Raw genomic sequence first — 71,727 nt, 5'->3', positions numbered from 1 at the left:
GCAGCCAGCGTACCCCGGTATCTGTTGAGACGCAAGCATACCCACGGCCCCAAACGATGAGTTCATGCGGGCCTTCCCACTTGTTCGTGGTCAAGTTCCGTATGAACACCTTCGCTCGGGGCAAGCGTATCTCATCTGCAGCCTGTAAAGAAGTAAAGTGATTCACAATAACAGGATTATTGGAATCTTGTGGCACAGTAAGGTGATTGATGGTATCTAAAGCTTTTTCTAGTCGGCTGTGTGGTGTTTCACCAGCCATTCCCCTTTTTTGTTTTTCTGGACTAATTCTCGAAGGGCTATTAATTTCTGTTTTGGCAAGGGCCACTGATTTTGCCATACGGGGGTATTAGACAACCACCGTAGGGGTATCATAGGATAGTTCTTGCCCTTCACTTCAGTGACCCTAATTAAAAATTTGCTTCCATGCGCACCCCCCAGGCTGCCAACACATCTCGTCCCCAGAGGTTGATAGGGGCTGCAGTGATGTATGGTTGGACCGTGGCTGTCTGCCCTTCCATATTTCTGATCAACACAGGCCTCTGACTCACAAAGGTCTGAGTTGTGCCCCCCAAGCCTGCAATGGCCCGACCCAGAGGGGCCACAGGCCATGTGGGAGGCCAGGCAGAGAGTGAGATCACTGTTACATCCGCCCCAGTGTCCAGCAAACCTCTGAGTTGAGTCTGAGACGGGTTGGCACCTGAGAGAGTCAGAGTACACATCATTTGTGGTCGCTGATCCGAGACATTCATTGTCCAGAAAACCTGTGGTGGTCCTGTGGATCCAAAGCAACCGTCTTTGCGATTTCGCTGATCAACCCTGAGAACAGACGAATAGAAAGGCACCAATTGGGCAATTCGAGTTCCCTTTGGGATAGTGACAGGAGGAGAAGGCGTAGAAACCATGGCATAGATTTGACCTGTGAAATCAGCATCAATGACCCCGGGGTGGACAAAGATTCCCTGGAGGGTGGCACTGGACCGCCCTATGAGCAGGGCACTCGGGCCTTTGCCCAAAGGTCCAGTGGCATCCAGAGGGATCTTGTGTACACCAGTCGAGTCTAAGGTGACTGTGGCTGCGGTGTATACATCCACTCCGGCTGACCCCCGGGTGCTGGCTGAGTGCTGGCTGAGGAAGCCTGGGATACTGTTTCTATCTGAGCGCTGTACCCCCAAGCGCTCCCCTGCCCGTTTCCCTGGCCAGGAGGAGGGTTTTTTGATCTGCATTGGTTTGCATAGTGTCCTGGCTTTTTGCACTTGGCACACAAAAAGGTAGGCATTTTAGCCTGTTGCTGTTTTTGCTTCTTGCCTTTAGGTTTTCCCTGTTTATAATATCCACCTCCTGACATCTTTTGATGCTGCCACATGGCAGCTGCCAGGGCAGAGATCTGATGATCTATAGTCCCCACTTTTGAACATGCCTGTATCATGTCAGTTAGTGAGGGATCTCCTGGTAGAGACTGTATAATTTTTGCACAGTCAGCATTGGCATTATCTTTGGCTAGCTGTTTACACAACATCTGCCTGAGAGCATCATCTTCGACCTGTTTCTCTAGGGCTGCAGCCACCTTTTCTACAAATTGTAGGAATGGTTCGTTAGGACCCTGAGTAATCTTCACATATTTTGTTTTAGGAGCTGCAGCTTCTATTGTTTTTATAATTGCTGCGAACCCTATTTTTTGGCATTGCTCAAGAATGGGAGGGGGCCAAGATGCTTGGAGGTCAGGGTTAGAGAAACGAAACGTACCCATCAAAACCTCTCGGCCTATTGCATACCTAGGGTCATCCTGGGGCAGCCCCATATTGTCTGCAGCAGCCCTATCAGCCATTTGCGCCCAGGTGTCCTCAAACACTCTGAACTGCACTGGCTGAAATAGCACCTGTGCTATATGCCTTATATCATAAGGTGCTAACAGGTCTGTATTTAATACTCTAAGAATCTGCATGACCTGGGTGGAACCGAGTCCAAAGCGTGCTACCTTATCTTGTATATCTTGGACAACACGCCAAGCAATTGGGTCATGCCGGTCGAGTTGACCTTGCGCCCCTTTGAAGACGGGAAAAGCCTGAGCCCCTTCCGTCCCCCGGGTGTCCCCATCACTGCTTTGCGACAGGTCATCCCCGGGGGCCGGGTAGGGCCCCGCGGGGTCACCCTGGACGCTTCCCTCCATCTGGAAAACTCCTTTTCTTGGCATTCCCACCTTCTCTAAGAGGTCCCAATCCCCGTTTTGCAATGCCCGCAACCTGACAGCCTCCCAAATTACGCGGGGGTTTCTGCTGCGATTGCTGGCCGAAGGGACACCACGCCTCCGGCGGGGATGTGAAGGGACACCACGCCTCCGGCGGGGGTGTTGTGGTTCGTCGGCGTCTGTGGCGCTGGAGTGGGATGACGAAGGCGGCGACTCCTGCCCCACGGAGGATGTCGCGGCGGTCTCCGATCCCGTTGAGACAGGGCCGGCCGCGGAGGCAGGAGCGGCGACCTTGTTTGGGGCCCGCGCGGCAGGACACGCCCCTAGAGACGAGGAGGATCCCGGCGGCGTCCCGGGAGGGTTGGTGGGGGGGCCCGAAGCTTCCGGGATCGTGGGCCGTGACGTCAAGCGTCGTGCAGGGGGTAGCGATAGCCCCGCCCCTGCGGCCGGCTGCCCCTGCCGTCTTTGGTCTGGGGGGGGGCCCGCCGGCAGCCCGGGATCCATTCTCGCTGCCGGGCCATTCGCGATGCGCCGCGGTTCATCGGGGATGGTGACATAGGGCACAAACGCCTCCCAGATGGCCGTCGCGATCGCGAACGTGACTTGCTCCACTACCTCCAGTGTAATAGCTGGCTTTTGCACTGTCTCTGCCATTACCGCCCTCCGGGGAAAGGACGCCGCGCTATCTTGGGGTGCGAGCGGGAGGGGCTGTCCTGACTTCGGGGGGTTCTCGGAGCAGTCATCGGACTCGCCCTCGCTCCGTTCAAATCTCGCCTCATCCTCCACAAAACTCTGATGAATAGTCCCCCAGGTAGTAAGCAGCGGGCACACTGAAACATCTCCTTTATGGAGAGCTGCACACAACAGATTCCCCAGCTCTTTCCAAACGTCCATTGAAAAAACTTCTCCTTCCTCCTCTGAAAAACCGCGCTCCTTTGCCCAAGCTAGCAAGGCAATCAAATCTTTATCTGGGATTTGGGTGTCTAAGTCCTCTAGAACATCCCTCCATAATGAGATAATAATCTCCTCTTGTTTGGATAGATTGTTCCCCATTTTAGAACTTTTCGCCTAGCCGCTAGTTTGGAGGAAGGAGGGGGGGAGAAACAAAGTACCTTCTCTCCGCGGAAAGAGGAGCAGTCGCTAGGGCGCTCGCGGTCCGGGGTTGCTCCGCTCCGCGGGGCTGCGGGGCTCCGCGGTCCCAGTTCGCGCTGTCCTGGCGAAAGATGGTCTCGGCTCCCGTGAAGGACGATCTCGGTGGAACCTCCAATTGTCGTTATACGCGATACGGTCGCGGAGAATAACGACAATGACTCCTCCAGCTAGCAGCAAAGAGAAGCAACTTTATTGTGAAGGCGAACCACTTTTATAGTGTGGATCGCTGAAGAAGAGAGGAACGGCCGTCCATTGGATAGTAGAAGAAAACAGAACGTTCTCACGGATCGTGAGAACTGTTTTTCCTTACTTTCTGAAAAACAGCAGGTGCTTAATCTTGTTGTGAATTCCTTCCTGCTTTTCCCGAGGTTTATCACCTTGGGAAGATCCAGGGAGGAACAGGCAAACTGCAGCAGACCCGAGAGAAATTCTCCTTAGCATGAGAAAGGAGAAAAAGGCCTCAGGCCCTTGCAATTTTCAGCCTGTGGCTTCAATGAAGCCCACATACAGTGTCTATGACACAGCATTACCATTCATCATGTAGGAAAATGTTACCTTCAAGCAAAATCTTCACTTGGAGTGTGGAATACAAATACACTTAATGATTCTGCTGTTGTTATTGTGGTTTTAGTGAATTTTTATTTCAATTCAAAATCTCATTTATTGTCCCTTTCATACAAAAAAAGGGACAGAGGGAATGGCTTAGTTGGAGTTTCATTTCCCTAGTGGTGGTAAAACCATCACACTGAGCTACAAGCTGGCCACAAAATATACTGACAATTTAAAAAACACATGTTTGGTAAAGTCATGGCTTTAGCAAGAATTGAGAATTAATCATAGCACCGTTGAGATGACACTGTATTTCATTATCTGAAGAATCGAGTTCAAGATTTATCTCTCTGTGTCATAATTCACTGGTTTATAGTATTAAACTGAATGTATTTGAAGTACAGACTACGACAGGCAATAATGGAGTATGTTTAACTACAAACTGTGACAGGCAATAACCACTCTCTGGTTATCAGGGAAGTCTTATACTCCTAGAAATCTTGAAACACTAGTGAGAGAGATTAGCACGAGTGTATAAATCTAGTGGAGATGTCTGCATTAGTCTATCCTCACATGACAGGGACAAGATAAATTTCAGGCTGTACCTATCATGAATTTAACCTCTGACAACTTTCTTGTTAGGGCACAACAAATATTAAATAGTTAGTTACAGGTCTCCTTGGACACCAGTGAGAGACAGCAGAGTAAATACTCATGAAGAAGTGGTAACAGTAAAAACAGAAGTAATAAAATCCATGAAGCATCTTAAAATTGCTCTAAGTGTATAAACATCTAACTCAAGTCCTTTGTATAGCCTTCCACTTAATAGTTCAGAATATCATGCACTGTGAAAAGCATGAGGAAAAAATAAAACAGCATAGAAATGTATAAACAGCAACTTTTCTGTATGCCTTTTTCATATAATATTTTAATTTAACAGGAACTCTAGCTTAACTGGAAACTTAGACATTTTGTAGTATTTAACCTTAAGTGCTTTGAAAAGAAACTGCAAACAGTAATCTACTTATTCTTTCCATGTTGAGAAATGACTGTGCTGGGACAGGGCTACAACCAGCCCAAGTGCTTCATCCTCTTAATCTAAAATTTGCAAGCAGTCTAAGTAACTTTGAAAAGATCATTTTAATATTTAAATAGCCACTTACCACATCAAGGCCATAAGCCTAGCCAACAATTGCTAACAAAAATACAAATTTAGTAACATTATAAAATACTAAATTATAAAGACCAAATTGACAAAAATAAACTCATTTAGACAAAAACTCAGTTTTATCTCTATCATGCTAGAAGAAGCATGCAGCATGTCTTTTTTTTTTTTGTTAAGTCTAATTCTCTCCCAACTGAACTTCTGAAACATCCAGATCTTGACCTCACTTGCAATGGGACAACGAGCTGTTCGAGCAAGATGCTTTTTGAATCTTTCAAAAATGCAGTCCTTTGTGACAGAAAGCATTGAAACAAAGGAATGCATGTTGCCGAGCACTTTTCAAGTATTAAATGCTGCTTCTTTTTTCTAGCTGCCCAGTATTTCAAATAAACTATAAAACAAGTACCAGAAAAATATAAAATAGAAAAATATACAGGGATCTGATAAAAACTAAGCAAATCCAGTAATTCCTTTTTCCTTCTTTTGTTTTGGAATCATGACTAGGTGAAACTAAGGAATTTTCATGCATGTATCTTAGTTTTTCTTTATCTTGCAAAAGATTAAGTAGTTGATTACTTTTCTGAAGGTTTTTTTAATGCATTCCTGCCACTGGGATTGCTTTTTATCACTCATTCAGGTTCATCTACAGCATTCTTCCATTTATTGCTACCTGAAATTTTATATGCAAGAAACTCTGCAATAACTTCATTTGCATTCTTAAGAATTTTTATTTTCTTTTCATTTAGCTTTCTTTCCTTTCTATATTTTTCTCCATCACCCATTGAGGTTTTTATTGCTAGCAAAACACTTACATGAAGTATACCACCATAAACTTACATGTAGCAACCACCCCGTTTCACAAATACACGTGAAACAGATAACACCTCTATAGAAAACAAGATATATGCATCCAAGTTGTACTGTACCCTGTAAATGCAGTTTGGTAACTGTCACTGTCTGTCTGGGTCTCCTGATCCTGAGGTCCCACAGCAGGACATGTAGATGGTTTAGAGTCCGTGTTTCTCCCAGCCCCAGCGCCAAGGAATAATGCAGGAGGCTGTTCTCTGAAGTTTTCCATGGTTGCTTATTGTTTCTTATCTAAGGAATATTTCTCTAGCTGACAGCAGTCTGTCCAGCTTGTTGTTCACGGCAGAAAAAGCCTCGACTCTGGGCTGGGCTTATCTTTTATACTCTAAACTATGTATCCAATATTTACAACTACTTTCCAATACACTACAATTTTATTAAACTGTCCAGTTCTGTCCCAGTCAATCAAATGATCCCAGCATGCCATCTAACATGGATAGTATGGAGAAGTAGAAGACAGATACCACGCCCCAAATCCTCCATGTTAGCTAAAAACCTTCTAATATAAACATTCTCAGAAAGCCACCTTTTCTACATTCTAAGTCTAATTTATACTCTACTTATTTTTGTGACTTGTAATTCTTCCTGCAATATTGGCTAATTTCTCTAGGGACCCAAGTCTACACAGATGGACTTGTCTTGAGCTTTTCTTTCCCATGTCCTACCACTGAGCCATGAACAGGTTCATCCCAGGAATCCTACAATTGCGTTCATAAAATGTAGAGCGGTGGGCAGTGGGAATGGACATGGCTGTGTCACCTACACAAGAACGATACCCCATGCTGGCTCGGCTTATATCTTCTGCCAGGGATTTCTCTGATGGGTGACAGTACTGTGCTAGCAAAAGTTGCTTTGCTCAGGCTCGCAGGTTTCTCCAGTGGTGCTCCCCAGCCTGAGGAAAGAGCTCCCATGGGCAGGAAGGCTTCACACTGTTCCAACAGAGACAAAGCAGAGCCCCCGAGCCTCACCTCTCTCTCTTCATTACAGAGCATATGCATGGAGTGTAAATCAACTAATTCACCAGGGAAATTATTTTCTGTGTCATTTAATTTTCTACAGCCTCTCCTTCCAGAAGTCTGAAAAGGCTGGTATTGAGTAAACAGGCAAAAAATAATTAACCTCTCTCACCTTCCAATTGTTCAACTGTGGCCATCCTCCCTTTTATCTGGCTACAAGGAATAGGTTCATGGAACAACTTTTCTACAGTTTACCACTGGTCACCGCATGAGACATTATGAGATCTACTGATGCAGAAAGAACTTGTAATTAACTACCTGAGATCTTCAAAAACTTAGATAAAGGGTCAGAGATGAGATCTCAGCCCTTATCACAAGTTTGGAAAAGATTACCAGCTCAGTGACAGAGCCAAACCTCCTGCTAGTAACAGTTCACTCTAGAAGGATCTAATTCTTAGTCATTATTTTTCACATGAAAATTCTATTATGCTGCTCTGATGAATACCTTGAATGAATGAAGGTTTGCTTTTCTAGTAACCTAATTGCAGAGATTTCTACATATTCACAGGTAATGAGTGATGCAAGTCACAAAATAGCTGTCTGCCTCTAAGCACCTTTTAACTGTATTTTATCTGAAGCAACCTTGCAAAACTGAAATGGCCAAATACTCTCCAGGAGATTACAATGTCTGAAAAGTACTATGCAAGACATACCTTTGGTAAGCAGGCTTTTTAGACAATGCACTTTTCTTTGCTTTAAACCAAGCATTATTTCGCAGGATATAGAAACACTGTGCAGAATGCACTCCGGAATACTCAAAAAAAGGAATACTCAAGTCACAGCTCAAAATTGCATTGCACTGCAAGAGGAAAACTAAGGTTTCTGATCTAAGAAAATGAAGAGTTCTAATCTACATTCCATGATAGGGTAACTTTCTTAGCATAATTAGACTACATTGCTGTAGCTAGATTTACTCCCATAAGCATGTGAGCTTGTTTAGCAGTATATCTTCAGCCTGTTCACCAGGACAACATGAGGACAGACTCTTATCCCACCACGTTTGCTGTGTGACCGACTACGACTACAGAAATGTTTTCCCCGCTGAACTCTAGTGGCTTGCCTCTCTCCCATGTGTGAAACTTGTTAATTTGCTTTATCCTATGGAAACTTCACAGATGGCAAATACCAATTACTAAACTGTTTGCAGATACTGTTGACTTGATACATGTTTGTTCAGCATGCAACTGTGGTGAGTGATTTAGGATGATCCTGCCCCTGTGGTTTTGCCTTCCACTCAGATTGAAAGAGGTTGCCGTTATTCCTTCATGGGCAAAGTGTCTGACTGGATTCTGCCTGAAGCAGTTGTGGAAGTACTTAGCAAAACAACCCATAGGCTCAGGGTAATAGCTTTAAATGTGGATATTGGCTGCTATTTTTCATCTGGAATATTTCAAGGTCAATTTTGGGGAAATCAGAACATACACAAAATAATCCACAAATATATGCACTTTATGTCATGTCTAGTCCTATGTGAAGCAACTGTCCGAAAGAACCACAGATTTATGTGCTATGGACTTTTTGCATGTACCACCCATGCCAGGGACTCAGTTCCTCAGCAGTAATATGGATGAATATTATTGCAATCACACTCGCAAAACAGTGGGACTTCAGCATGTTTCACATAAGGAGTAACCAAGAGCAGGTCTCTAATTTTGGGATGTGAAAAGAATATATTTTAATAGCCCCATAACAGATGCTAGAACAAATGATGATTAAAGACAAACCTAGTTCCAGTTCATACCCTGGTTCAAAAGTGGATGGAAGCTCAGGAAAATGGCCGCATACAATCCTTACAGGTCTGCAGAACTGTATTTCAGTGAAGGAAATTTCTCTAAAGCAACTTGGCATCACTTTTGTGGAGCTGTTTTAAGAGCTTACATGTCCAACACACCTGCTGCATTTCAGAGATGCAGCATACTTAATGGTTATGGGAGGCACTCATGAAACACACTTTCCCATCAAAACACAGCTTTTCATTTTAGAGGCTCTACAATCGTAGAATTGCAGGATTGTTTAGGTTGAAAAACATCCTTAAGGTTGTCAAGTCCCACTGTCAACCCAGCACTGCCAAGTCCACCACTGAACAATGTCTCTGAGTGCCACTTCTGTACTTTTGAATCATTTAAACAGTTCCAGGAATGGTGACTCAGCCACTTCCCTAGGCAGCCTCTTCCAATGCTCGACAAACCCTTCTGTGATAAATTTTCTTATTATTATTCAGTATAACTTACCCTGGTGCAACTTGAAGCATTTCCTTTTGTCCTCTGACTTGTTACCTGGGTAAGAGACTGACACCCACCTGGCTACAAGTTCCTTTTCAGATCATGGAGAGCGATAAGGTCCCCCTGCTGTTTCCTTTTCCTTAGGCTGAACACTCCCAATTCCCTCAGTCATTCCTCATAAGACTTACTACATTCCAGGATACATCCCTAAATCAGCAACCATGCTTCCATATGATCACATACTAAGTATTTGGCTAATTAACTCATAACTCCACTAAACTTCAGAAAAGCACAGATTTTGAGCACTCCTGTGGTTTTACTTGACAGTGGATATTTCTCCCAACTTCACCATTCCATCTAGTCTACTGACCCTTCATCACAGCAGTACAGTCAGTAGCATGGATGGAGAGTTGCACCTTGCTGCTTGATGGAAAAATTGTACAACAAACAATTTTGTACCACGCCTAAAAAGTAAAATTGTTAGACAAACAATTCACAAAGACATTGCTGCCACTAGATGGCAAAAAGTGCCCATGAAATCAGTAACACTTTTTTGAGAGCACAACTAACAGTCTCTTTGGCTCAGGGGAGTTCTCTCCTTCATAGGGAAACAGGCAGGAAGGCAACAGACAGCACAAAAGTCCTGCCTGAGTACATACTGTGTCGTTTGAAAATTTGCACTGTATCCCACGCTGTCTAATTCTCCATTGCATCAAGCTAAATAGAGGGAAAAGAAAAAAGCTGTTGCTGGAGGAGCCCCAAAAGCTGTTCAGGGAAGCTTTAGAGACAGTGTACAACAGAGTTCAGAAATCTGGGCAAGAGACTATGAAGTTGTGAGGATAGTGAAAGAGGAGGAACATAAGAAAATCCTTAACCATTTGAAAGGATTTATTCCAGAAGTCTTCTTGTTGACTTGTAGGGTTATGGGACACACCACATGATTTGAACAGACTTAAATAACACAAAATAACCTCACTTACACTAGGCCTGGGGACAAACAACACTGTGGGAGTCACTTGGAAGAAAACACTGGCATCAAACACTAATTACCATAAGTATGGTGGTGTAAGTTTTCCAAACATACTGGGGAACAGATCTCCCTACATAGTTCCCCCATCTATACAGCATCATCTCCTTTTAACACTGGGCTGTCATTACAACTCTGTGAACACAAACTGAGATGTCCCTGAGGGCTGAATGACTGCAAGGGTCACAAGTTAATTAATATGGCAGCAAGGACTTATGCCATATGTCCTGGCAGGTCTGCTACAAAGGACCATATTAGTGGTGAGTTTCATTTATTCTGACACAGTGCTACAGACAGAGCGCACTCATGCGGGTTTTGCATCCCCTAATTTTCTTCATGTCAAAACCCCCTAACTAATACTTTGGTTTAGAAGACTTCGCAACACCTTGCAAAACACAATGACGCAAGAAAGAGCAAACTGAAGCCACCCAGAAAGCAAGTGCAGATCTCTGGGCCTTCACTTTCTGTTGTGACAGGGACAAAAAGAGGCGAGTTTTATGCGGGGGAAATATGAATTCTACAAGAATTAAAAATCAAAAGGGAAGGGTTACACAGTAGAGGGGAATGTCATGTGTCAGGCGTTCCGGGAAGTCTGTGCCTCTCAAGTACCTCAGCCAATGGGGACAAAGAGAGGGAAAAGCGACCAGGAAAATAGGATAAAAAGGGAGGCTGCGTCCTCCAAACTTTGAGAGATCCCAGGGGAATGCTCCATGGCCTCTCCCTTTATTCGAATAAAGCAAAAAGGACTCTTCTGTCTCCTTTTTGGACATAAACCTCTGGTGTTTGTGGATTAATTTTCCGTACAGGGGGCCCGCCGAGGCCGCCCTCATGGCCGCGCCCGTGTCCGTGTCCGTGCCCTACATTGATGCCCTCGGTCGTTCCCCGCGTGCCGCTGGCCGTTGCGGCGCCGCAGTCACGTGCTGCCGCAGTTCTCTCGTTGCTCGTGGTTATGTTGGTGCCGCGGTTCTGTTGTTGCCCGCGGTTCTCTCGTTGCTCGTGGTTCTGTTGGTGCCGCGGTTCTCTCGTTGCCCGCGGTTCTCCCGTTGCCCGGACCCGGCGCTCAGAGCTGCCCAACCCTCTCTGGGAGAAGCAGCTCACTCCGCGTTGGGAGCACTGTGCGTCCTTGCCACCCTCTGGGAGGCTCCTGGCCGCAGCCACCGCGCGGGGCGACTTGATCGACCGTGTGCCTAGTGCCTGTCCCCTTCGCTTCCCTGCCATCCCCACCCGACCGCCAGCACCGCGCCGGGTGCTTTCTTCTGCTGGGTCGCCCCCAGCAGGGCCATGGCGTGGCGCGGCCTGCAAAAGAGAGTCACGGGGCTCTTCTGCAGCAGGCGACAGCAGTCGCCCGCCAGTAGCCCGTCTCGGCAGCCCTGTGCCACCACCAGCAGCGCTGCCTCTGAACCCAAGGAGAAGGCCCAGGGCAGGCTGCACCGCGCGGCTGCCCGCGGCGACCTGGCCTGGCTCAGACGGTGGCGCTGGTATTACAAGACAGTCGGCATCGACCCGCCAGACCAGCAGAGGCGGTGAGTTCTATGGGCCACCGAGGGGACACCTTGCCTGCTTCTGGCAGGCGCTGCTGCGGCATTTTCTGAGCCGAGCTCCACTAGTCCTCGGCAGGCTTCTCGTAAGGGAAAGGCAGAACGAGAGCATCAGCATGGTGCTGATGACCAACGCCCCCCCCCCCTCCCACCAGCAGCTTTGGATGCCATGTGGAAGCAGCGCTCTTAAGGCCGTGGGTGGGATCGCGTTCAAGCTAATGGCTTGAAAAGCGAGGTATGTCCTGTCAGCTGGACAGGAGTGAGCTCTGGAGCTTTCCACGGCTTGGAGCTGCCTTCTCGGCTCAAGCACTGTTGGAAGTGCATGCTGCCGGCCTTTGCCGTGCTCTCTCTGTAGGGCTGTTCGCAGCTGCTTGGACCTCACCCTTTCTCTTCTGCCCGCTGGCTGATGTAGCTGCAGCAAGTGGGAGGAATAGAGGCTGGGCAGGCTCCCCAAGGCTGTGTCAGGACACTGATTTTATTATCATCACAGCAAACGAGGCTGTGTTGACACTATCTGTTTCATTTTTAGGACGCCTCTGCATTTTGCTGCTGTCAATGGCCACACAGATATCGTTAGATATCTTGCAAGAAAGAACTGCAACCTCAATGTGGCTGATAACTTCAAAAGAACTCCACTGATGAGGGTGAGTGGACTGTGTTTTGATCTTGTAAGTGGAGCTTATTGACAGTGCATTACAGGAGAGGTGTCTTGCACGATTCCTTACACAGAAGTGCCATAGAAGCATGCATGTTGTTACCTGCTGTGCCTTAGGCTTCTGTTAGCTAAATCTTTGAAGATGTCCTTCAATTCCAGCATTCAGGAAATGAGCGAGTTGTGACAAGAATGACACAAAAATGTTGAAAGTCTTCCCTCCTTTTTTGTGTGTCATTCCCAGGCAGTACAGTGCCAGCAAGAGAAATGCGTGGCTGCTCTGCTGGAACATGGTGCTGACCCAAATCTGGCAGATGCTGATGGCAACACTGCCCTTCACCTGGCTGTCCTCTCCGGCAACACTACTGTAGCAGGGCTGTTGCTAGAGCATAATGCCAGTAGTGATGCTGAGAACCAGGTAACCTTGGCATGCAGGTAAAGCTTCTCTTTTGAACAGATGCGAGCTTGTCTTTGGTTTTCTCATGGAGATTCTCTCTTCTTTCAGGAGGGATATACTGCGTTCAATCTTGCAGTCTCCAAACAGCACCAAGAGATGCTGGAATGTCTTCTGAAAAAAGCAGCTGATGGACATGCTGCTGAGCAGTGTGAAAGGTGAGGGATTTGTCTAAACAGCACACAGGCCTCCTCAGTTGTCAGCAAGTGTGACTGAGGAGAGGTGTGGGAATGAGCTTAGAAAAAGAAGGAAGAGCCACATGGAAGGAGATCCCCATGTGACTGGTAAATGCAGGTCTGCTCTTGGCTGCTCTCCGACCTTCGGTACTCTTGGACTTTGTCCACTGAGGACTGTCAGAAAGTGTTGTCTGTGGTGTGCTCTCCCCGCACATGCCAGAACTCACTGGGAAACTTGCCATCAGCTCAGCAGCAAGGCTGCTCGGCAGGAGAGTGGGCTTTAAGCAAAGGAACAGTAGGTGCATTAAATGGTACAAATGGGAGCATTGGGAGAAAGAGAAGCAACTTGTCCAAGGGGAAATGATGGGTTCCAACCACACAAAAAGACAAAATGTCTTGCCATGTAGATGGCCAGGCAGTTGAACAAGCATCCAGGGGGATTTGGAAGAGCAGCAGAAGGAGCCCTAAATAGCACGGCCTGACAAAATAGTTGAGGCTGCACTGGGGAGGCAGTGAGCCCGGAGATGTCCTGAGGTCCCTTCTAGGCTGCATTCGCCAAGCTTACATGTACTTGGTTATCCTTTCATTGTGCTTATAGGAAAGGGGGAAACAGTTGATTTGGGAGCAATCAGGGAAAGACAATGTCAAATTGGACATGTTTACTATCAAATTTTGGATGCTTTAGGACTGCTCTTGTGGTTGCTACAACTCATGAGGCTGATGTGGAGGAAGACAAACTGAGCTTGCAGGAAGAGTTGGAGGAGGATAAAGTGGAGGTATGGAAAGCCTGTCCCAACAGAAATAAATCATGGTGTGCTTGTTGCTTTGCTGTTCATCGTGAAAATGGACAAAGGAGTATTCTGGGAGACAGAAGGAGAGAGACCTAAGGAAGTAGTGGATATATTGGGCTTTAATCTACCTCTGTCACTTCTGCCTCTGCTCCCACCCACCATGCTGAGGTACAGATGCCTCTCTTCAGGGTTTCCCCACTTCACGGTCAGGGCTGTGGGATTCCCCTCTGTTCTCTACATTCGAGGTCTTCCTGGTTTAAGAACACTCCCCAAGCAGCCCAGTGTGATTCCAAACTCCAGAGCAGGTCTGATGGTGCAGTTCACCTGGGAGCCTTTCTGAAATGGTGCTCAGTGGGATGTAACTGCTGCTGTCCCTCCTGGCCCCACCACACCGAGGCAAAGCTGCCATTCCTCAGGGATCCACCGCTTCCCACTCAGTGGGAGCAGGCACCTCTCTCAGCGCTGCATTTGTCATCTCTGCCACTTGAGAAAACTCCCCATGCTCCCCTGGCAGCGTGCTGTGCTCCAAAACAGGTCCACTGGAGCAGTTTTCCTCTGACACTTGCAAGACGCCTTCCTTCTTTAGGAATAAAAGCATGTCAGTTCATGCTTTCATGCAGTAGCAAATAAAGTGAATACAAAGAGCATCATCACAGGTCCCCAGAAGGCTTGGAGCAGCAGTGTCAGTGCTTAGAACCAGGCTCTAGGAAATCTGTAGAGGGATGGGAGAGGCTGCTGTAGAGGAATAGGAAGTAACACAGCTTGTGTTCATTTGCTGGTAGAAGTAGAGCACTGAAGGTCCTGGAGATGATTGCAGTTCTTTGGGCAGAGGGTATGGGCCGGTATCTGCAGCACATGAATCCTTGGGCAGCAGCTGACTCCTCTGTATAAAAGCTCACCTGACAACTGCGGATTCTTTCTGTTTCTTTACAGTTGCAGGAGATGGAAGAAAAAGATCCAAGTTCTGAGAGTTGCTTTCAGAACTCGATGGCTGCCGTGGAGGAGGAGGATAAAGAAGAACTGGCTTCCCTGGAACTGCAGGACCAGCTGTCAGCACAACTTGACTACCAGACTGCTGTGAAACAACAGGAAGAACACTTGCTACGGTGAGGGAACAACAAGTGGGTTGGGGTGTCTGTTGCTTGCAGGATTTGGGAGGAAACAACAGGACATATACTCTGATTTTGAGAGACACTCTTGCTTTTGATTTTATTTGTTCACATTGTTCATCTGAAATTGGTGCTCTCCTTGGAGAATTTTCTTTAATAAGACCGATGTGTTTCTTTAAGCCTTGAAATTCAGAATGCCAGTTTGGAAGCCACTGCCCACCAAGAGAACAACAGGACTGAAGCCCTGCACAGAGACCTGCCAACCTCTGCCTCAGTAAGCTGCTCATAAATTTCAATTTTCATGACTCCTGAGCCTAATTACCAATTCCTGTGGGTACATTTTATGGTGAGGTTTTCCAGAAGAGGTTTTCCAGAAGAGCCAGGGGGAGTTTGGTTCCTGCATTCTTTGGAATAGAGGCTTCTCAGAAAGCAGCTGAGAACCTTGCTTTCACAGCAAGTGGCCTTTGAGTGGCATTTCTAGTTTTGAATAGAAGCAGTGAAGTTTTCCCTGCTTCCCCCTGGCAGCATGGGCTGCTTAGCTGGAAGAGAGAGAGGTCATTGGTTTTTTGGCTACCTGTTGGTAGCCAGCAGCATTTCTTGGTTTGAATTCACTCTGGAGACAGGCATAATTCTGCAACTGAAGAAGTAAAAGCACCCATAATATGCTCAGCGAAAACCTCATGCCTGTGGAACACCATTGCCCTAGAACACAGTGCCACAGCTGCAGCAGAAGGTTGCCAATGCAGTTCTAGAGCAATCCACATCCAAAGCTTCACTGGCAGTTACTAGGAGCCACAAGGCTGACCTTGAGAAAGGCAACCTGTACTTGCATAAGGAATTAGCTAGGGTTTGAGCAGAGTTGGGGAAAGCCTGTGCCTTTAGAATGAAGCTGTGGGTGCCTGTTTCATCCAACACACCTTGAAAAAGAACAACACAGTATCCCAGGAAGCAGGAGAGAGACCTAAGGAAGTATAGATTATACTGGGCTTTAATCTGCCTCTGTCACTTCTGCCCCTGCTCCCCCCCATAGTTCCTCAGTTCACAGCTGAGGTACAGATGCCCCTCCTCAGGGTTTCCCCACTTCACGGTCAGGGCCGTGGGATTCCTCTCTGTGTGGGGGTCTCTTTGTCGCTGTGGACTGTTTTCTCCGGGACAAACTCAAGGGCTCTGCCAAGGCTGCTCTCTTCCAGTTGCAGTTTATTGTGAGGGCGTGGGCATAGAAAATCTTGCTAAGAGCCGCTGCCAGCAGCTCGGAGCAAGATGGGGGGAGGAAGAAAGAGAGAGAGTGGGGGCGAGAGAGGAGGGAGAGGAGAGTAAGGGAGGAGGAAGGCGAGAGAGCGATTTCCCGTTTACAATACAATAAAACTTGTTCTATAATGAATATTCTAATTTATGCTAACCAATCTAATACAAGATACAAATTTTATAACATTTACGCACAGCCTATAAGAATCTTCGTATTACCATAGTGTGTTACACTTTAAATTCTAACAAGATCTTTTCTTGACCTTTGGACCTGCTTCCAGCAGGAATCATTGTTTCATCAAGAGGGGATTACTTCCAGCTAGCCATTCCATTGTCCTCTAGTTATTTAGTAACTGAGGCTTGATGTCTCGAAAGTGGCTTTAATTTCAACCCCGTTCTCAGAACTTATGTATTCATATTTGTAAGGTTTCACCATTTCATCCTCTCCAGCATCTCTGCTTTACATTCGAGGTCTTCCTTGTTTAAGAACACTCACCAGGCAGCCCAGTGTGATTCCAAACTCCAGAGCAGGTCTGATGGTGCAGTTCACCTGGGAGCCTTTCTGAAATGGTGCTCAGTGGGATGTAACTGCTGCTGTCCCTTCAGACCCCACCACACCGAGGCAAAGCTGCCATTCCTCAGGGATCCACCGCTTCCCACTCAGTGGGAGCAGGCACCTCTCTCAGCGCTGCATTTGTCATCTCTGCCACTTGAGAAAACTCCCCATGCTCCCCTGGCAGCGTGCTGTGCTCCAAAACAGGTCCACTGGAGCAGTTTTCCTCTGACACTTGCAAGACTCCTTCCTTCTTTAGGAATAAAAGCATGTCAGTTCATGCTTTCATGCAGTAGCAAATAAAGTGAATACAAAGAGCATCATCACAGGTCCCCAGAAGGCTTGGAGCAGCAGTGTCAGTGCTTAGAACGAGGCTCTAGGAAATCTGTAGAGGGATGGGAGAGGCTGCTATAGAAGTGTGGAGACCCAGAAAAGCATTCCCAATTAAGGAAAATGAGATGCCTCTCTGAGCTGCCTTCTCTTGATAGCAGATCTTGTTTCATCTGGCCAAAGCAAGCCCTGTTCTGTTTTCTAACTTAAACTGGGTGGAAAAGTACCTAAAATGGAAATTGTGCTTCCAATTCTTCTGGATCATAATAGCTTAAAGACAAATGTAGAAGATACCTGGAATACAGATGAAGAAACTGGCATTAACAGTGTAGATAACAGAAAGGTGACTCTAGGAAGAGGAGAGAAAAAGAAAATGCCTACTATGGAATCAGAAGAGAATGATAATGGAAGTAGTAAAAATGCAGAGGAAGGTCCTGCTTACTCCCTGAGACATAGCTTAAAATCAAGTATTTTGGGTGATGTTTCTAATACTCTTCCTAAAATAAGACCTGTTTGTGCAAGTGATGAAAATGCACATTCTATAACAGAAATGAAACTTAAAAAATACTGTGGATTTCATAATGATGTTCCCAAGGATTGCCTTATCAACAGTAATATAGGAGAAACAGAAACTCAGAATCTTTTCACTGGTGCTCAGGAATTGTGTGGCGTGCTGGAAGGGAGTCTTAATGAAGAGCTAAAACGAGATATGGAAAGATTTAAGAGTAAGGTAGGAATGCTGCAAACAGTGTTCCTGGCTTTGGAGAAAGAGAAGGTACAGCTGCCAAAAGAGGTAGTTCAACTGCTACTCCTTATTCTTTAGCCTTTCTCCATATCAATGGTCCTGTTCACTTCAGCTATTCATCATTAAATGAAGATGCTTTGTGCAAATTAGTTTGGTTTTTTTTAAATGAAAATACAATACTTATGAATAGAATGAGTAGTGGAGAGTTGCCTTTCCGCCCTTTTTCAGAAAACACAGAATGCACTATTTTTCCAGTTTAACAGTATGTGGCACTCAGGTCCAGTGTAAGAAGTTACCGCTTCATTGACATAAAAAAGGTACACAATTAAATCAGTTTTGGTTCTGAAACAAAGAATGAAAATAGCTTCTGAACAGGGTCTTGACTGAACTGATTTCTCCATGATGTGTCTTCATTGCCCTTCACTTGAATTTCTGTTTGCTGTGAGTGGAGTTGTTTCTGCTTGTGGGTTTGGAATCTTCTTCCCTGCTACCCTACCTACCCTCCATGAGTGAAACAGTAACCAAACACATTTCCACTTGATTTTTTTAATTTCTGTTTTTATAACTGACATGCAGTCCTTCTACCTCTTTAATCCATCAGTAATGCTTTTACATTTTTGTTGTTCATGTTTTAAGATACACTGTTGTTTTCTTCCTAAAGACTATACGTCTGTTACATCACAGAATCATGAGTGAATTTGAAGTACTTTCAATCATGATACACTTTGTATTGTAATTTTTGTGAAAATACTTGTCTATAAATATGTCTCATTTTACACTTTCTCAGAAGTAAATTCTGAATTATTCAATCTTTGATATTGTGTTTCTCTTTTATGGAAATACTGATTAATACTTGAAACTTAACTTTGTAGGTTGAGAAGGAAAAAAGCAAAGAAAGATGTTTCAATATGCAGACAGTGGAAAAAGAGGAAAATGTTGATAAATTAAATACACCACCCGGAAGCATTACTAATCAGCAAATGAAAGAAAAGCTTATACTAAAGAAGAATGACTGTTTAAAAATGGAGGATGAAAGCACTACAGAAGAGAAAGTCATCAAGAATTTTTCACCTGAGGAGAGGTCAGAAATTATTAAAATGCCAATGAAAGTATAAACTGAAGTCGTCATCACTAATTCTGATTTGTAGGATTGCTTAAGTGTCCTTTAGGTTTTGTAATACTGTACTAGTTTATGCAGTTTCTTTATTGTTGTAAGCAATACTGAGTAGTCCACTGCTTCAGAAACATTTAAGAAAAATATTTTTTTTAGGAAGAGGGACAATATATTACCAAATGAATCTCAAAAATTTGGAGAAGGCATTGATATTTTTATGAAATACTAAGCAGGAGTGTTTTTCTGTCAGTCCTTCAAAGGAATCTCTGCTCTTAATAATTCCTCTGATATGGATATAAGTAACTGTCTGAATGTAGTTCAGGTTCCACATTCTCCCCCTCATTACTAGTGCAAGGTTTTTAAAATACTTTTAAATATTCCACAATCCTTGGAGTTAAGTCTGTGTTTTATCAGAGATACATTTCATCTCAGTTGTTTCTGGAATAATCTTAATTATGTCTGTTTCAAAGAAATATTTTTTGTGATGTTACTCAATTAGTAGGTTTTTTATCTTTCTGTTTCATGTAGTGAATTTGCCATGAATCATGATGTTGCAAAGAAAAATAAAGGACAGACTTTAAAGCAGAAGGCTAATCAGCAGATGGGCTCTTCTGGGAATAATTTTCCAGTACCAGATGATAGCACTTTCAGTGAAACATCTCAAGAGGAAGGAAGGTACTGAATATAAGGAATGTTAGAACTAAGACTTACTTAATGATAAAAATTGACCTAAAGCTGAAGGTAAGTTTTTTGTAAACCTGATGTGCACACTGGTTCCTTCATCTGGCAAAATGACCCGATGCCTTCTGTGTTTCAAAACACATCTTTTTTGCTTAATGTGCTTTGAGCATCTTAGCCAAGCCTGTTATAAAGACAATGTGCACAAGTGCTGTAAAATTACCTGAGTGTCAGTGTATATGTAAACATGTATTTTATATTTTTTAAAAGGGAGAGGAGAGACTTCTGCTAGAACAAAGTTGCTATTTCATGACATACATCTTAGGGTTTGAGTTTTTTCCTTTCTATTTTTTTTCTTCAGCTGTATGTTCTCTTGATTTCTTGCCTACCTCAGACTTAACTGTAGGGGGTAAAATGAGAAACAGAAATTGTTGACAGGGTACTGTTTGGCAGTAGCTAAAACACTAATGTGTTGTCAGCACTGTTTTGGTCAGAAATCTAACACACAACACTGTGTGGGCTGCTCTGAAGAAAATTAACTCCATTCCAGTCAGCCTAAGTACACTAGAGAATCCAAAATTACAGTTCTTTGACCTGTAAGGGAAACAGTCTAAATACTGAAGAGAACTAAACCTCTAGTGTTAAACAGGGAATGCACATAACTATGTATCTGTGTATCTCCATGTCTGTAGCTGTATGGTTCCTATCACTTTGGGTGACCAGTTATTTCAACTATTTGTTTAATATCTTATGAAAAATATCATCTTTCAATAATGATGATAATTTTTTCCAGTATTCACCTACATCTGAAAAAATTCTTGTATTAAATTTTACTTTAATTCCCTATTGAAATTAGATTTTCAAAACAACTTTGGATATTGTTCTTAATGCAAGATAAACATTCCTGAACTGAGATACATTTCTGTTTTCCAGACCTGCAGCAAAAACAGCAAGTGAAAAGAATAAGGTACTGTAAAATTAGGTTCTTGATAAATAGTTTTATCAGCTTTTAATCACTCAAATGGGACCCATTAGATATGGGCTGAGAATTAAAGAATGAGTCATTTCTGCATCTGTACTATTACACAGTTGTATACAGAAAATACTGTGTTGTTTGTAGGTCCACATACAAATGGATGTAAATGATGACCTTGATTTAACTCATTCATCTGACACAACTTCAGAGGATGTCAAACTACCAACGTCCACCTACAAAGAGGCTCTGTTGCTCTTAGAACAGCTTACTGTGGATCATACAGGTATTTTCTAAAGTCACTTTTTCCTCAGATGTTACAGGTTTCTCTTTTAAAACATGCTGTATTTTTGTGCACTCCTAGGTATCTTGGTTCATTTATATTTAAGATAACAACTTCCCACCACCCCCTTTCACTGACCTATGTGTGCACAGAGCAGCTGTTTTTCCTATTTGTTTCCTTTGCCTTTGCCTGAGTGGTGGTTTTGTCTTCTCCTAAATATATTTTTCTGAGGTGCCACTAGCATGGCTGAAAGGCTCAGCTGTGCCCTGCAGAGGGTCCATTGTTACTGTCTGACATGGTGCAACCCCTGGCCTCTTCTCACAGAGAATTCCCACTACCTAAACTTTATCACCTACACCAAATCAAATAATTTGCACATTAGAAAGTATTTATGCATATGTGCATCTTTATCTTTTCTATCTCAAAATAGGTTCTGCTATTTTACTGAAAATTCAAAACATACTTCTTAAATATGAACAAATAATAGAGCATGAAAAAAATCGGTATGCAGCGGTCTCGAGAGAAGTAAGAAAGTTGGAAAGTCAAAAGGAGAAATCCAAATTAATAGCAGAAGAGACTCAAGATTTGAAATCTGTATTGGCTCATCAAGAAGTGGAGTGGAAGAGTGATATCCAAAGCCTTAAGTATGTAATCTTGTGTTCTGATAATGTGTTACCTTGTCAGTATTAATGTGCTAGAAGGTGCTGATGATACACATGGGATGGATGAGAAGCTTGTAGTCTTTTGGTTTTCTGTATTTTGAATCCCATGGGCAAGTTATGCTATAAAGGAAGGATGAAATGTCAGGAAAAAGTACCTGTGTATTAGCACCATCTGTGATCATCTGGATGTTTTCACTGCTCTTTTAATAGCTAAAGAAGAGAACAAGAGAGTTTGTATGGGAAAGTGAGATTTACAAGAGAAGTGATATAGATGAGATGTGTTTTTGTCTTTGCAGTTTCTGTTGATGTATATTAAAAATCCAGGTAACTCTGACAGAGTTCTAAACTCAGAAGTGTTTAGAGAAGCATAGAGTACTTATTTGCTTGCATGTTTGTTTATTTGAAAAGTCAAATTCAGGGTTTCCCCATTCTCTGTAATCCTGACCTAGACTTGGATGATGTGAGGTTTTTAACCAGTGTTGCATCACTTCAGACAGGAATAGCTGGTACACACCATAGGAAGTTCAGCAAAATCAATTGCAGAGCCTTGCTCTTGGGATGGAATATCCTCTTGTGGTGATATCCTGGGGATAGCCTGGCCAGGGAGCTTGCTGAGAAGACCTTAGTGGTCTTGCTAGAGCAAGATGAACACGTACCAGTATGAGCTGGCAACTGAGAAGGCAAATGGCAGCAGAGATGGAAAGGAGTGATGACTTGCCCCTACTGAGCACTTACTGAATGTCATCTAGAGCACTGTGTCCAGTTTTTGGCCTTCTAGTACCAGGGGGTTCTTAATTGATATGTGTGAGTTCAGCAGAGAACTAGCAAGCTGGTCAGGGAGCAGGAACATCAGCCCTGTGAGGGGAGACTGAGGGAACTGAGCTTTGAGTTGTGCCTCCTGGTATGTGGAAAAGCATTATGAGCAAGACAGAGCCAGTCCTAGCTTTGACTCAGTTGGACTCTAGTAGTTTATCATGGTTTAAGCCCAGCTGGCAACTACAGCCCATGCAGCTGCTCACTCACTTCCCCATGAGTGGGATAGCAAGAAGAGAATCAGGATGATAAAATTGAGAAAGCTCGTGGGTTGAGATGAAGACAGTGTAATAAGGAAATCAAAAGCCATGCACACAAGCAAAGCAAAACAAGGAATCCATTCACCACTACCCATGGACAGGCAGATGTTCATCCATCCCTCGGAGAGCAGGGTTCCACCACATGTAACACTTGCCAGCTCTGTCCTTATGTTAATACTACTTTTTCCTTGTTACTGTTGCAAGGATATGAGAAAAAATACTCAAAATAATTTTGAAACACAAAACTGCTTTTTTGTTTGGGTACCATGGGCAGACCGTGGACCACTTCTTACCATGTTGGTGCTTACTGTTATTTGTTTCAGTTAGTAAAGAAGTTAATATTCCTCAATGATTTCTCTATAGATTATCTTCAAAATCAAGTTGCTGTTTAGTCCAGATACAGATCTTTAGAGGTTTAAAATTATTTCTAATAACATCAGACTTAAACCCTCTGCATTTCTAAATAAGTTATTGAAAATTGATCTCATTCCTGAGCAAATACAAACTGTGTGCTTTTCCTAGAATCAGCCATTGTTTAAGACTTAGGCTTGCTAAGAAATTGGTGTGTCTGTCAGAGAGGTGATGTACTGATTCATCAGCATTACCTGCAGCCACTGAATCCATAATATGCAGGCAATGCTCATCATGTTAAGAAAATGTATCTTAATCTTAGTAAAAACGTTGTTTTGATTGCTAAGATAACAAACTCCTTGATCTAAGTGTCTGTTATATCGAGATGAATTATTCAAAAGTAGCAGAAATGTGCATACTTCAGTATATTTACCTAGATAAACTTCAAAGTGATAAAACAGTCAATGGTTTATTTCCATATATTGTAAAACTGATACCATGGATAATGGAATGACGTACTAATTCTTTAAGAGTTAAAAAGTAGAGTAAAAATATAAAGTCTGAAAATAAACCGTTTTTATGGTTCGAGTTGTTTTCTGCAAGTTCATAATGTAGAATATATAATTTTTATATCAGTGCTTTAATTTCTCAATTATACTGTTAAATCCCAGGTTTACTTTGAAACAAGAAGAAGAGAAGAGGCTCAGAGCAGAAACATTATATGAGAAAACAAGAGAAAAACTCAAAAGGAAAGAAGAGCAGTATTGTAAAGAGATGGAGGAAAAACAGCAACTTGAATTACAATCTAGGAATTTAGAAATGGAGTTGGTAACACTGAGAAAGCTCCTCAAACAGGTATATTAGATAATGACTTAGACACTGACCTTATTTCTGCTTCTTTTTAATTGGTGTTGTATTCCAGTATGCCTAAAGAGGAGGTAGTACTTTGTTCATGGAAGAGGCATTGGATAACTATTGCCAGATTTTTCAAACAGCTGGTTTCCAAGTAGTCTGTTCTCTTTTTTCTGTTTGTATTTCAAAGCTTGACTATGAGTTACTTTTCTCAATTATTACAAAGCATTCTGTATTTCTTCTTAATTTTTCAGAAGAAAATTGAAATTTATGGATGGATTATTGTAGCTGTGGAAAGCAAAAATATTTACAAAAATAAAAGGGAGAGTAGGACAATATTGCTCTAAAATTTGTCCCAAACTTGGACAAATTATTTTGGTGGCCCGTACGGGGAAGCCAGAAAAGTGGAAAAAAACTTTATTCTAATAATATTTTGTTTTCAACTGTTGGTATTGGCATGTCTATTAAATCCAGAATATCTTTTGTTGTGGGAGCCTGCCTGTATGGGTGGTTATTAAGTTTCTTTGAAGTGTTAATACCGTTGTGGTCGTTGGGCTTGTTTACCTATCCAGAGATAGCTCCGGTGCTCTCTTTAATACGAAGTTTTTGTATTAAAGGGGTATTAACCAAAATACTCATCGGGCTAGGCTTGGTGATAATGGCATATAAGAGATTTATAAGAATGTTAGAATCGGCTTCAGGAATATATAAATCATGGCTTGTGTTATTTCTTAGAGGAGAAGCAGGAAAAGAGGATTTTCTGCCTTTATTTCCTTTCCTCTCCTCTGAATTAGTTACATCTGTATTAGAAAATATTCAGACCTCCCTGAATATTAAGGACATTATCTTTTTGGCAGTTAATTTGTTAAGTCTTTGTTGCACCATTTGCAGTTTATACAAAATTAAGGCCGAGATTTCTAAAGGGGCTGGGAGGACTCCTGATTTGGGAGTCAAGCTGGGCAGGAGGAATCTTGAGTGGAATGGCAAATGGGAGAAAATGGGCCAGATTTTAAAGGAGTTTTCTGACCCCATAATTTGGGAATTCCCATCAGAACAGATTCAAAATCTGATTGAGGTTGCAAGGTACTTAAAGGGGAAGTGTCAGGATGGTTCTAAAGAGAAAAGGATTATTGCAGTGAGCTGGGCCCTGGCACATGCATATCATACCCTGCTAGGCACGATAGAGCAGGAGACAGAGGAGAGGGAACAGGGAGATAAATTATCCCCTATCCCAGTGACTCAAGTTGCAGCCAACCCCCTAGGCCAAAACCCAGCAGCTAAACTGGAGAACAAGCCCCAACCAATGGCTGTGGCTACTAGTACGAGAAGTGGGAAATGCACCAAGAAGACTGATAGGCTAGTGGAAGATGATGATGATGATGATGTTGGAGAGGGACCTTCAACACCTCCTGATGTAAAATCAGGAGTTAAAACAAGTAATGGAAGAGCAGAGACTAATAATGAATCCCTTTCCCTGAAGGATCTTCGTGGTTTAAGAAAAGATTACACCCGGAGACCTGATGAATCTATTATTAGCTGGCTGGTTCGTCTCTGGGATGCAGCAGGGGAGGCCACGGTTTTGGATGGCTTTGAGGCGAGACATTTGGGGTCTCTGTCTCATGATCCTGTTATCGACCAAGGTGTGATGAGGGGAGCTAACCCTCAAAGCCTTTGGGCACGGGTCCTGGATAGCGTGGCACAAAGATATCTGTGTGCAGATGACTTATATGTGCAGCAGACCCGATGGAAAACCATAGAGCAGGGGGTTCAACGCCTCAGGAAAATGGCAGTAGCAGAAATTATTTTTTCGGATGATGTAACAACTAGAAATCCAGACCTGGTACCATGCACACCGGTGATGTGGAGAAAACTTGTGCGGCTTGGGCCACCTGAGTATGCGTCTGCCCTAGCGATAATGAAGAGAGATGAGGTGTATGAGACAGTACTCGATATGGCAAAGAAGCTTCGTGCATATGCGGATGCAGTACATGGCCCGACTCATGCTAGAATTGCAGCTGTGGAAACACGCTTGCAAGACTTAGAAGATAAAATAGAGAAAAATCATCGGAAACTCAGGGAGGAGATTAAGGAGGACCTCCTCCAAATTTCAGCTGTACAGATTAGAAACCCTGGTACCCAACGCAGACGTTCCCCAGTTGGGAGAGGAGGTACACTCCCCGAGCTGAATTGTGGTTTTTCTTGCGAGATTCTGGAGAGAACATGAGAAGATGGGATGGGAAGCCTACGGCTGCTCTGGCAAAACGAGTGCGGGATTTGAAGGAAGGAAAGATTGAAAGAGGAAGTTCCACCAGAAGGAAAGCCGCTCCTGTCTCTCGCAGCCAAAGTGCTGAACGTGATACTGATAATGACATGTCTGACCCTCTTGAGGGAACTTCTAAGATGTATACCCCAGAAAAGAAGGAGAAACAGGCTTAGAGGGGCCCTGCCTCTAGCCAGGGTGAGGCGAGGGAAAATCGTGTTTTTTGGACTGTGTGGATTCGATGGCCTGGCACTTCGAAACCACGGAAATATAAAGCTTTAGTGGATACAGGTGCACAGTGTACGATACTTCCATCAAGACACATGGGAGCAGAATCTGTTTCAATTGCTGGTGTGACAGGTGGATCGCAGGACTTCACCCTGGTGGAAGCGGAAGTAAGTTTAACTGGAAAGGATTGGAAGAAACACCTTATTGTGACTGGTCCAGAGGCCCCATGTATTTGGGCATAGACTACCTTCGGAGTGGGTATTTTAAGGACCCAAAAGGACTAAGATGGGCATTTGGAATTGCAACTGTGATGGCAGAGCGTATTCGACAATTGAACACCTTGCCTGGACTATCTGAGAATCCAATTACAGTAGGACTTCTGCAGGAAGAAGAACAACGAGTACCAATTGCCACTTCAATTGTACACCACCGGCAGTACAGAACAACTCGAGATGCTGTGATTCCTATTCATAAGATGATCCGAGAGCTGGAGAGCTAAGGGGTGGTCAGTAAAACCCACTCACCCTTTAACAGCCCCATTTGGCCTGTGCATAAATCTGATGGGGAATGGAGAGTAACTGTGAACTATCATGCACTGAATGAAGTGACTCCACCGCTGAGCGCTGCCGTGCCGGACATGCTGGAACTCCAGTACGAGCTGGAGTCCAAGGCAGCAAGGTGGTATGCCACCATTGACATAGCAAATGCATTTTTCTCCATTCCTTTGGCAGCAGAATGCAGGCCTCAATTTGCTTTCACCTGGAGGGGCGTGCAGTACACCTGGAACCAACTACCCCAGGGGTGGAAGCACAGTCCTACCATCTGTCATGGACTGATCCAGACTGCACTGGAAAAGGGTGAAGCTCCGGAACATCTACAATATATTGATGATATCATCGTATGGGGAAACACAGCAGCGGAAGTGTTTGAGAAAGGAGAAAAAATTATTCAAATTCTCCTGGAAGCCGGCTTCGCCATCAAGAAGAGTAAAGTTAAAGGACCTGCTCGGGAGATTCAATTTCTGGGAGTGAAGTGGCAAGATGGACGGCGTCAGATTCCTACTGATGTTATTAACAAGATTACAGCTATGTCCCCACCTACTAACAAGAAGGAGACACAAGCTTTTCTAGGTGCCATCGGTTTTTGGAGGATGCACATTCCTGAGTACAGCCAGATTGTGAGCCCTCTTTACCTTATTACCCGCAAGAAGAACGATTTCCACTGGGGCCCTGAACAGCAGCAAGCCTTTGCTCAGATTAAACAGGAGATTGCTCATGCAGTAGCCCTTGGCCCAGTTAGGAGGGGACCAGATGTGAAGAACGTACTTTACTCAGCAGCTGGGAGCCATGGTTTGTCTTGGAGCCTGTGGCAGAAGGTGCCTGGTGAGACCCGAGACCGACCCCTGGGATTCTGGAGCAGAAGCTACAGAGGGTCCGAAGCCAACTACACTCCCACAGAGAAGGAAATGTGTAAGTGACAAAGGCCTGAGCAAGTGAGAAGGAGGAGATGTGTAAGTGTTGAAGGTTTTGAGCAAGTCAGAGAAAGTTTGTGCCTAGTAAGTGTGTATCCCAATCGTGTGTCAATGATCACAATATGGGATAAGGGGTGGAATGTTATGGGTTATGTTTTGACTAGCTCCTCTCCCTACCCCCCACCATGGAGCTGCCGGCCCCTCCCCCGGGCTGTTTTATCTAGCCGGGTGTTTTTCGGCTTTTGGGGCTTTTTGCCGCTGCTTCCGCTGCTCGCTGCTTTGGCTGCTGCTTGCCGCTGCTTCTGCTGCCCCCTGCTCCCCCTCCCCTCAGCTGCTCAGCTGCTTTTCCCCCCCGGCTGCCTAAACTGCCCCTCTCCCTTAATAAAAGGGAGAGTAGGACAATATTGCTAGCTGTGATTTTTCTGAAGGTGCAAGTAATTGAGTTGTGTTATTGTAGGTTGAAGATGAGCATGATGAAACACAGAGACAGCTCTCTCAGGAAAAGAGTGCCAGAGCCCTGCAAGAAGGCATTTTGAACAACCACCTATGGAGACAAAAGGAACTAGAAGAAGAGACAAGAAGAACTATAGGAAAAAGTTCAGATGTAAGCAGAATTTTTTCTAATTAATTAAATTTAACTATGTTTGTTGTAAAGTTTTATTATAACTTAGATATTTTTTCTGCTTCTTGATGGATTATTTACAGTTTGCCAGTGCAATTTTACTGTGCAAATACCTATTCTATTTACCCTTTTGTCTTTAAAAGTTCTGGAAAGCAGTATCAGTGCTGTAATTACACTGCAGGTACAAGTAAAAAGCTAAAAGAAAGCACTCTTTACACCCTTTTTAAACTGTCTTGTTTTTATTTCCTTGACATTTTATCATGACTTTTTAGGGTTTTTCCCATTGTGTTCCCATTACTTTGGGGTTTTTAAATTATTTATTCCCTTATGAAACTCAAAGTATGAAGTTGTTTCCACCTCCACATTTTAAAGTTTTATGAAGAAAGATCAGCAGTGATTTAAACTCTGAATACTAATTAGAATAATTGAAGGAGAATAAGCAATCATAAACACTGTTAAATAAAAAAGTCTTGAAAAGTTTACTGAATTTATTAAGAATCTGAAATTCTTGGAAGAATTATTTGTTCTTGGCTGTGCTTCCCAATAAATATAGGGTGAATATGTTACATGGGAAAAAAATTGTGTACTAAACAGGCACTATAAAAGACTCATTCCAGTGATGATTCACCTGTATAGCAAACTCTCAGTAATGCTCAAAAAAAGTGTTAAAAAGACATTTAAAAAACAAAATAGCCTTTTTAGCATGGTAAACAGAGATTTTACCAGATTAGTAACACAGCTAAAGTAATCTAAAAGGGAATATTTTAAAGGCATGCACTCACAAGAAAGTGCTGTCATTTTATAATATAATACTTTGTACCTGAAACATTTAAAATAATCATTTTATTATATAGTTTCTAGTTTATGGGAAAAAAAAAGCATTATGTATTTGGCATGTTTATTTATGGATATGCTATGCTTTCATTCTGTGCCTGCATTGGACACATGAAGTGGTTCATGGAGTAGTTTGTCTTATCTGAAATTTTACTCTCATCTTTGAAGTCATGTTGCAGTATTAGAAATGTTAAAATCCAGTTTAATGCTGAAGTGGTTTTGTAGATTTATTTCCCACCCATATATTTATTCATGTTCCCTGTCATTCAGGAATCCGACACTGAGAGAGAAAAGGATCTGTTGTGCAAAAATCAGTTACTGCAAGATGAGATTGCCATGCTAAGACTAGAACTTGATCAAATAAGACTTAGACACCAGGAGGAAGAAGGAAAATATTTAGAGGAAAATGAGACTTTGAAGGAAAAAAATGAAGATCTCCAAAAAGAACTGAAGCTGAATGAGGAGGCCTTAACACAAACAGTTTTTCAGTACAATGGACAACTGAACTTACTCAAGACAGAATCTGCAATGCTAACTTCCAAACTGGAGCAGACAAAAGAAAGCAAAGACAGGCTAGAGACAGGAATTGAATCGTTTCGTTCCCGTTTGAACAGTACTGTTCAAGAGCTTGAACGTCACCAGTCATCTAAGAGTGACGTGGAGCGGGCATTTCAGAGGGAACGCGATGAATGGCTCCGCTTGCAAGACAAGCTCCACCATGACCTCTCAGATGTGCGAGAAGCCAACAAGAGCTTGTCCCAGCAGCTGAGTAAAGCTGAAAGCAAAGCTAACAGTCCAGAAAATGAGCTTCATCAGTTAAAACAAACGCTCAGAGAAAAAACACTGTTTTTAGAAATGGCACAAAAAGAATTAAGTCAAACGCAGTGTCAGGCAAAGGAATATGATCATGCTCGACAGCTTGAGAAAGACCAAGTCAACAAACTTACAATAAAGCAGGAATCCATGCAGGAGCGACTAGCCCAGCTCCAGAGTGAAAACCTTTTGCTCCGTCAGCAGCTGGAAGATCTGCAGAACAAGGGGATCATCAAAGAAAAAGTAGTGAATGATGTGCAAGATCGGTTTAATGATATTTTCAACAAACTCAGAGCTGATACTGAAAAGCAAATTTACCTAGTGGAAGAGAGAAACAAGGAATTAAATGCCAAGTGTATTGATTTAAGAGAACAAGTCTTCAAATACAAGACGGACAAAATAGAGAGAGAGGTAAAATACAGACTTGGAGCAATTTCAAGTTTTCCAGTTTTTGAAATTATTTTGTTTCTAAAGTGGATTAATTATAAGCCATATGCATGGGATCAGATGATGATGATTTATTCTGGTTCATTGTGTTTTTCTTGAAATTGTGGTAAGGTTTTGGTAAATGGGATGTTACTGCTTGGATCCGAGCAGAGAGCAGAGCCAAGGTATCCCAAGTCTGCTTTGATCAAGACAGGTGATTCTTCTCTAGAACTTCTTTCATCTCTTTTCCTTAGTCCATTTTTTGCCCTATAGAATTATTTTAGATATTTGATGATTTTTTTAAAGTATTGCATTGCTGACAGAGTGATGTAAAAGGAAGAATGTGGAGGTTGAGAAATGAAGATGCAGATGAGTGAATTGTGTGAGATGGACTTATATTAAGTTCTTACAGAGGAAAAACGTTGCTTCTCCCTAAGTTGCTATCAAAATTGAAGAGTATTATAGTGTCCAGATGTTAATTTATGAATATTCTGGGGTTTCTAAGGATGCCTGGAAAATGCATCATTCATTATCTAGGAGTAGGTAGGGTATTCTGTAATGATAACATATTCTGGCAAATTCAGGTAGAGTAATGACTTAAAAATTGCCTTACCCATTTTGTTTAATCTCCTTTACCTTCTAAACAATAGGAACTAATAAAAGTCAATATTTAGACACACTTCTGTACCATTTGCCTCCTTTAATGATTCAAATAGTGATTTTAAATTACACTTCCTTCTTCCTAACAAGTCCGGAATCTTGGAGTGAGGTAAATATAGGCATGTGTGACATAACTGCTTTATTATTCATTTGTTGGTTACTGTAAGGTGTGTGTAGGGAGAGAACTCCAGCAATACTGTCAGTCATTTTAATCTATGAATTGCTGTGTATTCTTCATACCAAAACAGCAGGTTCCCTCTGTACATTTATGTAACTGTATGAACTATCCAGATTTTAGTAAACATAATATGTCAGTGTAAAGGCAGTTGTTACTCTGAAACATTAAGGCAGCTGTGAGAGGATGTGATTCAACATATTCTTAGAGTATATCTGAACAGAGCTTTTAGATATAGGTATTAATTTAATTATATCTGTAAAATGTAGGAATAGAACAAAGAATGATGTGATACCAAGTCCTGCCTTTGGTCAACAAAGTAGCATCTGCAGTTAGATTATGGGTCATGCATCATAACAGATTTCTTTGGATTTTGATAGAAAAATTCCCACAATTGCAGTGTGTGCTTATGCATAGTTTCAAGTAGAACAATACCTGGGTCTTTTTTATGTATTAGGAAACCACAATCCTCATGAACAGCTGCTGACAGTTTGGGGGTTCTCAGCAGAGAAGGATAGAGAGGTGATTGTGCATATGCATGCTGGTGACAATTTCACTTGAGTTCAATCCAAAGATAAGTCTAACTCTATAATCAAAAAATCAAATAAGTGAAAGTAAAGGCGTTTTTCATGTTCTCACAACTTTATTCATACTCATTTAATTGTTTCATTAGGGCATGATCAGACAACTGCAGCAGGAGCTTGCTGATGCTCTGAAAAAGCAATCAATGTCAGAAGCGTTGCTGGAAGTTACTACGCGCTACCGCAGTGACCTGGAGGAGGACAAGGTGCACTTGCAAAAGGAATTGGAAAAGGCTAAAACCAAGCTACATAGTGTCTGTAATTGTATGAATGAATCTTAGGGTGGTTATTGAAAGTAGGATTGGATGTTTTCCTAGAATCCCAGGAAAAAATGCAACAGGATAGATTTAGTGATGTGGGAATCAATTGCATTGTTTTATGAACTTGGTGTCCGTGTCTTTGACATGCAGACATTGTGCCCTTACGTGGACAAAATTTTTATTTGCAAAGGTGCTTTTCATAATAAATTTGTGTCTGTATTTATGTCTTGCTGCTTTGATTTAGCCAAGTAGATTGTCTGATTTCTGAAGAGCAGTAGAAGCACTGGACTGCTGTGTTTGGACGTTTTTATGCTGTCCTGCTTTTCTCTTTGCCCCACCCTGACCTGAGGTAGCACATCAAATTCTGGCTATTTTCGTAACTTACTCTGCATTTTCCCCCCTTATTTGGCACTGTTATAATTTTCCATCCTTAAGTGGCTTTCCTTGAAGGGAAGTAAAGTATTTCTGAGTTAGGGACCACCTTTCACAGTGTTTTTCCAAGGTATGGACATATAGAGGCCTTGGAGTTTCAAAAGGAAGATTTAAAATCTGATCCTTAAGAGGGACTTCTGCAGTCACTACAGACAGATGAACTTCTTAATTCATCTTTTCACAAGGAGCAAACGAGTAAATGCAAAAAGCATCCTATGTCACCAAAAGGGTCAGAGCAGCAGTCTCAGTGCTAAGGAAAATCATGGGTTGATGAATCCATGGATTGCTCTAGGAAATCCATGGATTGCTCTAGGAAATCCATAGATGGATGAGAGAGGCTGCTGTAAAAGATGGCGAAGCAGCACAGCTTGTGTTCATTTGCTAGTAGAAGCAAAGCTTTAAAAGTACTTGAGGCAATTAGAGTTCTTTGGGCAAAGGATAGGGCAGATACCTGCAGTACATGAATCCTTGGGCAGCAGCTGACTCTGTATAAAAGCTCACCTGACAGCTGTGGATTCTTTCTGTGACTTCACAGTTGCGGGAGGTGGAAGAAAAATATCTTCAGTCTGAGTGTTGTGTTCGTGACTTGAAGACTGCCTTGGATGATAAGGAGAGAGAAGCAGCAGCTTCTGCCCAGAAACTGCAGGACCAGCTGTTGGCATCTTCTGAGAGTAACACTACTATAAAGCAACTGGAAGAACACGTGCAACAGTAAGAGAACACAGTGGGGCGAGGTATCTGTCACTTGCAGGGATTGGCTGGAAACCACAGCAGAGATTGGTAGTATTGTTTCATCACAGCAAATAATTAAGATTTTGAAGGATGTTCTTGTATTTTGTTATTTTGCATTCATCTCTTGGAATTTGTGCTCTGGCAAGTTTTTATAAAAAGACCTGTATTTCTTTTAAAGCCTTGAAATTGAAAACACCAAATTGGAAGCCACTGTCCAGCAACAAAACAACAGGATTGAAGCCCTGCAGAGAGACCAGCAAGCCTCTGCTTCAGTAAGATACTCATAAATTCTCTTTTGGTGACTTCTGACTTCAGACTGAAACAAAATTACATTACATAGTACTCATAAATTTCTCTTTTGCTGACTTCTGACTTCAGACTGAAACAAAATTACTGAAACAAAATACATTCTGCTGTGCAGAATGGCTACTTGCTGTCTGTCTGTTCTCATGAAACAGTGAAGAAGACTCCTTGTGATATCTGCAAAACTCAGTGTTAGCCATGCAATTTACCACTGCTTCTACACTTCTAACAGTGGTTAATTTTAGCTCAGATAAGGACCACATCTGTGGCCTGAATTAAGAGATTTTTTTTATTGTTGTTTTTTATATTGTAGCCAGTGAACTAGGGTTCTTGTTATGACCATACTTGTCAATTACAGCTGAAGGTATTTATAACATCACTGCATGTGATAGTCAAATTTTGTGATGTACTTATACTCTCAAGAGAAGTGGGAAGGCAGTCACAAATCCTTCCACTTTGATAACAGGGCATGATTTTCAAGTTGCCATGTGGTCTTTTCTCTCCTTCTCTTCCCCCCAAGTGCACCAAATGACAGAGATGATGATTGCTAACAATTTTACAGTGGCATCAGACTAAAGCTGTTTTGATCATTGTTGCTGGGTGTAAATAGTGTAGGAATAAAGTGGTAAAGAGGTTGTGTAATACTTTTGTCAGTGAGGTGTAACTTCAGTCTAGGAAGTCATAGTATGCCTTCTTGATTCTTGAAATGCTTCTATAGGTTCATAACCGCCTGGAAGACTTGATAATGAACTTACAGACAGCACAGGCAGCTGCAGAAGACCACCACAAGCAGGTACATTACAGGCTTCTGTAAATGACTGTTTTAGTCTTTGAATTTTTTGTGTGTAGGTAATTGATGGAAAGATCATATGGGCTGTCTAAGCACACAGCACTTAAATGCCCATCTGGTTTTAGGGCAAGGTACCCTCAAGTGAAAAGGTTGTAAATTTTCTCATTTTCCTACTGCTGTGTTTCGTATGTGTTGTGGTGTGCAAGACAGTTTGTTCATCAGTTTGATTCATCTGATGAATTCTCTTCCCCATCCCACCTGCAGGGAGTGAGCAGGTGGCTGCGTAGTGCTTAGCTGCCTACCAGCCATAGCAGATGACTCAGTGGGTGTTGTGGGCAGCTTGGAGATCTGTGGATGAAGGCTGAGAGAGGAGACTGGACTTGACAGACCCATATTAGCTTTTCAGTTTTGTCAGAGCTTGTCTTGAGGCCATATGAGGTTTTGTCATGAGAGCCAGTGTTTTACTTCCTCTGTAAGGACTTGAGAAACTCATACCCCCTAAGGATTTTTTTTATCTGAGACTGTGCTAAGTGTTTTGTCACTTTCTGTAGCCAGTAAACATCTTTTTGTTTTTTCCTTTTTTCTTTTGTAATTTTCTTTTTTTTTTTTTCTTAAAAAATGCCACAAAATGCAACTAGTCAACTTCCAGTCTTTATACTTGAATTGAATCAGCAAGTTCTGTTCAACTCAAATGCATCTATTAGGCAAATCTTTGTCCCTTCAGGTAGAACCATCAATATCATTGTCAATTTCAAAACATTTTCTTGCTCTCAGGAGATGTAGAGCTGTTACAGAAGCCACGAGGGTAGGGTATATTCTGTGGTGGGCACTAGAAATGAATACATGAGAAAGTACATCATGAACTCTGGAGAACCTTTGGAAGAAAGCTGCAGGGCGATTTTGTGTGTGTGTTTGTTATTCCCCAAACTTTAACCTCATCTCACCACCCTTGTAGCATTCATTCTTTTTGCAATCTTCAATTTCTCTTCTTGGTTGTGTTTCCCAAGCTGTGTATTACATTCCACATTACCATTAACGATAGACGTTGAATGGGGAGAGGAGAGAGTTTCCATTTAAGTTACAGCTGTCTGTTGCAGTATTTTTTTATGGTCACCTTAGTTTCTTCTGCCATTGTTGCTTTTACAGGTGCAAAAGCAGAGTATGCTGGCTCTGACATCAAAGGACTTGCAGAGCATGTGGGAAGAGCAGTTTAAGTCAAGATCCAACCTCGAAGAGCGTGTTGCTCAACTTGACAGGGAAAAGGCAGATCTCTTTGAACAGGTAAATCCAGAAAATTCTCCTAAGCCAGTACCTGAGAGAACTACATTAACCTTTTGTCTGAGTTCTTACATAAAGAGCATTTTTTTATTATCCCTGCCATTCAGGCTCTGGATATGTTGTGATTTGTGGATCATCCAGGAAGCAAATGAAAGCTGTTTGGTTATCTTTTTGTAAGTTCTTGAGTGATTTTCTATGAAAGAGTTTCCAGTATGGTTTCCATCAGTTGAGCACATGAAGCAGGGCTGCAGTTCCCCAGTTCTTTCTTGGATTCCTTCTGGCCATCTGCTGACCTCTTTGTTTTCTGGGCAGGGTTGAAGTATTTAATTTTTCCAGTGCAGTGCATGGAGGAACAGCAGTATGTTTTCTGGGTAGTGGATGCTTTAAAGCCTTGCAGAAAAACATACTGAAAGAATTCTGGGGAAATGAACTAGTGCTTGGGAAACAAGAAATGACCTACAGTTTTGAAGGGGCAGTCTTTCCCTCCTCGTCTGTAGAGGAATAAAGGAAGTACAAAGCAACTAGCACATAAGTAAGTAGCCACAAAGTAGAGATGAAAGGGAATAGTGTATTGAAAAAAATTCCCAAATATCAAATTCCCAAGATCAAATCCTCTTCCTGCTGATCAATAAAAACTTTAGATGTATTTGTATTCTTCCATGATGAGCATACCTACATAATTGTTGCTATGAGTTGAGAGCTCTTGAAAGTAGTCCAGCATCTTTTCCACCTTTGTTTCAGTGGAGGCATCCATTTTTGTTCTTCAGTATTGGCCAGTTTGCTGTGAAACCTAACGTAGACCTTGGCTAACATATGGAGATGGACTGCAGCTTCTCTGTGGAGAATGCTAGAGAACAGAATTGCATGTAGCTCTTGTTCTTCTGTTTTGAGTGTCATGTGTCTTTTCTGTTTTGAAAGTGTGAGAGTGAAAGAAAGAAAGTGAAGAAACTGATAGAGTTAAAACGCCCAGTTGAACTCCGTCTGGACCAAGAAATGAGAAGAAACTTAGAATTGCAGAAAGACTTTAAGAGGTATGCCTTTTTGATGTGGTGAAGAGATATCCCTGAACAGAAGTCCAGTTTTATTGAACTGTAAGAATAGGCATACATATTCTGTAAGCCAACTGGAGTTTCATATTAGTTCCTGCAAGGCATATCTGTGCATGAGCCTATACTTATGAGAGCTGCAAGAGGAATTGTCAACCCAGGTTGCCCTGCAGTTCTCCAGGGGTGGGGAAGGAAGTCTGCAATTCATCTTTTCAGCTGAAATTCAGATGTGTCAGGTGATTTGTGGCACAGGAAGAGCAGGTCTTTTATCAGCAGTTCTAGTACTATCAAGTATGTTAAAGATGAAGAAAACTATGTCTTCACTCCTTACTTGAGAGCATATAGGAAAGATTGCTTATTCCTGTGTTTCATTGTTTTCTAAACTGATCTGTTGTATAGGTTGAAGAGACTTCTCAGTAGAGCTACGAAGAAAATAAGGGTGTATGAGGAGAGAGAAGTGGAGTCCCAGCTTAATTTGAAGGGAGAAATGAAGAGCAGGTATTCTGAAATGGTCACTGAAGTTGATAGATTGAGAACAAAGGTGAGCTCTCTTAATGTGAGGTTTGTTTGGTTGTAGTGTTACTTCTTTTCAAACCTGTGTGAAGCTTTCTCTGCATTTCTTGTCATGTTATGATTTTCTTTCCTTAGCTGTATTTTAGATTTGATTGGTCTCAGTGCTTTTTGTACCATTAGAGAGAAGCAGGTGACTATAACTAATACTGACGTAGTTATCACTGTGGGTAAAGGTGCAATCCTTAAGTGCAAAGCAGCATCTGCAGTGGCACAGGAAGGGCAGACTGTCCTGCAGGGAAAGGGCAAGCCAAGAGTGGCAGCAAGGTTCACACAGCAAGAGAAGCCCTTGAGCCCTGTCTCAGGCATGAGTTCAACCAGAGGCAGTTGGGACTTTCCTTTTCTGAAAAGTTGCTGTGCAGGGTATGATGAGGAGAGGTGATGTAGGAGAAGTGCTGTACCTTACTGCTCACAGGTAGCTGTTTCAGCCCATTGTGGCATGGGGACCCAGAAGTATTGTTGCCAGAGGTGTTTTTGAGGTTGCTCTGGTTGTTCAGTAGTAGCATGTAAACTTCTCCACCCATTACTCAGATTCATTGCTAGGAAGCTGCATTTCACTGTTCGACTCGGCTTTAGAAGGCATCATTGTAGAATCAGTTACTGCCTTTGCAGTGACTTTTTTAGTCCAGAAGCTAATAGCATTTTTGCATGAAGAATTGTGAAAAGATTCCTCAGGTTCCCATCATACCACAAATAATGTGAAGGTTGATCTTGTTGGAAAAAAAGAGCCCAGTTACATTTATGTTTCTGATTAAATATACACATGATAAATACAGTCTCCATGGACAATCTCTGTAGTGATTTTAACAGAATTCACTGCTTTTAGATGTCTCTGAGGTTGTTTTTGGGTTTTTTCCCCATGTATAGGTTGCTGAACTTTCCCAGCAGCTGGACATGGAGTCTAAAAAAAGCATGCAGCTAGAAGCACAAAACCGGGATCTGCGAGAAGAGTTGTCTACTCTGCATGGGAACTGTGAAAAACTGGAGAAGAGCAAATCCCAGCTGAAAGAAGAGATGGCAAAACTCCAGCGTCACTTGGAGACTAACATGGTGGATCACAGCCAAATAGAACAGTATAAAAGAGAGGTTGATGAACGAGCAGGCCAAGAAATAAGACAAAAACTACAAGAAGTCAATCTCTTTTTGCAAGTGAGTGACTTTGACGTGTCTGTAGGCGCTCTGTAGTCTTTGGTGGTGGCCACCATTTTTAGTGTTTTGCTTTGGGTGCCTGATTCTATGTGTTAGTGCTGTACTTGTATCTGTGCCAAAGGGCAGTGGGAGAAGGGCATATGGTTGGGCAGGAGTGCTCTTACAGGGTTTGATGTGCTAGCAGGTCTCTGAATCAAAAGCTTGCCCAAGGTAGGTTTCCATTTTGCAGTGCTTGGGGCTGTCTACTGGTGTGCTTCTCACTGTTTGTACTTCAAGAGGTTTTGCATCTTCCAGCTGTCAACAGCCAGACCTACAGGTCTGGTTTTGTCCTTGTACAGGGGAGAGTGATCAGAAAGTAAGTGACTGAAGTTGCAGTTTTGGAGATCAGGAGGAGTTGAGGCATCCTGCTAAGGTCTTTGAGGAATCCTGCCCTGTTCTCCATGCCCTGTCCTACAGAGATAGTGTTTTTTCATTAGTAGTTTTGAATAGTAGTAGTGATTTGGGCTTCATCCTGAGTGAAAAGAATTACTTATAGTAGTAGCTCGGGTTTCTGCCTTGATTGCTGATGGTAGTGAGGAGGCACAGCTGCCTCTCTGAGCCAAGCTGGGCCCTCCAACTTGGCTACATACAATTGACAGGTGGGGAGAGTTCTCTTTTTCTTTGTGGTGGTTGAAGGTGCACTGTCTCTTTCAGGCACAGGCTGCCTCCCAGGACAGACTAGAACAAATCAGAGCAAGTCATCATGCTTCCCTCAGAAACCAGCTAAAAGACAGAATTAGAGATCTTGAATGTGAGTTGGACAAGATAAAAAACACTCAAGACAGTACTTTTCCAAAAGAATGTGCACAGGCAGAAGTGGAAAAGTACAAGGAGCTGTACCTGGAGGAAGTGAAAACTAGACGATGCCTAGCAAAGAAACTGGAAAGGTAAGTCTATGCTTTTTTTGGACTGGTAATAAGAAACTCCTTTTTCCTCATGCATATTTCTTGTTAATTCCTCTTCTGCACCTAGCCAGCATTGAAAACATATGATGGTGTGTTTGTGGGAAAAGTACTGTAAGATCCTTCCTGTTCAGCAGGCCTTCATTTCTCTTCAGTGTTTCCGCAGCAGCACAACTGATCATGGCATTAACAGGATACTTTTCAAGTTGATATTGTTTTAACTGGCAGGTTTTTTTGCCTGTCTCTATAATCTCATCCTCTGTACAACAACAACAACAAAAAAGAATTTCATGTCTTTTATTGTTTGAATAAGGGTAGGCTTCTCAGAGAACAGATTTCTGTTCTGTGAAAGAAAAATAGAAATCTTTTTTGGCTTCTGTTTAAGCAGTGGCTCTGAGCTTTGAGCTTCCCTTGGGAAGGGGGGCCAGCCCAGAGTTCTTATACTGGTGCCTTCCAGAAGAAGCTATGTAAACACATGGCTTTCACAGAAGGTTTTGAAGCCCTCATGCTGAGCAGTCCTAAACGTTGGTCAAATTGGGAAAGTGTTCCTACCAAAGGTAACCATTTGTGTGCTTTGGAATGTTTCAGAGCTAACAAGAGACTTGAAGAAGCCAATGCTAAGCTCCTCCGGGAGCGCCATAAAAACAAATCATTAATCACAAGCAGCATTGTCAGTGGAGGTCTGGCTGCAACTCCAGTTCTGTATTCCACTGCACTGGGACATCTTGGCAGCCATTTGGGGCTGAACAGAAGTCTCAGTCTAGGAGAAAGCGTCCTCAGCCCAACTGAGAACACATTATCTGCAAGAAACAGGGTTGCAGCCTTTGTGGCCAAGGTAAGCATTTTGAAATACCATTCTTGATTGCTGCTGGAGAGTGGCAGTATGCAAGGTTCTCCCTCTTAGCATGAAGTTAAAATCCATTTATTGGTCCATATTGTCTAATAGGCCAAAGCAACTCCTAATCCTTAAAACAGTGCACAGCTGTACAATGTTTTGGTCATCAGGGTTGTAAAAATTTTTAAAAGGGTCAAAGGCCATAAGGTATTTAAGTCAAAGCAGTAAAGTGTGTCATGACATTCTTTTACAAGAGAAACTGACAAGGAGTACTGTGGCATAGGGAGTTCCCAGCTAAGCTCAACATGAAATTCCAATGTATGGTTTTGTTAACTTGTTTAAAATGGCTAACATCATATTCAATGATTAATCAAATCAGACATCTGAGACACTTTTCTTCTTCCTTGATCTTCAGTCCAGCAGTTTCTTCACAGAACTTGCTTTAGTATGTTAATACCAACAAAAGGATGCTTCAAAAATAGGATAAGAATGGGATGGCATAACTTTGCACTTACACTTCAGTGCAGAACACAAAGGAAGGAAAATTCAGGGACCCACTGCGAAAGGGAAAAGAGGAGACCAGGAGGAGTAGGGAGCACAGAACGAGAGAGAAAGGAAGAACGCAGAGATGGCATCAAGATGTTAAGAAAAAGGCAAAAGAGGAAACCATTCCTCTTCTAGGCAAAAGAGCTGCCATAGTTTAAAACAAAAGGCTTCACAGTTGTGCCTTTTTTGGAGAACAGCAAGGAAAACAGACAGCGAAGGGAAGGAAAGTGGAAGTACTCAGTGCTTCTTAAAACTCAATTACAGCCACAGTTTTCAGGTATTACTTTACATTTTCATTTTCCAGAAGACATTGGAACTCCCTGAGAATCTCAAAATTTTGTCAGTATCAAGATAGACACCTTCAGGGGTTTGCTGCCTTCCCTTAAGTAGGGAAATTTAATTACAGAAGTTAAATATTTCTCCAGGCTATTTCGTGGCTCATTGTTTTATATAGCTGCTAATAAATACAGATGTGAAGTTCAAACTCCTGTATAAGCCTCTTCAGTGTTTTGTGAAAAATGCTTCCAAATCCACTTGTGGAAAACATCTGAGCTGATTCTAAGACAAGTCTATATTAGATCTAAGAATGGTAGTACTGTTCCCTCTCAGTGTCCTGACTTCAACAGCACCCATAGAGTTTCTTTCCAGAACATGTGTGTCTCACAACTCTTGAGCATTCTCTCAAGGAAGTTTTTCAACAATTATGTATGACATGTTCCCAGTCTTCAATTACTGATGTCCAGAGGGGATTTGCTTCTTCATTTGGGGGCTTTCTTTTGTACTAACATTTTTCCTTCCTAGTGCAGTTTGTTGGTAGGACCTAGTCCCTTGAAGTTTTCTCTGCTCTTGATCACAACCTGTGGAGACTTTTAGTTTGTTGTCACCAGAGGAGCTGAGGATAATTCACTCTCATAGTATATACAGTGTGTCTTCTTAGGATTCCCTTTGAACTCTAATAATGTATCAAACTCTGAAGTTTTCTTCCTTGAATAAGGATGAGTTAAACAACTGCTATATGCGCAGAAAAATTATTTCTGACCAATTCAACCAGGTACTCTTGAAAGAAAGATGGGACTTTCAGCATGCCAGATTTCTTTAAATCAAAGCAGTAGTCTAGTGTCTAGGACTAAGTTTTCCTGCTGTGAATTTATCCCCCCTTATACTAAATTGAGCTGCTCATTCTATTGTGATAAGTCTTCCTGAAATTACCACTTAGAGAGCAACTGAGACTGACATGGTACCACCTGTAGCCTCAAGTACCTCAATGTTCAGTGTGTTCAGGAAAGTCTTAAAACCTAGTCTTCCCTCTCCAAGTCATAAACAGGAAGTACTGTTAGTGGTCTGTGTACCAGAATTTGAAAGATGGGCTTTAGTGTATAGCCCAAGGCAGGGGATATCTGTCTGCTGCAAGTATTGCAAGAAGATTTTGGGACTCATGCTGCTTGTTATATTTCCAAACTGCCACATTTCAGTCCTAACAGCTGTGCCCAAGGCTGGTGCAAATGAATGTGGGTGTCTTGATGTGGGAAAGAATAGTGAACTCTGCTGGCTGCAAGCAGTGTCAATCAGTGGATTTATGAAACCAGTATCCCTACAGAATGTGAGAAGGAGGATTACAGCTCCCTACACTATCTCTCAACTTCTGTTCCTTTTCTGGTTTCATTTTCCATCTGCTCTCTTGTATTTTAGTGGTCTTTCTAATGTGAGCTTTTTGCCTTGCCTCATGTCCAGGTAGGCCATGTTCTTGTGTCTCACTGAAGACCTTTGAACTTAAGGCTCTTTTTCTTTCTTCTTCAGCTTCTTAATCAAAATTCTTCTCTCTCTTCCCTGCAGCCAGAGATGTGACAAGGTTTGTAACGTGTACTGTTTAACCTTGAGTGCTACTGGACATGTTTTGTCTTTTTATGCTGCTAGGATTTGATTCAAACGTACTGATGCATTCCCATTGGCCTAAAGCTGGGAATGCTTTGGAGTTGCTGGTTTCTCTCAGTGAAAGAGTGACTTGCTGCTGAGTAGTTCTGTGCTTTATGTCTTTGTGAAGTTATGGCTTCTGTAGTAGCTCAGCTTCTGTAAGATGCCACCATAGGTATGGATTTCATCTCTTCTCATGGAACTTAATTAACTAGAGAAGTCTCTTTACTACCCTTGCCTGTTCTGACAGTCAGAAAGTTCTGGGTAGCAACAGTGGTTGTGTGTGCAGTAGCAGTACTGCTCTGAAGTTCAGTTCCTAGACCCTGAGTATCATCTCATGGAGACTGAGAGGATCCAGCTCACTTGGTGCACAAGAAGCTCCGTGGATAAGTAGTAAGTCAACATCACTTCCTGGAACAGAACTCCTGAGATGGTAACTGCTGCAAGTAACCCAGTATGTTACTGCCTGAAGAGCTAAGCAGTGAGAGGACCTGCTCAGGACACAGACACCAGCTTGAGGAACAGTGGAATTCACTAGAATTCTGCAAGGATATGCTAAGCTCACCAAAGCATATAATCATTAGTAATGAATTACACAGGACAAGCTAAGCAATGCACTTCATGATTACTACAAAAGAATGCCTGTAGTGATAAAGAAAGATACATCACCACTTGCTCCAATACTTGACCATCATCCCAGTCTGAGACACCTCAGCTCTGGGGGGAAGGTGTCACAGGGAAGGACTGGAGAACCAGGGTTCTGGGAATTCCTGTGTGCATCCACCTTGCAGGCCACCAGGCTCTCCCAACTGCTGTGGCAGTAGCCCAACTTTTATACCGTTAACCAAACAAGCTGGCATAATGTGTCATTTCATCCTCCTTGGCCTTCTCCCAGAGCCTGGCTCAAGGAGAAACCAAGGGATTGTCTTTGCTCCTATACCCCTGGTTAGGCCAGATGTGGCCTCATCCAGTTTCTAGATTTGGAAAGGCAAACACATGTTCTGTCAGTAAATGCACACATAACAATGATTTGTTCAGGAGCAAATACACATAGGTAACATTTGGTTGGAAGCTTCATCTGTAGGTCAGCATTGGCTCCGGTACTTCAGGCCTTGGTACTTCAGGCCTTCTCCAGAGGGGGCAGGAGACAGTGGAGACTATCAGAGTCCCAAAGGTGTCTTTTCATGCAAAGGCCTTTTCATTCCTTTTCAGAGAAATCCATGTGTTGGCTTTATTTCCACCTATTTCTCTTTCCTCAGGTGGGGATGAGAATCACAAAGAGGTTACTGGAATAAATAAGAGGCAAATAAGACCTTTTTCTTCTCTTGATTCATCAGCACACGTTGCAGAGGGCCCTTTGGACTTTCTGGTTATTGTGAAAGCTTCATAAATCAGGGAAAGTGCTTTCTTGCAACTACTGCAGCTTTGCTTAGGATTAGTGCTGCTTTAGGCCATGTTTTGGTCTAGGCCTTAGATTTCCTGCTTCCATCCACTACCCATGTCTCATGTTCTAGGGGAATCCCTTTCCCCAGGATTTTACTGCTGCTTGTCCATGCTTGAAAAATACTTGAAGCTTGGGGGGGTTATTCTTTTGGCACCACTGAGAGGAGTTTGGCTCCATCTCTGTTACTCCACCCTCCTGGTAGTTAATACACACACACAGGGTGGCCTGAGCTTTGTCTAAGAAACAGGCACAGCTCTCTCAGCCTCTCCACACAGCTCACGTGGTCCAAGACCTTTGGCATCTTCTTGCCCATCACAGGCCATCATCTCCATTTGCCATGATACTTTTAGGTTTTATCACGTTGTCTCTGGGGTGTAAGAATGTTTTAGCAGTTACATTTGAGTCATATTATGTCTTAACTGTATATTTTTTGTGTAATTCTAGGTACGTCAGGAGCTGGATGAAAAAATCTCTAAGGAACTGAAAGAAGGTAAGGTGTCATTACATTAGGAGTGTTTTTAAGGAAAAAGTGATTGTTTCTATGTCTTGACAGCTTTCAGGCCATTATTTTCAACTTCCTCTGCTAAGCATAGTTTTTTTTCTGTTATTTGAAATTGAATTTGAATTTGAAAAGTTCCTGCCTCCCAAAATATTGCATAGAATGTTATGCACTTGCCTGGAAAAAAACTAAAAAAAAATAATTCATCCACTGGCTCAAACAGAAACACTTGGTTGAAGATGAAGTTCCCTTCACTAGAGTTAATTTCCAGCAAAAACATCAAAGAAGCCCCCAGATTTTTATAGATCTTTATAGATTTCAGCCATCCCTTCCTTCCCTGTACATGGATTGCATTCAGTACTGAACCCTACCATACATGTTCTCTGCTGTTAGATCTTGATTTTTCTTGCTATGATTCACGGCTTGTCTTTGTAGCCAGGTGTTGGCAGTCTTGTTTTGAATAAGTAAGAAGCACTTGATCAGGGACAAAAGACAACATTCCTTCAGGAAGAGATTGTTCAGTAGTGTTTAGGCAAGCACGAGTTCAATGCTTGTAACATGGGGCATAAAACACACTCTAGAATTTGAGGCCAGGTGTCCAAAGAGGAAATCCACCTGCTTCAGGATAGCTGGTCCTCCAGAGTCATTGCTTGGCAGGGACTGCAGCTGTGTAGCTGTAGTGTTCCCATAAAGCACAGCTTTGAATGTTTAAGGAAAGCAAAGACTTGAGGCTGAAGAGCTCTGCAGGAGCTATGCTAACAAGCACTGTTAAGGGCCACTGGAGTCCTGTGGAGTCCCAGATGTTCACTGTGTAGCCTCCACAACATCTGTCATTAGCTTTACAAATGCTGTTGACTGATAAGCAAATGTGCACAAAATGCATTTCTTCCTTTTTGCCCAGCTCTTCCCTTGTTAGGTGTCCTTGGAAATTTTGAAGTCTCATCCAGTTTGCAGACTTTTGTGCCATGTAAAATGTTCTTTTAGTACCTTAATTTGCCCCATCTGCTGTAAAAGTAACATAAGGAATGTTGTCTCTTTTTCCCACCAGCCACTGCTGAACTTGAAACTGGATGTGCTGGATCTTCAAAAAACCTTCATGTGGACCAGGATCCCCTTTGCAGAGCAATAGAGGAGTACCGTGATGTTTTAACCAAAAATTACATGATTTGAATGAAATGCTGTAGAAAGACTCTGGACGTTCATTGCTTTTATAGAGCATCTGTGGTTTTCCTTCTCCCCGCTTCAGGTGTGAAAGATTGTTTATTTTATTCTGTATATAAACTCTAAGTCTGTTAAATGGATGTCAAGCACAGTGCACTCATCTGTTGGGTTTTTTCTGCATAGCTAACTTCTTTTGCACTCACATTAAGAACCACATTCATTTTTTCTGAACAAGAGATTGACTGATCTGGTTTCTTGAGCTTGACAAAACTGTCAGACGTGTTTCCTCTTACAGTAGCTGCATTATGTTGTTCCACTCATGTCTGTGTTTTTACAAAAGCATTACTATTGTTCTGTTTAGTCCTTTCACTCAATATGTTTGTAATTTCTCCAGTGTTACTTAAATGCTTAGGACATCCTTTGTGCTTTGAGCCCAGTGCTTCAGTCCTGATGCAGTGACTAATTTCTGCTAATTAACTTATAGTGTTGTTCAAGCTGGAGAAAAGGGCACTTTACGTTTTTGTCACTTTATGCAACATAGGTTTAAAATTACTGAGTGTGTAGTAGTGCCAAGACTTGTTTTATGGTCTTTCTGGTATTTTTATTTTGTATCACAGAATGAGTGAGGTTGGAAGGGACCTCTGAAGGCTATTTCCCCTAGCCCTCCTGCTCCAGGACCACACTTAGTTAGTTTCCCAGATCTGTATTGGTTTTTGAATTACTTAAAAATGGAAACTCCAAAGCCTCCATGGGCAACCTGGCCTCATGATCAGTCACTGTCAGAATACACTTGAATACAATGAGGGATATTCAAACCCAGTACCTCTATGGTATTGGTGTTGATTTCTGTATTAAAAATTGCTATGGCTTCAGACTTTTGCAGCTTTTGCTTAAACACTCGTGGTACACCTGAAAACACTTCCAGTGGGAGGGGGAAAAAGGGAACATTAATATTATCAATTTACCTCAGTACTCTCCAGAACTTGTGTGATTGGATACCCAATCTTTTTGTTGCTGCTAGCAGCTGAGAATGGTGTCTGTAGCCCAGGTGTGGTGAAAAATAGATAGCAACCATATAAGTAGTTTTACTTATTTCGGGGAGTTACCAGTTTTTAATTAAGATGAGAGTTGTAATTTCCCATCTGCAAAAGTCACCAGCAGAATATAGAACAAAGTCCCAGTTTTGGAAAAGTAAGAATGATTGTATTGAGATGAATCAAGACTGAAAGAATTTTAGAGTTTTGCCCACTATTTCAAGGACTTGAGTTGACAGATAGTGAGAAAAGCATTAAATGCTGCTGTGACACTTCCTTTTTATATTAATACATTTTTGTGAAGCTAATACACTATATTTACTTGAACTTGATATTTAATAAACTTTGCAATCTAGAACATGGCTTTGTTTTATTGTTCCCTTTCTTGGCATGGCTTCCACCCTGTCCCTGCTCCTAGAACTCTCTAGAGCTCTCCTGTGCTCACAGATGCACCTTGCCTGTTCCCCTGTTGTTGGCCTGTTACAGATTAATGACTCCAACACTCAACCATTTGCAGTAACTGCCCAGGTGTGCTGCAAGAGACTGGCCTGGCTCAATCAATCAGCTGGCTAGTGCTTGGCTAGTGATGCACAGAGTGGCCTCCCCAGTGCAGGTGCATGTGCACACCTGAGGCTACAAACTGGGTTTCCAGATAATGGCAGAGGCTGGTGCAAATCCGGCAAAGTGGGATAGTCCTTACCATGCCAATATATTCCCTTACATAATGGCTCAGCTCTGAAGTACTATGCTTTATTTGAGATAGTTTGGACCATTATGAACACAGCTGTGTATTGCAAATTACAAGAATAATTTTCAGGTTTTATCTTCTCATCATTTCTTTTTAACTATAGAAACAGAGTAAAAAAATCTGCTCCTACCTCAGAGGCCTATTACCAGACATCTATAGCAGCATCTCTACGTAAAATAGAGCTCTAGGCATCTTTGTAAACAAAAATTCCTCTTTCACATTTATAAACACTTGTGATGCCTATGTGAGCATTGCTGTCAGTCCCCTTCTTGCCACTTCCATTTTGCAGGAATGGATACACAGCTACCACTCAACTCAAATGCTCCTCCTGGCTTTTCATGAAGTGGGATCATACTTACAGAATTTTAGCGCATCAAGGCAAAAGTAACAGTACAAAGTTAACTGTCCTTTTATAGCTGCTAAGTAGCCACAGAAATTATTTACCATGAAATTCTGAATGACATGGGATATTTCAGCTCCCTTTTCCACACAATTTTTCAATCAACCTACTCAACAAAATGTTTTATGCTGTCTTCTAATTTTTGAGAGCTGCAGGGCTGTAGCCTGGAAGCTGGGTTTTAAAACCTGGTTATTTTCTTGGTATCCACAGTGCAGCCAAGTCTTCCATTAAGAAAAGGACATATTTGGGGGTGAAGATTTAATGTTTACCCATCATTTTTTGGGCAAAGAAGCAGTTACTTTAAACATGGGCTGAATTTTTAAATCTTCTAAATGACTATATTGCTTTCCAACTTTATTTCTGAATGAAATACTGCAATTTCATTTTGCCATCTGGACCTAAGTCACTGTGAGAAAAAACAACTTTCATTTTGAATATAGAAGACAAGATGTGTAGATGTTCTGGGAATGCAGTCAGGAAAAAACAGAAATATGTACTAGAACTGCAGAGGAACGAAATTGCTCGCTGGCTTTTGTAACTCAGCTGTATTTCTCCATGTCCAGATTATCTTCACTGATTAGGCCTTTTTGAGTCCTGTAGTAGAAGCTTTGTCATCTTAGAAGTTTCTTGCTTCATTAGGTTACTAAGGCTCAGGTGGCCCATGGCAGACAGCATGGAAACTTCAGTACTTTCATAATTAAAGTTCAGCTGCTTAAAGACCCAAGACAGTGGAGGGCATTGCTCAGGCATACCTGTGTGTTGAAGAGCATTAACAGTAGGGTCACCTGGTAATTCCCTTCTAGGTAAGGACCATTTTGCTACCATCTGCACTTTGCTGTTGAAACTCAGAAAAAGTATAATTAGAACCAAACTCAAAACTGTTGATACATACAGTGTAGTTATAAAACATTATACATGTCTTATCCATAAACAGATACACACAAGCTTATTGATGTTTGCCTTTCTCACTGCTTTCTTCATTGGCTGGACTTCTGTAAAATGGTGAAATCAGAAGTTGCAGCATAGAACTCAAAATTGCTTGATGGATGTTATAAATGATGCAAGAAGTTAAACTAATCTCTAGACAAATCAGGAAGCTGTCCCCTTCATTCACATAAGGATCATCACTTAAATTACAATTGCTGTGTTCCATTTCTTATCAGACACTGTTTCTACTTGAATCCTGACAATTTTAATTGAATGAGCTGATGACTTTTCACAGAAGCTGTCTTGAAAATCAGAAGTGCAATTCCAGAGAGTGATCCTACCTTGTTAGACAAAATAATCTTAAGCCTTTCTTTTCTAAGTCCTTGACCATTTGCACTTCCTAGACTTAAGCTGCACTTACGCCTGACTCTTGTATCCAGGATGAGCTGGGACAACCCATAGAAGAAACATGGCAAAAGGCAAGAAGGCTGTTTCCGTTCAGCATTGATGAGCACACGTTCATGGATTTTGCACTTGCACTTTAATCATGGACATCATTCTGCACGCTCCTACTGCTAATGATCTGATTGTTAGGAGAAAGGCTGGCCCCAGTCCTCTTGACTGTTTACATCCTAATGTGCTGGTTTTTAAATCTGTTTCCAAACTGGCTGAGGTTCTATTGTCTGATATTTCCTCCACAGCATCACACATTTTCAATCAGCATCAGCTCCTTAGCCATAATCACTTCCTGCCTTGGCTTCTGTCCAGTCTTGTAACTCAGTGCAAAGCAGAACTCCTGCACATTTGGTTTGTATGCATGAAATGGTATAGATGAGCTGATATTTACATGCCAGTTGGCAAGAAATGGTTTTATTAACTGGAAATGCTACAAACCAAACTTGAAACTGTTATAGATAGCTAGGGGGTTTATTGCTGCATGTTTTTTCCTGGTCTTTTGCATGCATGCTGCTTTGAATACAAGGTTGACAACCTGTCCCCTGTGTATCCAAGGGCTCTACATCACACATGTTCATCCATGTGAATGCTGCAAATCCCAGCCATGCAGCAGCAGCAGCTCTGGCCAGTTTGCAGAAACATGGCAGCATTTATGTGCATACAGGTTTCCATCTGCATCTTAAAAAGAGTTGAAGTCTGAAAATTACACAAGTAAGAGTTGCCAAAAATTTAAGCACAAAAATACAAAGCAATAATCATTATTTCTGAGTAGAAAATGTTTTCTCACAATTTGTCAGTATTTCTTAAAAGATTAATGATTTGCACAGATACAGTTACTGTATCGGTGTTTAAGAGAAAGTTGCTACAATGACCACTGCTGTAAAGCCCAATTTGTTCACATTCAAAAGGTTTCCACCCTAGTTATTTCTATTATTTATGCATTAAAGTACTTCAGATCCAGCTTCTTCAATTTCTCCACCTGAATAACTTCCACTCCCATTTCTATGCACAGCACTGTAATCATCACCACCGGATTTGACACTAAAGATAAAATAAACCTAGAGTATAAAACAAGATGGCAGGAAAGCCACTAAAGAGGTTTTAGCAGACAAAAGCAGTACATGCACATGTGTTTGTCCTCCCCAATGTAATGAAAGCCTTTCATCTAAAAGTGCAAGTAGCAGGAAAGAAGTTGAGCACTGAGTGAAATTTTTTGGCATCCGGTGGCTCTATTACTGATGCAAGGCTGAACGGCAGCAGCACATTGTTCCAAGCAAGTTCCAGAGCTCCTGGAACGTGCTGCAAGGCTGCAGGAAGGAGCATTAACAAGTAGATAAGTCCTGCTATTAGGCTAGCAAGCAGGTTTTGGCAGAAGTCTGAATGCTGTTGTGTTTTCAGCTGATTTTCACCTGCATCAGTGGAGCTTTTATTGCCTTCAGGGAAAATGCTCCTGATATAATAAATAACAGCATTTCTACTATTACTGTAAAAATTACAGAAAAAAAAAAGCTTCTGAATAGGATCCTAAGGCAAAATACAGCACACTGAGGGAGGCTATGAGGAACAGGATTTGCCTGGCTCTTTACTATTTTCTGTCATGTATTTTTAACCTAAGTCTGGTAGAAGTTTCCCCTCCCAAACCTCAAGAACCTTAAACTTCTGGCACATCTGGGTTTCATAGTTATTTGTCCATGGATTAGATATTACTATATAGGTATTACTATACCTATAGTGTAGATATAGATACTTGAAGTTATAATGCCTCATTATTTAAGCAACAAAGAAGCTAAAAACTAATTGATATGACACAGTTTTCCTAGCTACTGCAAGTTCCACTTAATCCACCAAATTATTTTCATTATTCTTATCAATAAGATGCTGTTCTCTCAACTGGAGAGCAGAAATAAGAATCCATTAGTAAAAATTAGTAAGTATACACAGGTGCTAGACCAAATATAGGCCAAATATAACTAGCAAACACATCTTGCTGTTTTAACTGGCATAACTCACATTCACAGTTTCCAAGTCTCTTCAACTGAGGCTTCTTGAGAAATGCCATTGTGGCCATTGTAATTTAATTCCTATAGGAGCAACAGCACATAACCTAGTATTTGTTATGGTAACTATGGAAGAAATTAAATCCTTTCATAGCAATGCACAGAGAATATAACCCTGGTATTTCAGGATAATTTCTCTATTAATCTACAGAATAAAATTCTTAGCAGAGTGCAGCAGCATGCAGCAGAGGCTGATTGGTGGAATTTTGCTGCCATAGATACAAAGCATTTATTCAGACACACACATCTGGTACATGTGCTATGAAAGTAGTTTGGCAATGGCCGTGAGATAAATACCATCCACCTGCATTTACCTTCAGTTCTACCACAGTGTTTGATGTGTATCTCAGCTGTCTACTTATAAAATGGACTGAAGAATGAACACTACCTCCAGAGCTAAGGACAACAGGCTGTAGTTGAAGCAAAGGTCGAGTTGTACAGAAATTGTCCACTGTAGAATTACATCCTCATGTTCTTTCAATCCAGTACAGCCAGTAACCCACTTGTAGGCCACACAGTATTTGAAGCACTTTGACTCCAAGTATGTCAAAGGGACATGGAGGTATTTAACGTGGATTGCAGTTAGAGAAATTGCCCTTGGACCACAGAAGGTAGTTTCTGTGTTTCTTCATGCACACCAAATTAATTTACTTAGTCTCTTTATAAACCAGCTCATTCATTTCACTGGAGGAATTCTTTTCCACTACTAGTCAAGAGCTGTCCTTTCATCTAAGATCTCTACTAACCAAACAAAAGGAGGAAGTGACCAACCTATGACAATGCAGGAAATGGCATATGACAATTATCTCCAATTCAGCATTACTTCCTTTTGGCCTTACTATCACCTCTCTTTACCCTTCTCATTTTTGTATAGTATGTTTTTTGTTGACTGTTTAATGAAACTGATATTTTTGACATAATGAATATTACAGCCAGAATTAGTACTGACTTCTGCGAATCATACTACACAAAAAAAAATACAAAGAACAGTTTTCTACTTACAGCCACAACTACATTTAGAGATGATTAAACTGGCTGTTACACATGAACCTTCAAATAATGAAAACATGAAAAACCTTCAGGAATGAGATCTTATTTTAAGAACAAGGTGTACACACACAGTATCAGAACCATTACTGATACTGATTGCATTTCCCAGTGAAATTATGCAGCATGAAATCCCAAAAGAAATTCAATGACAGTATCTTTAGCAAAATGTAGAAACTTTAATTTACATGCAAAACTACACCATATTCATAATAAAAAAATGGTGACTAAACAAATTAAACACAATTTGTAGAAACTGTCCACATAGCTAAATAGGTCTGTACAACCAAAGATTTACAAAGTCCCTGTGCATTTTCATCTCTTCAGTGCACAACTGAGTTTAAAGGTTCTGCTCGAATATTCCCCAAGTCAAGAGCTGAATCTGTCTCTTCGTCAATTTCACCAATCACAGCACTGCAATAAAAAAAAAAAAGATCATGTTATTATGTGTTAAAATCAAATCACACAGGTCTACAACAGAAGCTGTATTTTATCTTCCAGCAACCCTTACTTGCTGTTAAACTATATCAACCTCTTCTGATTGATGCTGTTTATTCCATGAAAGCTTCTAGTGATGCACACTGGAATGCTCAAAGTACTTTTTACCATGACTGGTTCTTCCCTTTGATTTTTCAACAGCTTCCCTATTTCACGAGAGTCCCCTGTTTTGAAGTTACTGTTACTTAGCTGTTGATTCTTTTTACTTCTTCCCATAAGGATGCTGATTTCTGCACGCTGAAGAGCTGCATGATTACTAGTAATAAATATGTTTGAGTTTGTTAAGATTGCAAAAAGAAATTACATTTCATAGAAGCATTATTTTGAATATATTTGAGTAATGTGGCTGTATGATGATGTCTTTCATTATACATTTCAACTGTATAATGAAACAGTGAAGTAATAAACCATTATTTGCTGTTTTATACACATTTTATTATCTGAATTAAAAGCTACTGGTAGAGTGGTATGCATAGTCCCACCTTTATACATGTGTCAAATTACTTTTCCTTAAAAGTTTAAGTCCAAAGTGATGAAAGTATTCAGAATGATCCACTTTCTCAATGATGGTAGATAAATGCACCTAGATATCAATTTAAGCCTTGGCATTTTGTTGTACAGAAGTATCCATTAGAATTAGAAGATGAAAATTCCTATCCAGGCTCTTATGTTGGTCACTGCAACGTACTCTTTTTCCAGCTGTGATAAAAAAATAATCTTACTTTTGCCATCAGCTTCAGAATGCTGCTGCAAAAGTAATCTTCCTAGCTCACCAGGCCCACTCACCAGGCCTTCTTCCCACTTCTCTTGTAATCCTCCCATGGATTTGGCACACCAGCTACTTTTCTCTGCACTCAATGAGCTTTCACCCTCATTTTATAGGGGAATTTTACATCAAATACCAACTCATACATTTGATATGTCCCTCCTACACTGGTTTCAACCCTTGCTACACTGTCAAGTCAGAACCTTCAAGGATTTTCCAGATTATAAAGTGCTCTCTGTGAACATCTGCCCTAAAAGGAAAAAACCCAAAACACTGTTGTATACCAGATTGCTGACTTTTTGCACTCAAGTTCTATCTCATTTTTTTAGTGATTATTCTATCTTTTCCTTCATCATCTCTCAGCCTGTCCTTGTAGGAGCGATGCTCCAGCCCTCAGATGATCTTCAATCTCAACATTACAATGCAATCACTTCTGTAAAAGAAGTGTGGATGTTTGCTATTCAGTACAGAATCATAGTCCTTGGCTTGGAAAAACCTGCAAGATCAAGTCCAAACATTAACCTAACACTGCCCAGTCCACCACTAAACCATGTCATTAAGTGTCACTTCACATCTTTTTAATACTAATACCATCAGGATGGTGACTCAGCTTTGAGGAGACTCTCAGTGCTACCCACAAAGATGCAAGATTTATACAGATTATGAACATATGAACATAGATATATAATTATATAAACAGACACACAAACCCATATGCATACACACAAAGATTTAAACAAGAACATGCTATACTTACACATTGTCACCTCTTACAATGTATAAGCCCAGCACCACTTGCTCAACTCCTTGTGAAGAACTGAACACTCGTTCATGGCTTTCATCCAGAATCAAGTTTATGGTCTGATCAAAACCTTTGAGTGTTCCCTGAAAAAAAAAAACACAAAAAAAGCACACTCCCACCGCCCTTAAAATTTTCCCTCTCTGCTGTCAAGGATATCTTAAACAGAGTTGTCAAATAAAGGTACTAGAGAACAAGTGTTCTATTCAGGTTTTATTCTTTGGCTTAAACAGAAACAGCTAAAGAATAAAATTTGAAAAGCAATAACCAATTTAAGAAAAGTGCACATGTATTACTGTGTGTTCATGCTAAAAGACACAGTAAGCTTAAGCCTAAAAAGTAAAATTTTTCATTTCATCAATGATGTTTCTCTAGACAACTAATTTTACCATTTCTATACTGGCTTTTTGTATGGACGTTTCCATAAATTAAATTATTAAATAAAACAAAGAATGGAAAAATTGGATTCTTGAAGTCAACAACATTGAAACCATTCCTAACAAGTAATTTTAAGTAGCACCTCTATGAAAAAGATTAATTTGTGCTTACTAAATTATTCTTAAAAAATAAATTTAAAAATACAGGATTTTGTGGCACTTCAATACATGTTTGGAAAATTGATAATCAATTTGTGATGGTAAATTTATGTTAAGAAATTCAAACTCACATAAAACAGCCCTTCAAACAGTTATAATATGTATTTGTATCATCTAACAATGAATACCAAATCCACTCAAACCTCTATTGATAGGAAGTATCTTGTAGCACAGACACAATGTTTATCAGACTGACTTCAGCCAAGCACATTTGGTGAAGCCAACAGATTTGTTTCCTCTTTCCAGAGGCTGCACAAAGCTAAGTACAGACAGAAAGATACAATCCTCCTGCAACAATCACACTAATGAGTTAGGATCCTAACACAAAAGAATAAAAGATGGGGGGAAAGAGATGCAAGAAAAAAAACCTCAAAACACCGAAGCAATAAAAACAAAAATATTATATGGTCTGAAATATTAATTTGGCCTTTCCTCAGGCTTTCAGGTATTAACAGAAACCCACAACAATTCTCCAACTGATATTTTTCTACAGCCATAGGGAAGAAATGGTTTTAGCATGAAAGTTGAAGGACTTACAGAACAAAGTGGACATTTTAGATGGAAACTAAATCACTGAACAGAACAGGAGTGCATTTTTTGGTGCATTCCCACAGAAAAAACACTTGACAAAAAGGCCAGAGCATCTGCCCACACAAATTTATCAATGGAAAAAGCTGACATGACATGCAAGAAACAGTAAGTGCTCATAAAATCCTTCTTTTAACTTTATGGCAATTATTCTAGACTATATAATTTTTCAGTGTGAATATTTGAGACTATCCTAACAGAGCTTCTTTACTGCCACAATGGAGAGTCTTTATGGGGGAGTATAAAATGTTAAAAAATATAAGTCTTACCACAATCATTCTTCCATCAGAAGTAATTACTGCAACAGTACCTGGTATTTCATTAAGGAAACATTTACTCATATCTGAAATAGAACCATTAGCATTTTCTGAAACGTTCATATGTAATACAAGTTTTATAAGCTTTTTAGAGCCTAAAAAGACTGTCAGCACTTTTTTAAAAGCAGCATGGTTGACAATAACATTTGACAATATAATATTTTTCATTAACATCTCCTTGTAAGTTTCTCTTCACCCAACCATGGACAGTCAGACACAAACATGAAAAGACTTAAACACAGAATAAAAGATTTGAGCTCGCCTCTCTTCCCATTACTAACTGCATTGCCTCAATATTGAAACAAGTATCATAAACACTTTAAGTCCTTTAAAAACAGGTCTGCGGTGGTGATCTCGAGGCTACGCTAGCATTCTGCATCCTTTCTTTCTGAAGATCTGATTATCCCAACTCGATGATATATTCATCATCCTAATTCCGGATTATTAGTTTACTGTTTGTGAACAAAACTGAAGATATCCCTGGGTTACAAGACACACAAAACGAGCACCAAAAGCGTTCCAAGAACCCCAACTCACGGGTTTTGAGCAAGTGATGCAAAGCTGCTCCCCCTAAGCGCATGTTAACAGCCCCTTACGGGAGCAGCACACCGCGAATCTGGCTGGCCACAGGCACAGCTCAGCTCGGCAGCACTGGGGGCTGTAGGGACCCTACTCTGAGGGTAACCTCCGGCCCGCCAGGCCAAACTCCTGTAAGGAGACACCGCCACCGCCAACAGGGAGGAGCAAAGCACCAGAACCGCGCTGCCCACCAGGCCCAGGGCCAGGGCGGCGCTGAGGAGGGGAGGCGGTGCCGCCGCGCCGTGCGGAGTGCCGCGCGGGATGGAGGATACGGTTGATGTAGTTCTCCAGAGCGGAGGTCATGGCGGCCGAGTCTCAGCGCGGGGCCGCCGCGGCCGGCGCGCGCCGATGACGTGTACAGCGCGCAGGCGCACAGCGCGGGGATGAGCCGGGCTGAGAGCGCAGGGAGCGCGCATGCGCCCGGGGAGGGAAGCGGCAAGGAGATGCGAGAGGGCCGTACCAAGAGCCGCGCGGACGGGGGGGGATGCTCTGGCGGCCCCTCTGCGGCACATGGCACCGCCCGCACGGAAGGCTCGTTCCCTGCAGCCAAGGGCCCGGGGCCTTGCTGCCTGGTGGAGCGTCCATCCTCACGGAGGGTGCAGGCAGAGAGCTGAGGCCAAGGGGTCTGTGTCCACCTGGAGACCAGGGATGGTCTCTACAGTAGCGGTGTCCCTCCAGGGGCCTGTACTGTTCATCTCTATAGACCACAGTGGGGTTGAGTTCACTGTCATCAGAGTTGCTGATGACACCGAGCTGAGCGGTAACATCAACACGCTGGAGGGAAGGAATGCCATCCAGAGGGATCTGGATAGGCTTCATAATGGTCCCGTGTGAATCTCGTGAAGTTCAACAAGGCCAAGTGCACGGTCCCACACCTGGTTCAGTTCCCCACCTTCAAGGACACAGCATGATGTCATGTGCTATAGAATATACCCTTGGTCAGTTTGGCTCACCTGTCCTGGCTGTCTCCTCCCTGCCTCCCAGTTTAGATTGTCCCTGTCAGTACTCATCCAACTTCCTTTTATTTCAATAAAAGAGACAAATTGGCAAGAGGTCCTAACTAGGACTTGGTGTCCAGCCCATGGTTTAATTCCTACAAGGAATATAGTTTCTGGAAAGGAGAATGCTATTGTTTGTTCTCCTTGCATGCCAATTGTTCTCTTGCCCACTATAGCAATCTCAACCCCAGAGAAAACAAAATTAAAATTTTTAAGGCAAATTAGCTAGGAAGGAAAAAAAAAAAAAAAAACCAACAAAAAAACCCCAGGTGTTCTTTGGCACCTTTGAAGGGACCTACACCAAAGCAGTCTCTAAAGAATTTGTCTAATAGCTCAGCCTTTATCAGAAACAAGAAATGTCAGAGAACAAAATACTTTTGGAGTTGGGCTTTACAGAATTCTCATCCTCTTAAGCTTTTATTATAAGAAGCTTAACAACTTTCACTAAAGGTTTACAGCAGGACTGCAATAATTATTCCATATTTCATGTAAGAGGCTAAAGGGTTTGGTTTTCTTTTGGGGGGGGTTGACAGTTTCCTTTTCATACTCTTCTTTCTCTTTGTAAAGAGACATTCTCAAAGGCCAAGAACATGAGATCATTGGGATACAAGGATGTAGGATGAAATTTTAAAATACTTGCAGGACATTACCACAATACCTGATGCCAAGGATCTCTGATCCATCTGTCTATATTCAAAGTGTCCCTGCAAACCAGTGAAGGGCTTTTAAAAAATTTGTTTTTATTTTATAAAGGAGGATTAAAACCCAAAGAGTAAGGCCAGACTCTTGAAGTCCAGTGCCCAGGCTTGGACCAGGCAAAACCAGGAGCTTAAAAACACTTAGAACCTTCGGTATGAAGGAACTCTGAAAAGATAATTCCTGGCTTTGTCTGCTCCTGGGTTGCTCCTGAAGGCAGGCGGCTCGGCCCTTCTTCTCACAGCCACAGCTGAGGTTCTGTCTTGTTTGAAGCCACCACTGCTCTTACTCTCGTCTTACTAAACACCCACACTCACGGAGGAAATTGAGAACTCGTATGTTTTTGGCGGAAAAAACCCCACGTCCTGCCGGCCTCTCCCCTTCAGGAGCAAGGCGCGGCAGGCTAAGTTACAACCTGTGGGCACAGTTTGTGTAGTTTGGCGGAGTTGTGGAGGAACCATGAGAAGGCGCGGGCTGCGGTTGGGCCGCGCGGCCAGCAGGGGGCGCTGCTGCCCTGGCTCCTCCCCTCAGAAACGCTTTCCCACCCGAGAATGGGACGCGCGTCCCGCTGAAGATGCCCGTGTTTCTCCACAAAGCGAGCCTACCGTGACTAACTCAGACACGGACATTTCACAGGTTCACGCTTGTATTAGACCAGACACATTTTATTTCTGGTACCACTGGCAACATTTGGGATCAGAAAACTGTAGCTAGCAACCCTTTGCCTGTTTCCTTCTCTTCAATTGCTGCAGAGCTGCCATTGGGGACATGATAAGTAATAATAATGCCCATTAAGCTCTCAGTTGAAGAAAAAAAAGACCCTTCTAAAAAAATCTTTCTTTTCTCTTACATTGCTTAGATATAGCTTTCTTGCTAATTACATTTGCTCCTGTAATTAAAATCAGTTCATTTCTGCTAATCGATTGTCCATAGGTTAAGTGGGAAGTGATTGCTCTATGCTTTCTGCAGAATGTGACCAGCTAATCATGCCCTGTAGTGTCTGCACACTTTCCAGCTTCCCTAAAGTCTGCCTGGGCAGGAAGGAAACCCTGCAATGGTGGTTGTAAGGTGTGTGTGCAAGCACTTCTGTGCAAAACTGTTATCCAGCCTAAGGCTGGTAGAATGGCTGAGGAAATGCTTTGTTGCTTGTCACTGTATATTGCTTATCAGTTTTACACCTCCTAAACCATGCTAGCTGGTGGCTGTGCTTTCCTTAGTCACTCAGAAGTAGCCACGTTTTGTAGCACAGCCATGCTGATGGGTGAGATGGCTTTGTGATGCTCTCCTGAGAAGAGGGGCCTGACTGCTGCTGCTGAGCCATGGCATGTCAAGCTGTGTCCCTGTCAGATCAGATCGAGAAAGGTACAAGACTTACTCCTCTAGCTTCCTTGGAAGCTGGAAATCTAGTATAGTCACCTATTGACTGTTGGAACAGGAGCTTTAAAGAATTTAATATAACAAAACTCTCTGAGTTAGTAACATCTGTCAGCCTCTCAACAAGAATTACATTCCTTGATTGCTTCTCAAGGAAAAAATAGCACCTAAGGTAGGGAATAATGGAGTGGTACATACTGAAGAGGAAGAATCAGACAGTATGTGCTCTGTAAGAAAACTAAGCATCCCCTAATCCCACACATTTAATTTATTTAATCTGATAGCCTTTCTACTGCTTTCTGGGACTCAAAGTTTTAAATCTCTCAGATTTTCACCTACATGCCCAGAATATCACTTCATAGGACAGCTCTTCATAGAAAGAGCTTAGCCCTTTAGCTTGTCTTTAGGTTATACACATCCAAGCTGGCTAAACATGATTGATGATGTGTTTAGGAAAAACAGAAACATCCCTTCACCTCTGCTTAATTCCTCTGAATCTGTAGAGACTTTAGGGCTCATTATCAGCAAAGCAAGGACATAGATGTTTTTTTTTTTTTTCTTGTAGCTAGAGAAAAAGTAGCAAGATCTCGTTCATCTCATGCATGACTAGCTGCAGTCTAAGCTGAGATGTTTTTCATGTATATTATTGTATCAAATAACAGGGTTTGCAATGAAACAACTGGAAAATATCATACAAAGTTACCAGTCTTGAAGGGCTGTGAATGTATTACAATGCATTAGAAACAAATCTGTAGCATGAGGTCTCAAAGTACTTTTTATTTATCTTTAGAAATTCATTAACAAACACCTGATCTAAATTTTGTTATGATAGCATCTGCTGCTATGGGAAACATTAAAAAAATTATGCTCGAAGTGCTCCTTTATATGAGAAAGTGCATGTTTTCCCCAGCAATTTTTGCTAAAATATGCAAAATAGCATAGCAATCTTAATGAGAATATCCCTACTTAATGTGTTAGCATAAAGAAAAAAAACTTTGCATGTTTCTGTTGGCAGGAAAGCAAATTCTTTTCCATTTTCCTCATTTTTTTTTTACTGAAGGAACTGTTAACAGCTGTAGAAGTTCAGTACCATTATCCTCTCAACTAATAATTTTAGGGGATGTTAAGAACTGTTGGTAGGAAAAATGCCATTGGTAATGGGTCATGTACAAAATAACAGAGCAAATGGATTCTTGTTTTCAGTTGCTCTAAGCAGTGCATAAAGACAATTCTGTTGAACATAGAATAAATAATAATCTTCAAGTAACTGACATTTACTAGTGTGTCATAGAATCATTCTAACAGTCATAGCTGAAATTTCATTTTCTAAATTGCTTTCATGAAGCAGGCTTTTCCTTCTGATAGATTCCCTACTTCTCAAAGTATAATTCATCTTCCTGTAACAGCACTGATCCTAATCTTTAGTCTGCGTTAAGATGACTAGATCTTCCAGTTTTAATTATAAACTCCTTTATCTTAATGCTCTGCAGAGATGCCCATTTGACCTCATTCCACTTCTTTTTTCATATGCTCCGTGGCACATAATCACCATGTAAAAGGAACAGCACATGGTCAAAGGCCTCTGTTCAGAGGTGACTTACATGTTGCCTGCTGCCAGATATAATGTAGATTGCACTAAAAAATCAATATATTTCTGCTTTGTAATTTATATAGCATCATTATTTTTTTGAAGTGGGTTATCCATTGTGCCATGGAGCAGTCTTTTGACACCAACACCTTTAAAACCAGTCATGGAAGTGGAGAAAGACTATACTGCAGATTTTGTCCTGCCCAGAAGTGGTCTTGGAATCCTTGTTGGAAACATCAAGAAAAATCATCATGAGGGCAGCAGGAGGCTATTTTTGTTATCAGTAGGCTATGCAGTGTAAAGCAAAACTTGAAGCATGAGAAACAGAATTGCACCAACAGAATGAAGAGAGGTGGCACACGAGGATGGCAGATGCTATTCTTTCTTCAGAGCCTTGAAGCAGGCTGTCTGATTTGTCATTATTTCTAGCCTAGGATTTTGCAAGCTACTGCTTCAGCTGAGTATTTTCTTTTATTACTTCCAGGATCTCCTTGGTAGTCACAGCTCCTTGTTCATAGCCAGAGTACATGCTTGTACTTTTAGGCACTCTCTTCATGTCCTCTGGTTCATGTCTCTGGTGGCACTTCAGATATCTTCTAGTGAAGAGTCTTTTTAGCTGCTATTGTTCAGATGCTGATGGTTGGTTAATGTATGGGGAGAAAAAACAGCTTCAGTGAGATATTTTGAGCTTTTCTGAAGACCTTGCTTGTCCCAGCAGTGGTAGCTCATGATTCACTCAGATGGGCTGCTGATACCAATGGCAGTCTCAGCACTGAGGCCCGTGGTGTGAAGATGGTAACTATATGCTGCACCCTGGAATCTGCTGCCGCCAGCACAGGAGTACCTGGAGGAGAAGGAGGAATTTTGATTACAGAAATCAATAGATGTAAAAGCAAGTGACAGCAACAGAATGCCTTTTGGTTGGCTCTTTGTCCAGTTGGTCTTCATTGGGGAACATCTTTGTAAATAAGAAAAGAACAAACTGGGTTTTGGATCATGATGAGATGGAATTTTGTTGCAACTTCCAGTTTGAAGAAATATTGTAATGGGTAAAGCTTTTTGTTGGAGGCAAATCAGCTTCATGGCAAGTTCCACAGTGCTCAGGGGTTTTCCCCCTTTTAAGTGCAGAAAAAAAAATTGCTCTTAGTTTACCATGATCACATGTCCAAGGCCTAATTGTAATTCTGGAGTGATGAATGGCACAGATGAGCTCTGTGAAATTTCTGGGCCTATTTTAATTTAATCTAATGCCTGATCTGAAAGTACTAGTCAGTTTTGAAGCTCTATAGTGCTGTAATAGCTGAGGGTGGCAGTGATAAAGAGCCTCGAGAAGTGTCCTTCTGTGGGAGTCTCAGCTGCTAACCTGGCTCTGGTGTAGAAGGGTTACCATCACTGTACAGTATTTCACATGAGAGAAGAGCAGTGTCTCAGAGGGCACAGTGCTAACCACTGGTAACTTCTGCCTTTTCATTCTCATCCACTATGTTATTGCATTATTGATTAATGCAGTTGAAAGCCGTCCATGCTGTTGTCTTATGTTCTTACTGAAAAACACTTAATATATCAGCCACATCTAATTGAATAGCAAGAGGAAGGAGTGAAATACCATTCATAAGCACTGCCTTTATAGTTATTGACAAAATATATTTGTCACTGAGTACTGAACCTACCCTGAAGGCATAAAATTTCCAAATATAATGCTATTTTTTTATATTTTACTCAATTTCTGTTGGGTATGGTGCTGCTATTAATGTTATGGAGAGTCCCATGCTTCATTTATTATGAAGACTAAATGTATTCTTTCCATTAATTAATCATTACTATGTCTCAGAATGATTGGTAAATATTATTCTAATAATGTACTAAATCTTCAATTTGAACTACATAGATGTTCACCAAAATAGCAGAATTTCTTTTGAATTCAGTGGTGGAACTATACATAGAAATTAGCTAGTTTTTAAATATTAGTATTACAATGACTCCAGAAGACATCAGTCAATATTAGGGCCTCATTATGGTAAACCCTCTATACAGGCATGTGAAGAGAGAGAAGTTCTGGCTACAAGTACTTTGCATAATGAATAGTCAAGAAAAAGTGTAGAGGGAAGACTGTATTAATGCCTCCATTTTGAAGCCCTTAATAACATGCCTTAACTTTTGTTCAGCCCAGAAGTAGTTGACTTCTGACTACATGATCATTAAAGCTCCCTCCCACATGAAAATTATCTATTCTGTTTTATTCTACAGTATTTTACAGACAGAATGCAAAGAAAAATAATTTGCCTAGGGGTGCTGTGTTCCACCAGTAGAAAAAAATCATATTTCTGAACTATATTCTAGGCAATTTCTAATAGTTTATTTTATATCAACCTTTTGGTCTTTGAAGAAGGCTCCCCTGCTACCCCCTCAGCATGTAACTTGACATAGAATATGTAAGATCATTCCCCATCTTGTCCCTTCTTATGTCCTTTCCAGAGACTTCATTACTTTACTAATCACCTTCATTCTCTTTCAGCCTCAGAAAGAGAAGTTCCATAGTGGAATATGGATGCTACACGTGATGTAAGTAACTATTATCATCTGCCTACTTGTCTGACTTCAAATAATTTAACAAACAAACAAAAAGATAATTAGAGGCATCTGAAAGAAATAATTAGAATGGAAATAATATTCATTGCCATTCCTGGTGATGCTGATGTGACATATTAGGGTGTTTATACATCTTTCAGAAATGGTTTGTGATTCTTTTATGTCAAATAAGTGATGGGGCAGGTATGACTTAGGCAAAAAAGGCCACTGCAGATTAAATCACAGTATCAAGATAAGGCTGTCACTGTGCAAGTCTCTGCTGCCCTGAAGCTAATGTGCACAATCTGTTTTTGCAAGTGCTTTCATATTTTTGTTCTTTATTATGAACATATACAGCATGTAAGTGTTTTTAGTATTGGCTGACTCTGGTATTTTGTAGTCACGATTGTGGTATTTAAACAGGAGATGATCTGTTCTGCACATGGAAAAGGGACTGTGTTAAAGAGGAAATAATTTTTAAAAGCATTGCTATTTTTTGGCAAGAGGACGTTATGTTTATTTCTCAAAGAACACACTCAGTGTTCATTATGTTCATGTAAAAACCCATGATGATTTGAATCTGATTTCTATTCCATACCTAGGAAACATTATCACTGTGTTAGAAATGCAAGTGTGCTATTAAATTGCAAAGTTCTTACATGTATATAGCATCATCTGTTTCAAATGTTGTATAATATTACTTCCCAATTTCACTCTAGGAGCTGTGATTACTTAGATTAAATGAGCAATGTCACTTGAATAGCAACTTCCATAAATAATGGGGATCTTTGTCTAAAACTTCATCATATTGTTAATATCCAAAATGCATTTGGTATGGTAAAATAACACATTGCCTTTGGTTAAGAAAATTCCTTTCAAAGAATTTGCCTGGCAGTGATTTTTAAAACACAATTGAAGACTTTCTGAAAATCTTGAAATACAAACATGACATGATTATGTTATGGTGATGTGTTTGATGAGGTGAAAGCAATGAAGATTTGAGGCGAGTGAGTATTGATGTTATCTCCTGAATAAATTAAGAATCAATAAGTTTCTTTATGGAGAGCAAGAGTCAAGTTGAAAGTGAGAAGGACAAAACAAAAGAGTCTGTAGACATGAGAATTAATCCAAACAGATGCTAAGGCAGGGAGGAAGTTCTTGCTCTCTGGCTGAGGTCTTCTTTAGATTTGCTTCCATACCGTGTGATGGAATTGCATAAGGACCTTATTCTGAGTTCTGTGGTCAAGGCACTGGTTTGACATAACAGAGTAAAGGAAGCTCTCTGCATGTGATCTAAGCATAGGTAAGTAAAACCAGTCATCTTTTGTTTCTGTTCAGCCATTTTGGTAACTTCTGTTTATATTCAGCAATTTCAAGTGAGAATCATAGTGTCCTAGGTACAATTTCCTACCAGCAGATGGATCCTCTGGGAGGGTGGTGTGGATATCAGATGTGGAAAGTTAGGTAGGATGATTGGACTCTGAAAGAATCTTAACACTCCCTTTCACTTCTCACTGCCCACCAACTTCAATAAAGTGCACAAAAGCTGTTTGGAAAACAGCCAATTCAAAACAAAACTTTATTTGTGTAATTGTAGTTATATGAATGCTAAGCAACACCTACAATGAAGCAAGCTGGAGAAGCTGTTGTGTCCTTTCAGAAACATTCCATAGAGTTCCATTTAAAAAAAAAAAAGGTAAAAAGTCTTTGGTAACAAGTCTAGCTGTTAGCACAGCAGCTTTCCATGATGGTTTCAGAGTAATTTATGTTGGCAAGTTCAAATGTCAGCAGAAACTGTGACTTCCATAGGTATAAAGTGAGTCAGCAGGATATCATACATATAGTGCTGTGATACCATGGTGAAAAAACAGACAGAAACTTCTGTTGCACTTGTGTAAATAGATGTGCAGAACAAAAAAACCTTAGTGAATGTCAAAGATGTGCTTCTGTCAGAGGTATTAGCCCATCTGGCCTGAGATGATGAGGTGAAATTGTGCATCATCTTTTGACTTAGTAGGTCTTAGTTGATGCTTTCTGAAGGTGTGTGCCAAACAGAGTATCAGTGTGTTTCAGTTCATTTGAAGTGGCAGATGGGGAAGACCTGTCACCCTTCCTGTGTGCTGTGTCCCAAGCTTATCCTGGAGGAGACAGTGAAATGTGTGCACATTGGCTGTTATGTCACCCCAGGAGGCACAACTCCAAGGCTAGACTGTAATCTTTATCACATGTACATCAGTAATTCCTTTCTCTTCAGCGCTGTTGTGAGGAACATCAGCTACAATTCCTGACTGTTGGAAAGTAACCAGAAGTTTGGTTTCTATAGATGAAGCAGTAGGTTAAAAGAGCATATTCACTAAGTCATTGAATATTGACAGGAAACTTTATATATAAGCCTAGGTTTAATGGCTTTAAACTTTATAATTTTAATGTAGCCTTATTTTTAAAATGGAATTCATTCATGTTACCACTGTGTAGTAATGTTTTACAGACACTGTTAATTCTTATCCAGCATTACAAATATGCCTAAGAATGGAATGGAAGTAGATGCTACAGTATTCTGTACTTTTGCAAAACATCAAAGTCACATAGCCTTATGACTAATGATTTCATTTAATGATACAGTTCTACATTTTCATCTTCAAAGAAATCTGCAAATAATGACTAGTTAATCCTTGCAGCAGTGCTTAGAAATAGGTAGATAGACGTAATTAGATCCATCTAACCAGTTCTTTGCCCAAGGAAATACATTGAATCAATATTTAAACTAAGATTTTTGGTCATTTCGCTAAACTAGCAGTTCCCAAGTTTGCTTGCTGTGATGGTTCAGATGGACATATGCTTTGGCCTTTGCCAGATTTTCAGAGTCCTGTACCTGGCTTTTCCTTGCTTATTCATTATCCCTCCTTAACCAACTCCTTGCACCCATTGTCCTTCTCCAAAAGTTTCCTGTCTTCCAGGTGTCATTGCCCCTCTCTGGTGGATCCTTTCTTCTGTGCTTGGAGTGCACATAGCATCCCCTAGTGAAACACCATCTCTCTCCACCTGCTCCTGGCTCCCCCCAGCAGCCATGAGGAAGCTCTGCTAGTGTAGCTGCTTTTCTTTTCTAGCTGGCTCACTCTTATATGGTGAGCAGAGAGAATATTGAAGGTAAGCTTTGCACCATTAAAAAGCTCACACTGTTCTCATAGGCCATGGCCATCCATACCAAGGTGCAGCCTGCAGTTCACATTTCATTGTTCTGGGTGGAGGTTCTTGAAAGGTCTTGTAGCGCATTGGGAGCCACAAATGCAGTTGATAAGGTCAAGACAAGCATTGTCATTCAGGTAATATTGACGTCTTAGGAAGTTCCTGAGTGTGGAACCAAAGAGACCCTTATGTAGTAAGAAAGAATGCTATTTAAAAACAGACTAGTGATAGTAATGACCAGAGTGCAGCAGATCTGAGCACCATAGTACCCAGCAGGGATTGCAAAACCACAATAGTTGTCTGTGGCAGACTGTGATAATGTCCTGATTTGACAGAAGAAACTAATTCTGCATTACATGTAGTGATGGATGTAGTACAAGAAAAGAGGAAAAAAAACAATGGAAAAGGAGATTCCCATCTCATCTCATCAAAGATTGGCACAAAAACCTGAGAAATAATGCCAGCACCCATTGTGGTGGTGGTGTTAAAGTTCTGGTCAATCTTATTTGGCTATAGCTTTTCTTATCTGGTAGAAAATAAGAGTAACTTTAGATAATAAAGCCACATTTGTGTTTTGATATAATATTTCAGAGTAGAAAAGGTATTCACAATGACTATAGGGAGTCTGCTCCCCAACAAATTAAACCAGAAGCATTCTTGCAGGCAGCTGATCTGATTGCCCTCAATTGACATACCAAACTTTTTTGTACTTGTTATTTCCTTTACTCTATAGAAAATGTTATGTCTTCGAGTGACTGGAGGAGAAAGAAAAGAGGATACACAGAGAACTTGAAATTCTTCAGCAGCATTGCAGAGTAGCTAAGGATGTGTTCTAAACCTGATGCACTATTGCATAAACTCTGACTTACCTCAGGATTCTTGAAAGTGTAATTATCTATGGGTGAGACTGCATAGCTACGTCTTCTGCTTGTTCCATTTCCTTTAGAAAAATGTTTGATGCTCTGCCCTTTACTTTCAGGCTCACAGCAGCTGACTAAAAGGGCAAATGGCTACCTAAAATAGCCTGACTCAAACCCAAATTGACTGAGCTGTGGCTACATAGAATTTTATGTAGTGCAGAAGGTCAGATAGATGATCATAATTGTCCTGCTTGGCTTTAGATCATTGGATTTACTTAGGTACTAAGTCTCTCCATTCAGCATGATTCAAGAGAGTAAAATCCAAATCTATAAAATAGGAATTGTCCATTCAACCAAATGGAGAATGGCTAAGTATAGACATATGGTAAATTCATTTTTTGCAGGCTGTTGATAATCTCAAAGAACATGTAGTAACAGAACAAAATCAGCATGATGGTGGAGGTTCCCCCGCCACCCACAGTGGGTGATATTTTGGGGCATATAAACAGGAGTGAGTTACAATAACACATCCCTTTCAATCTGAGTAATTTTCTCTGAAATCCAAGGTGATTGGATGCACATTATATTCTTTCTGGTTTAATATAATTATATACTGCAAATACTGGAGGAGAAGGCAAATCACTTAAAGATTTGTCTTGGAGAAAGTAACTTAGTGAAAATATGAATGACTGTCAGTTTCCTGACATAGTTCAAATGTTAAATGACAGGTAACCTGAGATCACCCAAACTGGATGTCAAAGCTTTATTGTGTGATGCTGTTAATGAAATCCTGCTTCTTGACAATTGAATTTATTTTTCTCAGCAGTTTTGAATTTCTGATATTTTCTCTTGCACTGACACAACTCTTCAAGTACATAAGTTACATAGAACGAAGGTAGTGGTGAAGATTTGTTGCATAAAGTCTTGAAGGAAATTTTCTTCTAGTTTAGTAAAATTTTTTTTATTTCTGGAATTAAGGACCTGAGAGCAGCTGATGAGCACAAGGCAAAAGCCTAGTCTCACTGAAGTGTTACCAGGTACTTTCCCTGTAGTGAACAGAATCCTTGAAGATGATGACTGCTGATATATATATTTGGTGTTTTCTGTATCTCTTGAATGAAGAGGAGAAAATGAAATGTTGACTTTTCATTATGCAAATTTTGCAGGCAATTTACTGTGTTTAATGAATTCTTACAGTAGAATGCTTCATACCTTCTCTGCAGGTCTGGCACACAGTAATCAAATGTTCTGTGTTTCTGTGCAATATAATGGCTACCTCTGCTCATAGAAACACAGCCCTCAAAACTGAAACAAAGGTCCCTAAAGGCTTTACTTTGCCAGGGGCTAGATCTGTCTACACCTCTTAGGCCAGGACATGAGAGACTGACTGCTGGTGTCTTCTCAGCTTTAAAGCAAGCCAAAGGCAAGCTGGTAAGTAATAAAGTCTGCTCCCCTTTCTGTCCTACAGCAAAGACCAAGCAAGACCATTATTCCATTTTGTGCAGGCTTTCATCTTCAGAGTCACAGGACTCATGGAGCTTTGACCTCCATCTGACTAGGGTGATTCTGCTAGTGTCCTATGGGAATTGAGGTCCTACAGTACCAATTCAGGTAAAAGGAAGCATATTAAGCACTTTCAGTAAAATTCAGCTTATTGCAGAGAAGACACTTCCATCAGTGGGGTGCCTCTTAAAGTCAGCTATGCATAACCACAGACTTTTGTTGATCTCCTTTTTACTTCTCACATGTTAGGCATAGTACTTCCATTCCTTCCTTTTCTCTCTTTGTTAATACATGACTATGTCCACATTTGTTTGTTCAAGAATATTTGTTATTCAGAGCCTGTAGATAACTGCATGATAGCTTCCTGTCTCTTAAGTAGTACTGGTGCTACTCAGGTTACATCAGAGTTTGAGCAAGAAACTTTGTGATCAAGTCAGTGGCTAGAGTGCCACTACAATGTTTATGCTGGGAACTGTTTTTCTCTACTTATATTACTAGTCCCTTCTTTGTGGGACTGGTATTTGGACTGGTCTTTGAAAATATTTTAACTATCCTATCATTACTTAGAAATAAAAGGTGAACCTGAACTTTCTAACAACTGAAATGTCTTTCACTGTGACAGTTTTTTCATCTATCTATCTATCTATCTATCTATCTATCTATCTATCTATCTATCTATCTATCTATCTATCTCTATATCTATCTCTCTATATTTAACTATATCATATATAATATCTACATGTATACCTTATGCATAAAATAGGTATGCATGTACATCCACATATATATAAAGTGCACATACACTGGCATTGCCTCCAGCAGTAACATACTTCAATTGTCATCCAAAAATCTAAAAGTATTTTAAGTAATGGTTCAATGGATATAAGTTGCCAGTCTTGAGAACTGCTAAGCATGCATGCTTAGTACACTGTAGAGATCAGACTAATTCTCTTAAGTTCAATGTATAAGAGTGAGAATACCTTATGCCAGTAGACACTTGCAAGTTTAGTTTTCACAGACCTGCTAGATTTTGCAGTCAGCTTTGCAGATGAAGCCGTTCAACGTCCAGATTTTCAGGGAAGCTCTTCCCTCTTTTAAACCAATCCTGTGACTTAACCTGGTGACTTGGTTTAATTGTAAAGAATTCATCTGCTGTTGTGCTGGGTTGGGCTGCAGTTAGATCAGCTCTCCAAAGTGTTGTCTCCACTCTGCTGGAGGTTTTGAATCTCAGCATTGACTCTATGCATACTGTAAGCAAGCCAGAGAGTTATCTGTAAATAACCAAAGGCAGAAATCCCTGCAGTCAAGATGGTTTTTCTAACTTTTGCTCCCAGTCCTTGCAAAACGACATGATATTTAGTGATCCAACAAGTCCATAGCCTCTGCCCAGGCAATAAAATGATAGTATATTCTTATCAGGGATGAAGGACAATGAAATACTGGAGAAGTTGAAAAAAATGGGGGTATTGTGCAACAATGAAATAAATCAAGCTACCTGAGTTGCCCAACCTATAATTTCAAACTTACTTGTGAAGTTTTCAGAGTTTGTGTTGCAGCTTTATTTTGCCTGCTGTGCTGGGGGGAAATAGAATATTTAGGCATTTTTATAGCTATTTGCATCTCCAGAAGCAACATAAGTGAATTTATGTTTTTCATAAATTTAAAATACTCTTGTCCATCTGTTTTCTTCATCAGTGGTGGCTTTAAAGAAATACCACTAGAGGGCAAGCTGACAGCTGTAAACCATCTGAATTTTGGGACTTCGGTCCTCCAGATGTTGAGATTGATGGGAAATTATTAGCTCCAGTGGTGCTAAAATAAACCTTAAATATCCATTTACTTCCTCAAATTCTTAAAAACTTTTCCAAAGTCCTTCAATATGGAAAATAAGCTATTTCATTTAAGCTAAGATGCTATGAATCACTGTTAAATGTAATTTAAAAAATTATATGTATCTTGTTGATCAGTTCTATAAAACAAAAATATACAAGTATCACATCACATCACATGTCCTTTCTGAAATTTCCCGGAGTTTTATAATGTAAATAAATGGCAGATTTTAGCAATTCTGTTATAGTTAAATAATGTATTTTCACATACATATAACATATATATATATATATATTTATATATATACACACACACATCTATTCATGTCTACAAATATCTGCGTTAACAGTAGAGATGGAGTGCTGACAAACATGAAAAAGCTGAATTTGATTCCTTATACTGTTTTATTGTTCCCTAGAGCTTCAAAAAGTGCTTTAAAAAAAGTACTTAATGCAGTCCTACAGCCAGAGGCTTAGAGCTTGTTAGATGCCATAAACAAAGCCACAGTGGTCCTGGTCAGTACTTGAATGAGAGGCCTCAGAGGCAAGAATGGAGTCTGTGGGGTGCATTATTTTTTGCTTTT

The 71,727-nt window shown here is 41.3% G+C and overlaps 2 protein-coding genes across 5 annotated transcripts; one reads left to right on the top strand and one right to left on the bottom strand.

The window, feature by feature from the left end:
• Positions 1 to 11,464: 11,464 nt before the first annotated feature.
• ANKRD26 (ankyrin repeat domain containing 26) lies at positions 11,465 to 47,121 on the top strand (the record flags this gene model as incomplete). The annotated part of the gene is made up of 28 exons (XM_079304470.1): positions 11,465 to 11,706; positions 12,251 to 12,365; positions 12,618 to 12,791; positions 12,879 to 12,985; positions 13,689 to 13,779; positions 14,728 to 14,817; positions 15,934 to 16,216; positions 17,238 to 17,824; positions 18,649 to 18,857; positions 19,419 to 19,565; positions 20,502 to 20,535; positions 20,689 to 20,827; positions 21,255 to 21,468; positions 23,582 to 23,765; positions 28,179 to 28,325; positions 29,448 to 30,401; positions 31,925 to 32,086; positions 33,060 to 33,235; positions 33,435 to 33,528; positions 34,278 to 34,352; positions 35,496 to 35,630; positions 36,546 to 36,658; positions 37,073 to 37,214; positions 38,111 to 38,392; positions 39,086 to 39,318; positions 39,922 to 40,168; positions 44,514 to 44,559; positions 45,617 to 47,121. The coding sequence occupies 28 exons, from the start codon at positions 11,465 to 11,467 to the stop codon at positions 45,736 to 45,738; spliced, it is 5,544 nt and encodes a 1,847-aa protein (XP_079160596.1). The 3' UTR covers positions 45,739 to 47,121.
• A 5,436-nt stretch (positions 47,122 to 52,557) lies between these two features.
• Positions 52,558 to 56,916, bottom strand: LSM8 (LSM8 homolog, U6 small nuclear RNA associated). Of its 4 annotated transcripts, none has more exons than XM_079304921.1 (4): positions 56,814 to 56,916; positions 55,915 to 55,955; positions 54,420 to 54,547; positions 52,558 to 52,812 (listed from the first exon to the last, which is right to left on the bottom strand). In XM_079304921.1, the coding sequence occupies exons 1-4, from the start codon at positions 56,842 to 56,844 to the stop codon at positions 52,722 to 52,724; spliced, it is 291 nt and encodes a 96-aa protein (XP_079161047.1). In that variant the 5' UTR covers positions 56,845 to 56,916; the 3' UTR covers positions 52,558 to 52,721. The 4 variants fall into 4 exon arrangements, with proteins under 4 accessions (XP_079161047.1, XP_079161045.1, XP_079161046.1 ...); XM_079304919.1 differs by having other exon boundaries at positions 55,915 to 55,988; positions 56,733 to 56,853; XM_079304920.1 differs by lacking the exon at positions 56,814 to 56,916 and adding an exon at positions 56,500 to 56,792 and having other exon boundaries at positions 55,915 to 55,988.
• Positions 56,917 to 71,727: the final 14,811 nt, after the last annotated feature.

This window comes from Erithacus rubecula, assembly GCF_903797595.1.
Source record: "Erithacus rubecula genome assembly, chromosome: 4".
Classification (NCBI taxonomy): Eukaryota; Metazoa; Chordata; class Aves; order Passeriformes; family Muscicapidae; genus Erithacus; species Erithacus rubecula.
Note: the sequence above shows the minus strand (reverse complement) of the source record. Positions and strands in the feature narration are given on the sequence as shown.

What these genes read in the sequence shown, in the direction of transcription:
- LSM8 (XM_079304918.1), bottom strand. Translation starts at nt 56,136, where the DNA reads ATGTTAATGAAAAATATTATATTGTCAAATGTTATTGTCAACCATGCT. An exon ending in CTGATGGAAGAATGATTGTG is followed by an intron (nt 54,548 to 55,914) that starts GTAAGACTTATA and finishes TTTTTTTTTCAG; the next exon opens with GGAACACTCAAAGGTTTTGA. An exon ending in ATTGTAAGAGGTGACAATGT is followed by an intron (nt 52,813 to 54,419) that starts GTAAGTATAGCA and finishes TTTTTATTGCAG; the next exon opens with TGCTGTGATTGGTGAAATTG.